Source organism: Ochotona princeps, chromosome 8 (assembly GCF_030435755.1).
Source record: "Ochotona princeps isolate mOchPri1 chromosome 8, mOchPri1.hap1, whole genome shotgun sequence".
Taxonomy (NCBI): domain Eukaryota; kingdom Metazoa; phylum Chordata; class Mammalia; order Lagomorpha; family Ochotonidae; genus Ochotona; species Ochotona princeps.
The window spans coordinates 73,785,873-73,857,961 of NC_080839.1; positions in this window are offsets into that span (position 1 = coordinate 73,785,873).

Here is a 72,089-nt window from a genome sequence, read left to right on the forward strand (position 1 = left end):
ATGACTAGCAAGTGAACTGTACATGAATTAATAATTTTGTTGGTTTTATGGGGTACTTGCAATTCCTTTGGCTACAGGAAGGTGTGGCACATATTGACAGTGACATCTGCTGAGTGCATGGAAATATTGAACCTAGCTTGTCCTAGGTGTTATCTCCTTGTCCTTCGTCAGGCCTTTGCTAAGATGTGAAGATAATTCCCGATGTTCTATTCTTGGTTATCTGATCCCAGTACACTAAGGGTTGAGATTTGTCAAGGTGAGTCACTGAGCTGTGATGTTCCTTCTTGTCTTTTGGATTGGAAACCAGTTTAACCAGCTGCCTGATGAGGCTGGGAAAGCAGTTTCACAATTGTTGAGTCAGTAAGTACAAAACACACTCTCTCTCCCTAACTAACTTATTTCAGGGAAATGTAAGCGGTCAGAAATCTATAGCAGCTCTCTCAGCCAACCCTGGGTCTGCAGTGGAAATGGGTGCTGGCTGTCTGGGTCCTCAGAATTGCCAGGTCATGCTCCTGCTGCTTGCTAACAGATGTTGGCTACAATATCCTAAACACACAAAGCCAAACCAAAGAAGATGGTAGCTGCATACACTCATTTCCTCACAGAGCACAGAAGCTGAAGGGACGGGGTCCATGCCTGGGACGTTACTCAATGAAATCCTCACAGATTCAGGCTCTTTCATTCTTTATTTTCTATCATCATGAGGCTGGTGGCTTTTTTTATTCATTCGTGCTCTCTAATGATTATAAATCAACCACCATCATGGTGTTTACATTTTCCAGGCAGATGTGGTTACATCCCAAAGTCAATGCCACCCCGAATCAGTCACCTCCCAACGAGAAAGGAGAATTCAGGATGAGTTAAATAATCATGTTTGTCTTCACTAGGGAAGAGCACCCCTCCCCCTGTCCTGGGCAGTGAGTCCGTGCAGCCTTCTGAAAAATTAGAAGGCAAAAGAGACAGAGAATCGTTTTTTTTTTTTCCCCAGAAGTCTAGTTTTGTGCTGTGTGTTTCTGTTTTGAAAGTGGGGTGTATATGTTAGATTCTTGGGGGTTGAAGTGTGGAATGTGGGAAGTGGGAAGTGTTCAAGGGAGGAGATCACTGGCTGTAAGCTCAGTCAAGCAGGCTCTCAGGTCGAGCTGTGGCATGCACTGCAGTGCTGCTTGCAATGCACACCTGACCTTTCTGGGTCTCAGTCTCTTCCTTTACAAGATGCCCAATGACTTAGTTACAACAGCAATCAAGTGAAACTGACAACAGGAAAGCACTAGCATCAGTCCTAGCACACAGTGGGTGCCAAATGAAATACCTGTGAGTCTGCAGCTTATTGATACTACAGGTCTGTCTGTAGTTGGTGATGCTTTGAGAAACTGCAAAAATTTCCTTTGAATCGGTGGGAGGAGAGCCCAGGCAAGGCTGTGTTACAATCGGTTTAAGGTAATAGGAAGATAGGCTGCCTTGAAAGAGTCAATAGTTTGTCCTTCTTGGGCCATCTGAATTATGCACTGTGGTGTTGGCAGGGTCACTCAGACGTTTCTGTAAAACTGGGGCCCTGCGTTCACTGAAGTGTGCATTTTTTCCCATTGGACTGAGTGAATTTCTTCAGTACTTCCTCAGTTGAAATAAAGCAACTCAGGGTATTTCTTATCCCTTACTTTTGGAAAAACATGGAAAGGTAAGATTATCACAACAGTTACACACCCACAGAATTTAGAGAATATTATTAAAAGACAAAAAAAAAAAAAACCCTGCGCAGTTCTTTTAAAAACAATCTCAATAAATATTATGTTTTTGAAATTCAGTAGGAAATAAAAACCAGACCCACATAGCTTTTGCCAGCTAAAGACGAAGGCAGAAATTAGTGATATCTAGAGGCAAATAAAATTATGTAGGCACAAAACATGACAATAACAAACTCTGATGTTTCTCTTGTGCTAGGATGACACTCTAAGCATGACTCTGAAATCATCTTCCATGCAAGTGAAATGCAACTGAAGAGGTGCCCTATTGGGGGTTTTGATGTTTTATGTACATTTCTAGTGAAATCTCCCTATTGACTATATCCTGCTGGTTTCAGAGAGTAGCACCAGAAATAGAAATGTTCTTAGGTTCCTGAGAAATGGCATGTTCACTTTGGCTGTCCTTCTAGTTCCAGGAATATATCTGAGGCTTTTCTCTCACTTTTGCTGGGGATATATTGGCTGCTTTAGATGTGTGGTCTTAATCTCCACTTTCTCGTTGAGTAGTGAACTTGTAAGTCCCCACTCTGAACAGAAAATTAGCTTGATCAAAGCCTGGGCTCTGCTGTGGCTTGAGCAGAAACACACTGGAGTGAGGTGAGGTGCCTTCATTCCTCAACCCTCCAGGTTTGTTCTTCCCCCTGTACTGCTGCAATGTTTGTAACCCCATATTGACTATACCTGCTGCCTTCCTCTCTAAAAATTCAACTTGTAGGTGGGTTGTATATCTTGTTCCCTAATTTTGTATGGCTAAAGCATCAAACTTATCAGCTCCTGGAGCCACATGTTTGCCAAATGACAATGTCATGTATGTCCTTGAGGTTCAGTGATTCTTTGTCCCCCTGCCCCACCCACAACTCCTGTAAACATTCCACACTTTGTCTTCATCTGTACCCTTACTCTCTTCTTCCCTTCAGTGGTTGCTCCAGATAGGATTTGTCCTGCTGGGTGTCCCCTGTCTCTGCTTTTTCTTTTGTTGCCTTCAGCAGTCCTTGCTGAGTTTTATAAATGAGAACCTATTTCTTATATTTGAGAGGTTCTTTCTTTTCTTTATAAATAAATTGCCTGCCTTTTAGGGTCCAACTTCTTGTTTCCTAAAATACTCCTCTAGATTGCACTTGAGGATGTTCCTGCAGTGAGCTATGTAAAGATAATGAATTCTGGGTCTGTGAGAACATCTAGGGAAAGGCTTATTCATGCTCACCTTTCAAAGGCAGAAGTATAAACCCAAGACATTATTTTCCTTTAGTCAGAATGGTGATTGAGCAACACACTCAACACATATAATTGAAATCTTTTCTAATTGAATCTGGAATGTTTTGGAAATGTTCTTTAGGGACTGGTATAGTGACTATAATGCTGCTTAAGAGGGGAAATAGGAAGTAGGAAGCAGTAGATGTTATTTTTAAATGTACCTATAAGAGGCTTGCTACTTTAAAATATACCTATCGATCCTCCCAATTTAGGATGGGGAGGGCTCCAATCCAATCCTTTCTGCGACCACTTTCCATGACATTCATATTTCTGAAGTATTAGTTTTCCAATTATCCTTATTGTGGCCTCTCTTGTAGAGCTTTAAAATGTATCTCATAATTGATGAATTGGATACTGGCTTCATGGAACTGGGTGATTCCAGTATGCTCCTGTCTTTTATGAGAGGGATGGCCCTGCCCGGCCCTGCCCTGCTCTGCCCCACTGTGTGCATGGGAAAATGCCCCCATAGACACTGTTAGAATAGCACTCATAGTATTCCTTGCTACCCATTGTATGTCTCTACCATGGAGCAGAATGGTTGAGCTTAGCGGTGGGATGGCGGAAACTTGACATCCGTTGAGTATGCTTTCTTGTTTCTGCAAGATTAAAAGCAGAAGTAAAACTGTCCCAGAGCCTCTTTTTCTTGACTGTAATAAGTGTCGATTTTCACACTTCTATAGAAAATCCTGTAGGTAGCAGATTTTATCTTTATAAGGAAGGTGGGGGACAAGCAGCAGAGGAAAAGACCTCTAAACTTCTCCTGGAAGTTTTCTAATAGGGCCTGGAGCAATGGCTCAATGGTTGAATCCTTACCTTGCAAGTGCTGGATCCCATTTAGGTGTCAGTTTGTGTCCTGGCTACTCCAGTTCCCATCCAGCTCCCTGCTTATGGCCTGGGAAAGCGGTAGAGGATGACGCAAAGCCATGGGACCTTGAATTCTTGTTGGAGACCTGGAAGAAGCTCTTGGCTCATGGCTTCAGATTGGCTCAGTTTCAGCCATTGCACCCATTGGAAAAGTGAACCAGTGGATGGAGAATCTTTCCTTCTGTCTCTCCTTTTTTTCCTGTAGATTTAATCTGCCTTTCCAATAAAAACAACCTGTTTGTATAAAGTGTTCCACAAACATGTGGCTGAGCTTGAGGCTATGTTCTCCAATCCAAGGTATCCATCAAAAGCATTACTATCTTTGTAACCTTAGCTCATGTCTCTTTAATTTCCTCCATCTGGGACTCTGAAGAGGCGATAAGTGAAGTTATTTAGTTAAGCTTGGCTTCCTGAGCCCAGTCTTTCTCACTCAGGGATTAACTGCAGAAACACCTCCCTTTTCCTCTTTAACAGAGGAACTATGTAGACATGTTCTCTCTGCATTTTCATGTTGATTCAGCTTTGCTTTAAAGCTCACAACTTCTCACACAAAAAATCCCTTTATTCCTCTAGCTCAATCAAGATGTCATTCTTCTTTTTTTATCTGTTGCTACAATTGTTCCACAGAAGGCTCTAAAATGTATTTTCCTCCCTTTATGGAGACCAAACATTTGCTTGAATCTCTGATTATATCTTATTCCAAGATAAAAATTCCAAGTGTTTACTGGTTTTTCTGTTTCTCAGCTCAATAGGAGATTTTATTCTCATGTATGAGTCTATGGGTTCAGAATGCTCTTACATGAAAATAGTGCCCACGCCAACTTAATTTCCATGTAATGTATTTATTGGCTAACACATCTGGAGGTCTAGAGGAAAATACACTTATAATTATCTGCAGCTTGACTGTGCTTCACTTATCACTGCCTTTTCTCGAATGGGCTCCCTCCTCATCCTGCTTTCAACAGGTATGGATTCATAACCATGTATGGCATTACCCATAGAAAAAATGAAGAGCCCCAGATATTTTCCAACAAGAATAAGAAGATGTATTCTAGAAATTTTTAGAACTTTGAATTTTTATTCAGATGAAGTTGTAGTGGATTTAGTCTCTGGTCCATTCCTGAACATCCTGGCAAGGCCCACTTCTGGTCTAGGAATGAGTTTTCCTTCTGTAGTTGCACACAAAGTGGATAGGCAGGATAGAAAGCTGAACTAGTGAAGGATTGTTCTTGAAAAAAAAAAAGGTGGGGGAAGGAGCAGAAGGTAGGTAAACAGCTAAGAATCCCTTCGTTGGCTCCATGCCCCTTAACTCCCTGTACTACCACACAGGAATCCATAGTCTGCATCTCTTAAAACCACTGTGTTGCCCAGCTGTTAAGTCCAGGGTCAACATGGCACCAAGTAGTAGCTAACTGCATCAGAAGAAAACATGCATACAGGAGGCCTCAAAAGATCCTCCCTAGCATTGCAAATGTTCACAATCAGATAAAGAAGATCCAATTTGAAGTTGCTGAGCTGCACATATCCTTTAGTATCATGAGTGTTTTAAAGGTAAAACCTTCATGTACCTGACCATGGGTGATCAGTGCAGACATGCTTAGTGTACTGTCCTGAACACCCAGTGAAGATAGCACCAAATCTCTGCTGGAAAAAAAGCTAATTCCCTAAGAGGATATAAGCATTTGAAACTTGTCTGTGTAACACAGACATACACAATTATCCTCAAGCTTGGCACAGGGATGCCTATGTCTGTTCAGAAAAGTGAAGAGAAAGAATATTTACCCCTGGGGCAGGCTAGTTGCCATACCATCCTTGAGTAGGAAAGAAAAAAAATCCTTTTACACTTGTCTTGGTTCTCTTGGCTGCAGGCACAAAGCCAGGATGAAATGAACAGAGCATCTAGAAAGGAGCAGCTGTGTAGAAATCGGTGGTGTCAGGGCAGAGCACTGTGCACGTCTCACCTAAGAGAGGGGGAGAGGAGGGTGTGCGGGAATGTTGAGGATGCTCTGCTGTCCAGGCAAGGCCCAGCCCCACCGTCTCTGAGCTGGAATCAGCTACAGATGTGTCCTGCACCTCTGTGGTCTGTGTTCCTTCCCCCACTGTGTTCCATCATAAGACGCAGAACCTTTCTGAGCCATCAGAAAGAAGCAAACATCATTTTTCATTTAAAGTTTTATGTATTTTGATCATTATAGATTTATTGTATTGTTTTTAAAGTTAAAATTATTACACCAAATATTATTTATATTTAATACTTGCTTTTTTTCTATACCTCGTGAATTCTGTTTGCTTGACCCAGAACTTGGTAGAGTAGCCATGAGGAACTTTTGCTGCAATGTAAATGTTACAATGGGTTTTGAGGCTCAGTGGCTGGGTCTCTGAGCCAGTCATGTTCCCAGTGGCCAGAGGCCTATACATGGATTTTCATGACCTCTGTGTCTTCCTTTGGCAAGAAAACTTACAGGACAAGAGAAATACCAACCAGAAGTATCTAAGGAGGGATTGGTAGCACTTCCGCTAAAGATGAGCTGGGGCAGAAGTGCAAGAAGAGATATAGAGGCAGGGTGGAAAAACAGTATCTTGAGAGATCTTTAGAAGTGCTCCAAACGAGGTACAAAAAAGTTATTTTTATAAAATATTTACTATAGTTTTAATGTTGAGATGTTTATGCCATGACTTGACTTAAAATGAGGTGCCTGGATCAATGGTACCCACACCCAAGGATTAAGCTCTTTTTGCAGGGCATTATGCTCATTTGAGGAATGATAACTGACCCCCAAAAGCAACTGATAATACTGAAAGTCTGACTCTGAAACTCTGCCTGAAGTGTTCTGAGTGGAGGCTGGAGTGTTAAGTGTTTTGGAGTGCAGCAAATTCAATGTGTGTGGGACTGCAGAGAAGAGTAATGGCTTCCCTAAGCGAGTCAGAGAAGGAGAAAACACTTGTTTCAAGAAACGTCTTCTGTCCTCCTCCAGTTCCTGAGGTGTGTGGGTTGTCTCTTGTTCCTGATTAATACCTGCATGTACAGTACACAGAGCCATACACAGGGCAACATCGATCAATAAACATTTACTGAATGAGCATTTGTTTGAATGGGCATTTAAATGGAGGTTTAAATGGGCAAAAATTCTGAGATTAAACTCCAGGCAAAGGCAGCACTATAGGCAAGACATTGCTGTGCCAGAGAATTTTCCCACATGGAAAATACTGAATGGTTCAGAAGCGAAGAGAAGAGATACAAGTAGAGGAATGTGATGACAAAACAAATCTTGGACCAGAATGTGGAAAGCCCTAGTAAATTCAGGTTGAGGTGTTTGGACTCTGTCCTTGGGGAAAAGGAATAGGAAGATCTTGGTGGTTTTATACTATGTTCCTTCTCAGTGGCAGCCCTTCATTACTGCTCACCAGCAGCCAGGCGTGGCTGGGTGAACTCAAATCTTCCTCTCCTTAGGCCTACAGAATGCGACACACACCTGCTGCCATCTTCCTATTTCCTTCTTGAAGTTAAAGTCCCTAACTTTGTGTACATCCTGATGTGTTCAGCCCATAGGAATCTCTTACTGGTTGAACATTTTCTGGAATGGAACAAGTCCTGGATTTAAATTGTAGAACAAAACTTAAGCAAAGAGCACCACCTGACTTGCTACGGGGCTGGGTGCTCTGGTGTTCAGGAATAGAATCAGAGGATTAGTGTTGGGCATTCATTTATAGACATCATTACTTTTCCAGAGAAGGAAGTCTTGTATGTTTATGATAGGTGTGCTTATATGTATATTAATTTTATGAGCTTACAGCTATAAGAGAAGCACTTTCATTCAGTTTCGGAAGTTCAGTATTGAAGGGAAGCCTATGGCAAACGCTTTGGTTTCTGCCATGTCAGGATGTTCACTATCCCTTGCGTGTAGTTCATTGCAGGTAGTTAGACTAAAGGCCCTTCCACCCTGACCATGAAGCATCATTTTCTATTGGCATCTGCCTCTTGTTTGGCACTCAGTTCACATACTTTGTCCAGTCTGTTTGCTCTGTTTTTCATAATTTTTGATGTCTAATACTTGAAGATTAGCAGCCAGTGAAAATGGTGTGTTTAACTTTTTTATTTGGATTACAAAGTGTAGCCCTCTTTTGGCATCATGTACCACATTCTCTGGGCAGATGATATATGAACTGCCATGTTTCAGGCATCTGGGACATGGAAAATTAGCTCCTAGACTATCTCACAAGATTTTAAGCAGTAAAGTGAAGAGTACAGAAATCAAAAAAATTAGTAGATTGTAAGGTTTCTTTCTCACATGCTGATTTCCAGATTATAAGAATGTTAGCCTTTCCTGGTGTAGAACACTAATGTGCTTGTGTTGATATAACCAGACTTTGAGACAGCGCCTATGAGTCTCAGAGCTATGTGTTTCTGAATCCAGTCAGACGTATTGATGAATACCATACTTATAGCAACGGGCAATGGAGTGTCTGGCATCTAGTCTTCCCCACAGCTTGTAGAGTATTGGTCCTGTTGCCTACTGCTAATGAATAGGAAAACAGTTCAGGGACAGTTTAGCACTTAGCGTAAATCATTTAGCTGCTTTCACATTACAGGCCCAGTATGTCTGACTTCTGTTTGGCTCTTTGCTTTTCTTTGACATTGAGGAGAATATTTGTAGGGAAATTGGTATTACCTATTGATTAATGGACAAATATGGAGCAGGCAGCATCCCTGAGTAGAGGACTTACCCAAATAGCACTGGGAACAGTTCCCATCAGCACGGAATAGTATGTGCTCCAACAGGAATCATCAGACCACTCAGTCAAGTTTTATAGTAAGTTCTTATTAGCATGTAAGTAGCTTAGAGTTCCTTCCTCCTCATTTTTTTTAATTGTGCAGCTGAACAGTACCTGAAAAGACTCAAAAGATCACTTGATTTACAAAGAAGCAAGAGAAGAAATGCCCTACCTGATCCTTGCTACTGAGACCCCACTCGTGAGGCAAAGCAAGAAAGGAACTCTGGAGGTTATACAGATCAACTGTCTGTGTAACGTAAACTGAGTCTGTAACAGGTTCTTCTGACAAGGCATGACAGATTCACTTTGAGTTCAAACTATATAACCCTGGGGTCTTCCAGACTGATCTTTAAATTTCAGCTACAGGAAATGGTATTTTTCCTTGGACATCTAGTGAGTAGCATCATTTATATGAGCTGATCACGATGTAATATGCTATTAAAAACTGTAAGATCTTAAATATTTATAATGAGGAAAGTAATATTCAGGCATCTTACATGCATTATTAACAGGTTCAAAATACATCTTTTAAATCAATTACAGTGTGTATTGTATTCTTGCCACTGAAATTTACCTTCTCAATTCAGTTATTTGCGGACAAGAAATGATGGGACCCCAAGGAATAGTGTGACCCAGATTCAGTTTCCATGTGTTCAGTTCCTCCTGGGGTTTTCATATCTTTCCCATTGCTGACTATTCATATGTGTGTTCACAGTTATAGGAAATTAAAGTTTCTCATTAGATATGTTAGGAAGATATTAGAAGAAAGGGGGCCCTTGATTAGGGTTTGAGCGATTTGTGCTCTATTCCTTACCTTACTGTTGACTGGCTGGGTTACCCGGCAAGTCCTTTCAGAGCTGTATTTTCCTCATTAGTGCAGTAGATGGGCTGTCTCCTTGAAGGCAAGGTGAGGGTTAGCCCACACAGCTCTCAGGCTGGAGGAGAGAAATGGCATATCCTTTACATAATCACATGCCTCTCTTCCTCATCTTAGGGTCTTTGCCACAAATACCATGTTATATGATTTTGAGATATTGGTCCCTGCTTTCAAACAAAATTATATATTAAGCAAATGTGGCAAAATGCTTAAATATGAATGGAATACGGTAAAATGTTTAAAACTGTTAAACCTAACAAGCTAATAATATGCATTTTCATACATTTGTAAAAACTACGTATATGCAGTACAGCTTCCTCCGATGTAGGCTCTGGTTTCAGGAGGTCAGTGTTGCTAGCAGACATCAAGAAATGCTGGGGAAGAAGCATGAGACCAGCCCAAGGCCATTGTGGGGTGTCTGGAGGAACTGACTCGGGTCCATGGTCTTCTATCTTCTGGGAAGGTCTTAGAGCGAAGAATGCACATCTGGAGAAAGCTGGAGAACTAAACGTCTTACGTGCCAAATGAACATCTCAGCTTTTGTCTTGATGATGGGAGGCCATTGAAGTCTTCTGAACCTAGTAATGACAGACAAGTCATATTCATATTTTACAAAGAAGACTTGGAGGCTGCCTGTAGATACACTCAGATGGGAGATAAAGTTACTCAGTGCCACTCTTTGCATACTATGCCAGGCTTATTAAATACTAGGAACTCAACTTAGGGCTTCAGATATCCCAAGATCTAGTCTCGACTGTTTAGTAGTTCAAACCCCCCAATCTTCCTAACCCCCTTTCTAGAGCAGAGATCAATTAAATCATAGCTTTAGGTATTCAGTTAGCATATCAGTAACATTTGGGACTATGAAGTTAAATGCATGTGTGTGTGTGTGTGTGTATGTTCACACACATGAGCATGCTCTTATGTTTGTATGCTCAAGTAGGGATTCACTGATTCAGTTTTACAACATAAAATCCCAAATTCATGGTGAAGAAATTACCAGCCCTGAATCAGAAAGTGTCTTCTTGGTCTAGTCTTTTGCTAAGTAGCTGTTCAATTTTAAGCAAATAATAGATTACCTGGGTCACTGTTCTCTTCCCTGTCAAAAGGAGATGGAAACCGAACTAGGAAGTCCAAGAATCTTAATAGATCTAGCATTTTTGTTTTATACAGAATTCTTTCCATCATAACTTAGAACCAGCACACACTTCACACATATTGTGCATTGTTTATATCCTATGACATGTTGTATTCTTTGTAGGAAAAATGTAAGAGATATGGAGGAAAGAATATATTAAATTTGACCTTGGCATTTTTGTTTTTAAAAATGTTTGCAAAATGGCATGAACAAGCAAAAAATAATCTAAGCAAATAGCAGACAGAAGTTTTGCCATGGAAACCATGAGACAATAGACATTGTGCAGGGCAAATGAGTGAAACCGACAGTATGCACATGTAGCACACTGCGGAAGAATTTCTGCCTTGCAAGAGGGGCGGAAAAAATGGATCTTTTGGCATCTGTGCATCAATAAGAAATGAGGTACTGAATTCAGACATATGATGATATCATTTTCAATTCTCTCAAAACAAGACAACTTTTAATAAATGCCACAGCACGGTTTTTCAGCTGCAGCATGCTGTATGGCTGGGATCAGATCATTCTATGATGTGGGAAGCTGCCATGTGCGCTGTACTGGGCTCACTGGCTTCCCCAGCCACTTGATGCCAGTTAAATCAAATCCTCTCATTCCTCAGTGTTGGAGATGAGAAACACCCTTGGTTGCCAGGCTCCCTTGGGGCTGGCCCTCCTCCTGCCTGAACATGGACAAGGCTGCAGGTTTTCTGCCTTTTAAAAGATGGACCCTTATCAAGTTCCCCCAGCCGGGTGACAGCAGTGACTTGAGACAGCCAGCAGCTTTGATGGGATAGTCAAAGCACTCCTGTGCCTCTCTGGCTCAATCATATGACAAGGTGATGATGCCAGCCTGCTTTTCTCTGGTCACTTGTTCTCTGCCCATCTGGTAGGAAGACGCATCAAAGCTCTCTGTTGTTTCTGGTTAATGCTGTCCCTGGTTTCTAGGAAGACAGGGCTATTCTCTAGTGTTAGCATCTCTTTTGTGAAGCAGTTTTACCGAAGCAGCAGGGAATGGGAGGAAGACACCTGCCACCCTCTGAACCAAGCGGGAAAGACAGAGCCAACACCAGAATCATTTTAAAAAGTCCTGATGTGGCAGAGGAAGGCTCCTAAGCCTGCAACTCTGAGCCTCCATGAGAAGACAGGGGCAAGTCAGATGCTGGCTCTGTTGCTGTCTTCCAAAGAGAACCTCCAACAGACTGAGCTGTCCATGTCTCAGCAAAGCTCGCAGACCCTGCAAGTGTGGAGCAGCACACCCCCAAGGCTTGGGCCAGGCCCTCTCTTCCCTATCACTTGAGATAATCCCTGGATTCCAACCAGCCTCCTGGTAGAGGGGTATGTGTTGTTGAGCCCAGCAGGAATGGCACTGGCTCACTGGACATGGCTAGGCTCTTCTCAAACAGGTAGAGAGACAGCGGGTATCTTGTGGGAGAACTAATGGAGAAGCAGCATGAATGGAGGGAGGGTGAAGGGCTGACAGAAGCTGGTAACTAGCTGACTAGGGGACCGAGGGCAAACAGGTGGTGCTGGCTGGAGCTGCTTTGTGCATAGGTAGGAAAATGTAAAAAACTGATATTGTTCAATAAAATTTGTTGAATACTGACAAAAAATTTGTTGAATACCCCCAGGGGCACAAAACTGCCCCCTGTTGAGAATTACCATAGAAGAGTGAAGGAGTGAAGATTCCTATAGTACTAAGTCAGGGCAGGTTCTCCAACTATACTGGCTAGTATGGTTTGAGTCTCTGCTCTTGACTAGTTGGTTTGAATTCAGATGAGCTACCTGCCTTACATATGTCTGCAAAATGGGGTTGATGGCGACAACCTCACAGTGTGATGTAGTGCTAGGATGAGACACACTGATACGTATGAAGGACCCAGACTGTGAGTGCCCAGGATAAGCAAGCCAAGACAATGATTATAGGACAGAGGAGAATGCTGTCTTCACTCTAGCTTGGGGAAATACACAATCTTAAAAAGTGGCTTGTATTTACATATGGATAAAGGAACTTACATCAGTACGAAGTGTTCATTGCACCTTTACAGAGTAATGAAACAACAGAGGCAGTATTTACTGAGTACCTAGATGCATCGAACATTGTGTTAGCTCCTTTGTAAACATCGCCTTCTTTAACCACTCAACACCCATTTGTGCTATTTTGTTTATGGCAAGCATTCGGATGCACTAACTGAAGTCCGAGAGACCAAATATTCTTTCCAGGGCCATGTAGAAAGGTCAAATTTGTCCAATTAGAAAGCCCATAATTTTATTGTCCCTTGGAGATGAGATTGGCAGATGGGATATCAGAATTGAAATCATTACATTTGAATCAGAATACAATTTACACAAATTTGAAAAGGGGTGACTTTACTAGTAATATCTTGCTTAGATGTAATAACTGTAGCAGTATGAGTTTATGTCAAGACCTGAATTACCATGCAGTAGTTCAAAGAGATATAAAGTCAGTTTTCAGAGCACAGGGCCTGTTTTCCAGGGTATATCTACCGCAAGAGACAATTTAATGCCATGCACTTAATCTATTCTAATATTCAATTAAAAACGCAATTAATGAGATTCTCCTTTGTCAGCTCTCTGCTGTAAAAGCTGTGCCTAAGAAAAATCTCCTTCCTTGGCCCCAATCTTTCATGCTGGTAGAGGGGAAAACCCTGATTCATGGGTCAAGAATTGGGCTGTATTGCTTTTGAAATATTGGTGCGCTGTAGGAATGGTTTCCAATTACAGTGGACTGAGAGCACAGTCTCTGCACTGTTCTATTTAAATAACTGCTGAATCGCCAAGGCTGCTTTGCCGTTTCTAGCTCCCTGCACAAGTAAATAATGGAAAGAGAAAAACATCAGCATTTGTAATAAATAACCATACAACCTGGTTTTGGGACCTCATTCATTGCTTGCAGTTCCTCCCCTACCCCAACTGTATTTTTTTCTAATAGCAACTCTGAAAATAAAAGTTACCTTTTCTGAGTAACACTTGGAATCCAAACTTAACTTCTGGCCATACAGTTAGCAGTCAGCAGTAGAAGATTGTAGTGGGAATGATACTAGCTATGGAGTCAGATAGATGGTAGGGTTGAATCCTAATCTTACCATCCAGTGTTGTCAGTGGAAATAGCTCTTACTTTTTGGCACTTGACTTGTATGGGATTTAGAATCCAGCTGACTTGTTTGGGGAACTTAATCTCTGTGAGCATTTGTAACATTTAATGTAGTAGTTGAATTGCTGCTTGTGATGCCTATGTCTTGTACTAGAGGCCCTGGTTCAAGTCCAAGATCTCCTGTTTCCAATCTAGATTTTGGCTTTTAATTTCATGAGAGAAAGTAGATGGTAGCTTACGTGATTGGGTCCCTACCACCCATGTGGCAGACCAGGATGGAGTTCTGGGTGCCACGCCTTGATCTGGCTCAGCCTCATCTATTACAGGCATTTGGAGGGTGAATCAGTGCATAAAAGACATTACTTTCCTCCCTTCTCTCCCCTCCCCTCTGCTCTCCTCCCTCCCATCCTCTTTCTCTCTCTCTTCTTCTCTCTGCCTCTCACTTTCTCTCTCACATGCATGCGCATGCGTGTGTGCACGCGTGCACACACATCTTTTGGTTATTCTGCCTTTCAAATATGTAAATCAACTTTAAAATTTTATGTTATAAAATGGACTGAGTTGGTCAAATGCAAGCTGCAAGAGTAACTCTAGAGATGAAAATGATGGAGATAGAGGGAGTTACACAGAATTCGAGTGCTTCCATGTGCTGTTTCATTCCCCAAATATCTGAAATTTGGAGATGGACCAGGGCTGCTGGAGTGAGGGTCAACACACAGCGTGGGTGTCCTGAGAAGGTCCCAGCAGTCCAGCTGTATAGGTCATTGCCTGATACCTACAGGGGTCTGCTTTGGCAGGAAGCTCAGATTGGGAGCTGGAGCCAGAATTGAGTGGAGCTGATTCTTTTACTTAAAAAGCATTTACTTATTTTGAGAGTTAGAGTTACTGAAGGGGTGTAGTGAGAGAGAGATTGAGACTGAGAGAAGGAGCTTGCACTTGCTCTGAGTCACCCTGATCACAGAATAAGGTGGCACCTTTTGGTGACTTTTCTGACTGACAGGCCTGGAAAGGCAAAGGTATGGGTGCTGAGTCTGGGTTTCTTAAGGGTGACAACCCACTGCTTCATGAAACCACCATCTGTGAATGGAAGAGAAGAGGATTTTCTGTATGGCTCCTGGCCTTGTCTGCCTGTTATGCATACCTATATCCTCTGCATGACTTCTGAGTTTACACCAAGTCAGTCTGCTTCCCCCGTACTGTGAGGTCTTCTAGAGCTTGAAGACATTGGTCATTTCACCTAGCTCTTTAGCACTCCTGGGTCTTCTCAATGGCTGATGAGATTCAGACTGCATTTGCAACCTAGAATTACAGGGAAGAGATGAAAAAAATGCAGCATTGAGTGACACCGGTTGTCCCTGGAAATGGGGCTCTCTCCCTGTATTCATTCTTCCCTAGAAGTGTGCTCGGAGAGAGAAAACGTATAGCACATAAGCAGTGTGACTTTGTGCCCATTGCTTGACCCCTGTGCCACTTCCTATGAAATGGGAATGATGTGTTTTTTAAAGTTGTGAAGTGAAATACAAATATGTTAGAAAATAGTTTGCAAATTGTAAACAACTATATATCTTAATGTGTATAAAAGAACAATAATTGAAAATGTTTCATTTCTTAAAAATCATTTCATTCGTGCTGCAAGCTTGATGAGTCATTCTCCTAAAACTTTTGCTCTATGGGATTTGTGAAAGGCATCATTTTGGAGACTTTGTGTCAGACGTTAGTTGGCACCAGACCCAGGTCATTTCACTTCATCAACCTTGCCAGATGTGTGAAACAATCTAAGCTAGAATAATTGAATGCCATTTGAAACAAAACAAAGGGTATGCTTGTCATTGGTGTTGGTTCATTTTGCTAAGTGGGGTTTTTAATTCAAGTGTGACAGCATTTATGTTGACCTGCACATTGGTATAGCCGTGCCCTGACCCTTTTGCTGGACACCAAGGGGACTCCTTGCTCTGCTGATGGGGCTGTCTGTGCCATCTCACACTCATGCACAGTCCTTTTCCTATAGAGCTGAAGTACAGAGGGACAAACTCCATAAGCGCTCGTGTCCCTGAGAGACTCAGGCATGTAAGCAGTTATAATCAATGAGCTGAGAGACAGTTTACAAGGCATTGTGGGAAAGGAGCTCAGGTGTTGCTTTATGCCAACCCGATGCATCTCCATATGCGTCTGTCTCCTGTCATGGCACTTGCCACTTGGCATTTAGTGAGATCACCACATGTTGCTGTCTGTGATCATCCTGGGCACTCTCAAAGTGGGCACTAAAGCAATGTCTGTATATTTCTAATTACAGACATGTTTACTGTTATGGCAGAGAGGCAAAAAATGTATTAGTGTAGCTGCATGAGGAAAAGATGAATGACGTGACATTGAGCTTGATGAACTAGAGTTTTCATGAGCTCAAATATGCAGTGTTAGATTCCTTGTAGGAGCAAAGGCTGGGGAGTGGCGGAATCTGAAGGCCAGAATGAGGGGTTGGGTTGCAGGTGGTAGAAGGCCTAAAATGTTTTGAAAGGACTTTGTCATTTTCTGAGGTTTGGATCTTAACTTTTAGGGCATGCAAAGTGATGATAAGCATAAAATATTGATCAAAAGACTGATTTAGAAAATAAACCGAGGTAGGAGAGGGCTTGATGTTGGGGGCTTAACTGGCAACAGGCAGTGGGCACTGAGACCAGGTGGCTGGCAGCACCAACAGAAAAGGAGCATCCCTCTTATCGCTGAGGTCATTATCAACATCTGAATCTTGTCTTCTGGCATTAGTCACACTTCAGAGAAAACTGATCATCACAAAATGTATGGAAAGTAGCCACAATGTTGTGCCCATTTAAATGACCTGTGTGCTGAGTGTGCTGAGACTTGGAGAGATTAAATGCATTCCTCCAATTCACAAAGCAAGCAAGTGGCTGGCGCCGGATGGGACCCTGAAGGTCATGGACGGAGTGCCTGTGTTGTCACAGAGTTCATTGTTCTCTCTACCTCTGCAGCAAGAGTGTGGTTCTGAGTCAGTTGCCAGAGTGATCCTACAAAAGGTTCGCCTGAAAGCCTATAAACTGCTGAGGCCTGCCTTCCCTGAGTTCTTTTCTCTGCTTACCCCTCATCATACACTCAGTCGCTGTGGTGTCTTTTGAGTGCTTTGTCTCTGAAATGTATCCTCCGCCTCAGTGTTATGTGGATGCAGCATGTTTTAGTCTGAGATTGACTAGGCAGAGAGCGTTTGCAGTCACTTAACCCCCACTCTGCATTTATACTTAGCAGATGAGGTCTGGATGGGAGAGTGCCTTGCCAGAGCCCCCTGAGAGCCAGTACAGGGTGAACCACAATGCAGTTCCATTCACTTGTTTAATTCCAATTGCCTGTATCAAGCTATGAATGCCAAAGAATGTGCAGTTCCATTTAAAAGCTGCTACAAGAGCTTAACATATGGCAGGTATTTTTAATTATAGAAATTAAGGGTACTATCCTTAGATAGGGAAACCCACTTTGGGAAAGTGATTTCTATGTTGACAAAACATCTAACTCCACCCGTCTGTTACTACATTTATTTACAAAACATCCATGCCTGGGTTTTCATAGATTTTATTGGTCACAGGCATGCAGGATGTTGGATCAGTCTTGTTCCAGAAGCTCCTCAACCGCATGTGCAGCAACACAACCAACTGAATGATTAATTCTGGAGCATCTGTCTGTGGGGGTGTGAGATCAAGGACCAGAGAGGCTACATAATTCATCCAGGAATGTCCATCACCCTCCAAGACCTTGGTGCCTGTTCCAGGTATCTACTACCAGCTAGATACCACGGTAATGGACATTCTTATTGTTGTTATTTAACTCAGCTCTCCAGGTGACCCTATGACATGGAAATTGGCCCTCTGTAAATCAGTTGATGACATTCCAAGAAGCTAAGAGATATGTGCAAAGAGAAAAACCTAGCATCTGATACCTTTTAATGGTTTGAAGCAGAGTGAACAGAAGGCAAAAAGCATTAACATGGAGCAGAAAGTGTAAGAAAGTACAGGCAGGAGGTGGAGTCTAGTATCCAGCGCTGGGGACCAGAGCCTGGATGTTCTTGGTATGCCCCGATGCACAGATGGCTAAGACATGAGGGCAGATACTTACTGAACTACGGGAATGCAGTGTGTGAAGTGGATACCAATGATTAAACTGACAGTAGGAAATACCTTCTTCCAGGCAGCGAACTGATCTTGCCCTCAATCAGGATCCTTTACCTCCATACCAGGCTAGTAGGCGAAATGTAATTGTCAACAAAAGAGCTTAATGAATTTGGAAATGAAGTCAAAGACGAACCATAGGATAGAGAAAGGAAAGTTATTGCCCACATGCTAAGTTTTACCTGGTATCCATTTTTGTAAGTAAAGTTTTATTGGAGCACTGTTATGCTCATTTATTTGCATTTATCTCTTGCTGCTCTCATGGAAAACTAGCAGAGTCAAGTAACTGCTGAGACCATGTGGTTACGAAAACCCAAAATATTGATGTGGTACCCTTTACAGGGAAAGTTTGCCAACTCGCACACACTCCATGTTCAACTTGATTCCCGTTAGTTCTTGCTTCTGTGTCTTATGATTCCATTTCCCCAGCCACTGCTCCTCTGTTCTGTTTGTCTTCTCCTCATCTTCTGTTTTACTTTAAAGAATCTCAGACAGGGGTTGGTGTGACATGGTGTAGTGGGTCACACCGCTACATGAGACTCTGACCTCCCATGTAGGTATTGAAATCCTGGATGCTCTGTTTCTGATCTAGCTCCCTGCCAATCGCCTAAGAAAAAAACAGTGGAAGATACATCAGGTCCTGGGACCCTGCCACCCACATGGGATACTGAGAAGAAACTCCTGGCTTCTGAATTTATTCTGGTTCAGTTCCTCCCCATCTGGGGAGGAAACAAGCAAATGGAAGATTGTGTGTGTGTGTGTGTGTGTGTGTGTGTGTGTGTGTCTCATTTTCCCTATAACTCTGACTTTGAAATAAATAAATCTTACCAAAAAAAGCCTGAGAGAGTTACAGATGACTAAACCCCAAATGAAAGAAATATGAAATGTGAACAAAAGTTGGAGGAAACTGGTCTTGATGGCATATTTAAGTCTGACTTAGTTTTGCTAACAGTTGACATAGAACCTATTTGAATTGTCTGAACTGCTTTTTCCACCACCACCCCACGACCCCGGGTCGCTTTCATTGTCACTGTGATAGCAAGGCTGCTTCTCACTGGGAGAGGCTGCTGTCCTCTAAGGCTCTGGTGGGTAAAGACATCTCCTCAGCTCAGATCATCAAAGTCATAGAAAAGGCTCCAGTTTTACTCATCTGCCCCTTCACTGGATCATCATATGGTGAAGGGTGTAAGACAGTGAGGCAGGAGCATGGGTCCGTGTTGGCTGCAGTGGCTATGGCATAATGGCCAAGAAGGAAGGTGACAGATACACGGCTTTTGGACTGGGTGACTGTACCACACTGAGTATAGCTTGTAACTATTCTCCTTCATTGCCAGTTCAGCCTCCTGATTTCAAACTTCGCACATCCATTCAGTGCAAACAATCTCATAATTCCAGTCAGTGCTAGTCATCTGGGTACTGCTGCTGGAGGAACTTCTAACAGTTGGATCATGTTAGTTAATGTAAGCTTAAGGTGCTGAAATTCTTTCCATTCCTACCCTTTCCCCATGGCTAAGTGACTTAGAACCTCATTTCTGGTCACCTCTCCAATTCTATCTCATCACTTCCTGACACTCATCCTCCACTCATACGAAGATCAGATCAGCAGTTGCTAATCCTAATACTACTTTCACAAAATGCACACTGGTCTCTAAGCTGAGAATGTTCTGCCTCCCCATTCTTCCAGCTTACTTCAAATCCAGCTAACTTTGAATCCCTAGTTTCCTTCTTAAATCTTTAAGTGCCCTGGCAGAACCAACATTCCTGTGCTGGCCTCCCATTGCCTTCCATGTTTTCCTTTGTTACAGTGCATCTCTGCATTACAGAAATGGTAGTGGTTAGCAGGTGTCTATCTGGTGTCTTTGCTGAGCTTTATGGAAGCCAGACTGTTTCTTATTTATCTCTGTGCACCCAGAGCTGCAGCAATTTTCATTTGCTGGATGAACCACCTTCCCACAAGGAATAGCCGTCTAGTTATATCCTCCCCTATAAGATCATGACTATTTTCTCTCATTAATTTTCTGTTATATATTCCACATTCACTTCAAATGGCATTTTCCTTCCATGGAGTTTCCAATATTGAATAAAACCTGATTTGGTATGAGCTACTATGGACCTTGTGTTTTCTCTATCTCCAGTTGTTGGTACCAGTCATATCTCACTTTCATCCCCAGGCATGATCCAGATTTCAAATTGATTATGAAAAAGTCTGTTATGGTTTTGCTTGTAAAATTTAAAAATGCCAGATCATTTGATGAGCACGTCCATAACTCTGCACTGTATGTAGCCAGCAGGCATCTGTGAGTCTCCAAAATTTCTCAGGTACAAACAGACCTCTTGCAAGGCCTAGTGGAGTTGGAACCTGGGGACCCGTTACTGTGCTGAACTTTTGTTTGTTTAAACTTTGTAAGTTTTGAGATCTGGAAAGAGTAATATTTGGAATCAGAGGCTTGGGATTTGAGTCCTGCCTGTTGCATTTCTAAGTAATCATGGACAAAATTTATTTAACTTCAGTGAGGTTTCATTTCTCCCTTTATGTAATAATCAGCTTCCATTGGTTAGTAACCAAAATGACTAAAGAATATATAGAAAAGTGATTTGTAAACTGTGCAATGGCATGACAATATCATGTATTCCAAAAAGAAATCTAAAAATTCAAATGTGGAAAATTTAATATGTGACCTCCATGGGGCTGGAGGGGCAATATTTGGATACTCCCAAGCTCCCACTGCTCTTTCTGTAACAAAGGCTGATGCAGAGTGTTGGAGGGAACTGAATGTCTTTCCTGCCGGAGAGACAGCCTGAAATGTGCTTCACAGCTGCCTGCTGAGGGCCCTGGCAGGTTTGCTATAGAAACCAAACGGGAGCTGACAGATGTGCCTGGCAAGTCCCAGGCCCCATCATCAGGGAGGTGCAGCTGCTGTTCTGCCTGGATCCCGGGTAGTTTGGCTTTGAAATGTGGCTGTGTGTTTGTGAAAACCCCATGATTGAAGTTTTATTTTGTTTCCTCTCCCTAAGGATGACCATTTTTCCTGACAACACCTTGCTGATGCACTGTAGCAAAGATGCTCTGTGGGCAATTAGAGGTGCTGCATGAGGAGCGGGGGTGGATGTGCAGGTCTCATGGAGGTGTGCGCATGCCTGAGAGGGAGTGGCTGGCAGGGCCTAGCAGCAAAGGCAGCAGTTGTCGATGAAGCGACGACACAGTCTGTCATACGGATTTGTTTACTGAACAGCTCTAATGCCTGCATTTTCTTCACTTTGGAAGAAGACCATTCTAACTGCAATTTGAAAGAGGGTAGCAGAGGGTACCAGGCAAGAAAGCCAAAATTTCCAGATGTTTCTAGTCTGGGCATTTGCTCTTTTGTCTTTATCACATAGTGTCAGTATTTGCGAACGTCGCAGTTTGGACACTGCCGTTCACAAGACAATATTTGTCGCTAACTACTTTGAAAAGCTTTCTGGAAAAGTGTGTGCTCTATTTTCTGCAAATTAGGATTTTAAAGTGATTATTATTTCACATGTATTGCACATTCTGAGCTGTAGCATGTACTTCAGTATAGTCCAAATACACCAAGTGAACTGTGCCTCATGAATATTAAAAATCTTAAAAAGTTTTTTCTTTTGTATTTTCCAAGATTTGTCCATCACAAATCCTATTTGTAGAGACAAAATCTGAACATTTCTCAGAATTCAGGGAAGGACTAGCACTTAAAAAACACAAAGCACCAACTGCAAAATTCCAAGTGAGTCGTTTTGGGTAGCTTCTCACTTGGAGATGTATGACTCTGGTCAGTGTGGCTCAAATGGAGTGGTTTCTGGGGAAAAACAATCAGAGTTGTATTCAGGAGAGCTTACTTGGCAAGCACATTATGATTGAACTCATGCCATTGTGATATAATGTAGGAGTTTATAATTGCAATTTGTTATGAAACAGTTGGACTGAATCCCAAGAATGGATATTTTCATACTTCATGGAGAAGCCAAAGAGAAAGGCATTGGCAAGGACAGATACTTTGTGGAGTAAGGCTGGCCTGCTTTGCTGGTACTAACTTTGGTGATTCTGGATGTCTCGGGGTTGTCTCTTAAACCCACAAATGTAGAAAATCAAGCTCATCAATGTCTCAGACTTGATCATACCTACAGTATGTAAGCTTGGTTTGTAGATCAAGAGCATTGTTGTTTACCAAGGGAAACACAACAATCCTTCAAAAAGTTCATGAAAATGCTTATTATGAAAAAATGACACCTGGATTTCAAATTTTTCTTTCACTAAAATGAACTTTTAATTTTATTTTCAATAAACTTTTGGAAGTACTCTCATTGAACTCTCAGGCCAGCTGTTCTTTCTCGACTTAACCAGTCATTCCATATGGATAAAGTATACAGAGAGTAAAACTTGCCGGCATGCTTGGGGTTAAGTTAAGGGCTAAGGTAAAGGTTGCATACACTACATGTGGCCTCACATATCTACCCTAAACCTCTCACAGCTCAAGTTCCATCAAGTCACTTTGGCCGATGGGAGTTCTTGGGTTTGCACAATACCCTGCTCACCAGCTCTTTCCTTTCCCTGTCTTCCATCATTGATGTTCTTAGTAACATAATCCGGCAGCTTTCTTTGATTACATTTCTCATATAGCCTCCCTTCAAAATGATACTCAACATTTGCTCAGCACTTGGAGCTGTGTGAGTCTTGATGGAATGGTACAAGAACAGACATGACGCTGCATGACTGGGCTCAGGTGCCCCTGTTTCCAAGCTGTTCTGTGGCTCAGCTTTGCCTCTTACTTTCAGAAAAACAATGCTCTTCAGGAAATTGGTTCTCCTTCCCTAGAAAGGTCATCCAGAACCTATCAGTATTTGAACCCAGTGTCACTAATATTCTCTTTAATGCACACTTCCAAAAAGTCAATGCCTTTTTAGTTTTAAATTCTTTAATTGAAAGGCAGAAGGAGAGAGACGGAGACAGATCTCCCATCACCTGGTTCATGCCTTAAATGCCCACAACATTCAGTACCAAGAGACAGGTACTCAATCCATGGCTGCCCTGTGGGCTAGAGATCCAAGTATTTGGAAAATTACCTGCTCACTCCCATGTTAGCATGTAACTGCAATCACAAGAGTAGCTGGGATTTGGACCCAAGCACTTTAGGATGGGATATGGGCAACCCAAGCCATGATTTAGCTACTCTGCCAGACAATCACCCTGTGAAGCAGATTCTCATAAATGAATCTCTACACACATCTTGTCTGGTAGTATTTCAGAACACTTACTAAACTGAGGATATAGGTAGATACCTGCTGACTTGCTCTCTGGTCCAGCTAAATTCTGAGACAAATCTTTGGACTGAGAACTGCTCTATTTATAACACAAACTCAATAGAGTTGGCCTATCTCTTAATCCTGTCCATTCATTTTGCTTTTTTAAAACTCACTATATCACTCACTCATTTATCTATTTAGCAAATATCATTGATTACCTTCCAGGCCAGACATTACAAAATGATGGCAAAATGCAAAGATGGAGACGATATATTTTCTCCCTCCAAGATCCATGTTTATGGGGGGGAGATGAACCTTCAGCAGTGTAAACACAACAGTGGAGAATGTCCAGGGAGATGGGAAAATGGGGAAGGGCAGCCAAGCCTTCAACCAGAGTAGGGTCTTCAGAGGGGCTTTTTGGAGGAAGGACTGCTTGGTAATTAGCATGAGGGCATAGTAGGTGCAGCACAAGGAGCGTTTCATCCACTGCATGGAATCCACAAGATTGCATGAACTTTCATTCCTCTTCCCCGGGCTTCTATCTCACTTTTGCTCAGCTTCTTCCCATATGAACAGGGATGATAACATTGAATGGTAGATTCCCTGAGCATAACAGCAACCACCTGTAGTGGTCCAGCATGTCATGAAGCAGGAAGCAACACTTCGTTCCTAAGCACAATTATGATCCCATTTGTTTTTCTGATTAAGCCTCAGTGTAGTGGTTCTCAATTGGAGTGGTTTTACATACAGGCAGCCTCTTGGGGCATATCAAAATACCATCTTGGGAGTCTGGAGGTTGTCACTGGCATCTATCGAGTGGGATGGAATGCTGCTACTAAGCATCCCACTGTGTAAAAGACACCCCCTACACACGACTCAACAATGAAGAATCAGAGGTTGATTAATTCTGTCTTGGGATTGTTGCTGTATTTAGAAAAGGAAGCTGAATTGATGCACCCAGTTGTATCTAAACAAAGTGATCTCTGCCAAACCATTTAATCAGGACTCAAGTTTCCCTTTCCATAAAATAAATATTTATCTTTAGATGAACTGATTTATGAAGTCTTTGAAATCTGAGAGTCTGTGAGCATATGGACTCAAATCTTACAGATTTGAACTGACAAATCCCCATACAGAAGTTACTATTGTGATATATTAACAACATAGTGTTTTATTTACACAATAAATAAAGGATTAACTCAGCTGGATCTTGAGGGTGCTTTAAATGTGTGTGCCTGGGGCCTGCTGTCTGCCTTCTGCCTCTTTTCTCCTACCCAGAAGTAGAATTTGTGAGTCCTATTTATCCAGACAGAATAATAGAATAATATATGTGGTGACAGTGTGGTTTCCAGAACTCATTGAAGTCCCCACTGTTAATTCACCATCACCTGACCACCTACTCACCCTGGGCGAAGACAGCTAAGCCATGGTATTTTGGTAAAGAAAGAATAATCCCTCTGTATGGTGGGCAAGTTATTGAGATTATAGTGAAAAATAGTAACCACATCTTATTAGAATCTTATGATATGCTTTCTAGACGACATCTGTAAGATGAGTAGCATTATTCTTGACAGATGAGGAAAAAAGGGCTCACAGAAGTTAAGTAATTTGCTTTGATTTTTTTAAAAAAGGAAACAACGAATACTTGACAAATGACATGAATATTACCTTACCAAACATGAAACCTGCAGCAGTGAGGAGATGGGGCCCAATATGTGTTGGGTAATTTTTGTGAGTTACCTTGTGTATCGGCACCAGCAGCAATGTTGAAGGAAGTGTAAAATTATGGAAATGGCTTTTATCAGTCAACAATTTCTCAATTACAAAGTTAAGGTAATAAATCTTACATAGGTTGAATGTAGTAGTAGTCATTGAGTGTGAACTACCATGCTCAGAAAATATTGTTTGATATAGAATATTAAGTATCAGTTTTATTGTTTATTCATCAGTGTATATGTGATATCACTAATTTGTTAGAAGCTATAGGTAGAGGAAAGAAGCTCTGGTATTCAGCTGCACACAATAGAGTGACTATAGGTAATAATTGATCATACATATTCTCCCTTAAAAGTTAGAAAACAGGACCCAGCATGGTAGCATAATGGCTGAAGTCCTCACCTTGCTTGCACCAGGGTCCCATGTGGGTGCCAGTTCCTGTCCCTCCTACCCCACTTCCCTTCCATCTCCCTGCTTGTGGCCTAGGAAAACAATTGAGGACAGCCCAAAGCCTTGGGAACGTGTGCCTACATGTGAAACCCAGAAGAAACTTCTGCCTCCTGCTTTGGTTCAGCTCAGCTCTGGCCATTGCGGCCACTTGGGGAGTGAACCAGCAGATGGAATATCTTTCTTTCTGTCTTTCCTTCTCTCTGTTAAAAAAAATCTGACTTTGCAATAAAAATTTTTAAAATAGTTAGAAAACAGGACTTTGAATTTTTCACAATAAAGAAGTGACAGGTGTTTTAAAAGATATGTGTACTGTGATTTGAATATTATGCAAGGATATTATCATATGGTGTACCATAAATAATGTATATTTTAAAATAAATTAAAAACCAAAATTCAGAAGGAAGAGATAAACCTGAATAAAGTAGAATTGTGATATGTAAATCTGTTCAAAATCAGTTTATTTATATGTAGGTCACACCAATTTTGTGTAACTCTCTAGTGTGGCTTGTCTATTATACCACTCATTGGGTTTGGACCATAAAGGTTATACAGCAAATTTTTATTCAACTGAATTCACAAATCAACTCATTTTTATCCACATTATCTTCTAATATATTCAACTCTCTTTCTGCTCATTCTAAATTCACTCTTGAGGGAAATGTCTGATACTTAGGTTTGATGAGAAATAAATATAGTTCTTCATGAGCAGCATTGTCACTCATTATTTGGGTTTGCACAGAGATGCTTCCAGTGGGGTCACACAGTTAAGAGCTCTTATCGATTCTCAGCAGTGCAAAGGCCCTAGTGAGAAAACCTGACCTGGATCTCTGCCCCACTGTTGTTAGGGGAGAAGAGAGAGCCAGTGAGAAGATGGAAATATTTGCTAGTATACTGGTCGACACATAGAGTTAAAGACGTTTGCAAGGCCTGAAAACAGTATTTCCCAGTTACTAAGATACTGTCTTCCTTACTCGATAGTAGACAATAGATCAAAGTGAAAAGGAATTATATCATGTATATGTACTAGTGAGGTGTGTTCATATTTACCAAGAAAAACTGAGTGAGTTGAGTTGGCTCTCCTAAAATGCATGTCATCCCCGAACCTCAGTATGTAAATTTATTTGGAAATAAAGTCTTCATAGCTAATTTCAGATGAAATCATTCTGGTTTAGGGTGAGCCAATATGACAGGTGTCCTTAGGAGACAAAGGGAAGATGCAAGCATAGAGGAAACACACAGGGTGAACCTGTGTAAAAGCAGAGCCTGATGTTGGAGGGGCTGGTTAATGTGCCAAGCCCCCAACAGTGAGGGGGAGCCATGCAACAGAGTCTTGCTCAGACACCTGCCAGGCAGCAGATCTGCCAGCACCTTAATTCAGATCCTCTAGAATTGATTGTTGATCAGTTCTAATTGTTGATCCTCTAGAACTGTAGGAAACACAAATCTGTTGGTATAGTCAGCAGATTGGGATAAAAGCCTTAAAAGGCTAATGCGGAAGCTTTGTTTAGAGAACCTGAATGAAGGACTCTTACTCAGGGTGCTTTTGAGCCAGAATCGGTTGAACCTAATAGGCCAGAGTAATCTCCAGAACGCACCACCGCTGTCCCCAGAGGCAGCACCTTATTTAACCTACTGGGCCACCTACAGTATTAAATAATGTCACGGAGAACCTTGGACAGACATCAAGTGTTGCATTGAAAGTGCCAGTTTTTAGAAAAGTAATACAGTATTTTACACCTTAAAATTTTCTCCCTTTGTCTGTGCTTGGTGTATTCTTTTTTCAATTGACCTGTGTTCTGAATTAAACTCGATCAGAAAGGACAAGATTTGATATGACAATAAGATATTGGTTTGGGGCCTGGGGGTGTGGTCTAGTGGCTAAAGTCCTTGCCTTGAATGCCCTGGGATCCCATATGGGCACCGATTCCACTTCCCATCCAGCTCCTCTCTGTGTATCTGACTTTGTAATAAAAATAAATAAATCTTTATAAATAAAAAAAGATACTGGTTTGGTTTCCTATTGCCAGGAGAATTCAATTCATAATGTGATGATTGTTATGGATCTTCCCGAAGTACTTCAATTTATGATTGGTGTTTTCAAACTATCTGAAAGGCAGTACTTCAAGTTTAAATCCAATTTAGTCTAAAATAGTCAAGCAAATCGTAAGGCCAATCCCTTCATATAAAGTCTACTATCCTAGCACAGTGCTTGAAAATTTTTTGCCCCTTATGATTCTATAGACAATACAGAAGGCCAGTCTCTTATAGCCTAAAAAGATGGATAAGTAGAACCCAGGCAAACCTGGTAAGAGCTTGGAAAGGTGAGCTATTTGCACGTTCATGATCAGGATAAATCAGCCAGTTTGATAGCTGGCATTTGAAAAACTGTTGAAAAATGTAGGAATCAAGCTATGTATCCCATCGCATTATCTTTAGATTCTCTGTGAGACCGGTTGGATGCTATGCAGAGAGGTGAGAAACAAAGGGAGAGATTGGAAAGTTAGTGACACACAGTGGGTATCTCTATGACCCCTGTCATTGGAGGATCTGAATGGTCTCCAAGTATCCTCACTTTCCCCCAACCATTCTGTGGTTGAACTTGACATTCTTGCTCCCAACTGGTTGCTAAAACGTTTTAATAGTGAGCACACAGATACCTTTGTGTAAATGATCTCAGTTGATTCTTGCACACATACATATACACACACCAGAATTACAGGTATTCATATCCATAATCATGAGTAACTCAAAGAGATTAAAGAAATTTACCCAAACACATGGTTAATAGGTGAACTGAGATTCAGCTACTACTGAGTCCAGTTGCAGCTCCCACGGAGTACTGTGTGGGCCTCTGGGGCTGAGAGGCCATTTCCTTTGATTGCTTCCAAAGTCTTGATCCATCTGAATGTAGTCTTGAGCTACTCATTAATGGCAATCTAGCCTGAGTAAGTACTCTGGCTGTATAAATGATGTATAAAACCTGTCATTTTATTATCTTTGTTGTTTAAAGTCTCAATAGGCACATGTTTTTCTCCCCAAGGGACTCTGCTTCTTCCTTCAAACAGACATAGATTTTTCAAAAATAGAACCCTTAAGAAATGCAGAATAATTCCCAGTGACTATACACTCAGGATACTCTCATGGGACTAGGCAAGATAACCATATGGTTGTATATCCCCTGGGTTAAAGATGAAACATTCTGCCTTCTAGCTGAGCTCAAGATGGAAGCCAGGGTGTCAATTTTAAAATGTCAAACCAAGTTCCAATCAGTATTGCTGAGCTTCTGTATAGTATTCTGGTTAGCATATGCTTTTAAAAGATGTATCTATTTATTTGAGATGCAGTTATGTAGTGAGAGGGAGATAGAGAGACAGTTTTGGCCTGTCAGCTCACTCCTCAAATGGTTGCTTTGGCTGAATCTGAGCCAGGTCAAAGCCAGTTCTGTATTCACATGGTGGCAGGGCTCACGTGCTTGGGCTTTCTGTTGCTTTCCCAGGCATATTTGCTGGATTGAAAGTTGAGCAGACAGGATGTGAATGAGCATCTATGCAGCATGGCAATATTGCAGGCACCTGCTTAACACACTGTACCACGGCACAGACCAGATTCAAGAAGTGTAAAGAAATTAGAAGTGTCCCATTTTATTTTTCATGAGGATGAATTCTGGCTCAAAAATCTGAGTTGATGAATTACTTCATTAAGATCTTGTTAACTTCAGTAGCAACTGCAAAAGGTATTATATATGAGAGAGATCATGACAGTAAACCAAAAAACCCACATGGCATACACAACTGAAAATAAAGTCAGCTTTGTTCAGAGATACTGTAGGTATGAACCTGTAGTTTTAGAAATGATAGGATATATTCCTCAAGGTTCCACAGCTGCTCCCAGGATTGAACTCCTGTCTTTCTAAATTCAAAATCCATACCCTTAGTCAATCAAAATATAAAGGACTCACTATTTTGTGTTCTTGCCAGTGGATGAAATGGTAAATTATGGGGGCAAGGGTGGTGTTACAGGGTAGATGATACTCTAGTCATTCATCAGACCTTCAATAAATATTTATCTGTCAACTATCATATTGTGATGCAACTATAGCCAATATGAACCCTGATCACTAGGAAGTTAGCCTGCTGGAAATCAGAAATGAGTGGTGGTAGGTACCAGAAGCAAGAGCCATCAAAGAGCTGAGAACGAGGATGAAGTTATGGCTGGGCTGGGGACTGTTCTGAGAGGTGACTCTGAAGCTGAAGGCTGGGAGGGGTTGACGTGAGACTTTGTTTTGAAGACAGAGCAGCAGGTGCAAAGACCGGGAGCTGAAGAGTGGGAATACTGCAGGGAAAGCAGCTGAGTGCAGAGAACCACTTCAAGTGCGGCATCTTAACTGCTAGACTACACAGCAGTGCAATGGTTTATAATGTTTGAAGCTTCCTTGCAAGAATTTAACATTAGCATTCTACTATTCTGAACATACGTGAAGTATTTCCTTTTCCGATATCTCTGAGTTTGCCTTGTTTCTGCTGTCAGGGTCTGGTTTAACACCAGCCAAAACATCTGAGTCTGCAGTTACTGTTATGAGAAAGTTTTGCAAAAAAATATAATTCATTTGATACTAAGATTTTTCAGTTTCCTCTATAATAGGTATTAATTTTTAAATTCTACTTCTAAGGAGTTTCCCCACTTTATGAATACTGTGGACTGCAGTATCTCCTGAAGAATGACACTGAGGGTTATTTTATGTTTGTTCTTTCATGCAGCTGTCCTGAGGGCTTATCAATATTTTGTCTTTACAAAGAAAACTGATTTGGCTTTGTGCGTGTTTTCTATTTTCTCTCATTGATTTCTGTTTTTGTTTATTATTGTTTTTCTAGCTCTGTAGACTATTAGGTCACTAATTTTTAATGCTTCCTCTCTTCTAATCTGAGCATTTAATTGGTCACTGCATCCCCTGTTGCCCTAGATTTTGAATAAGGAGCATTTGTATCATCATCATCATATGGAATTAATTTCATATGATTAATTTCAATATAATTAGGAATATTCCATAATGCTTTCTATTGTAGTTTCAAACTAAATCTGTGGTGGTCAGACAATATTGTTTTTTGTGATTTCAATGTTTGTTAAGACCTGTTGTGTGCCTCAGCACATGATGCAATGTTAATATATCAAGCACTTGAAGAGAATGTTTATAATTATGAGGGCAGTGTTTGTAAATATTGCTTAGATCAATTTATCTGGTGAAATTTATCAGAGTCTCTAGATTTTTATCTCTTTTTAGTATTGCAGAAACGGCGCTTGAAACTCCAGCTGTGATAGACAAATTGTCCATTTTCCCCTTCCCTTCTGTTATTTGCCGGTTCATGAATTTTGAGACTCTGTTTCTGAGTATATACACATTGAAAACTGCTACATGTTTCTGGATGATTGATCTTTTAATAATTACACAAAAGTTCTCCTGGTATATTCTGCTACTCTTTATCTTAAGTAATATTGTTATTAATGACCGATCTGTTATTTTTATGTTTCCTATTAGCCTGTTTGGTTAAGATTATTCAGGACACACTAATTTCAGATATTGCATTGGTTTAAACTGTTTCTTTTAGTAATTTCTTCTTCTCAAATAAGATTTCTTGTTATTTCATTCTATATGTGCTTATTTCCTTTTTGCTAATAAGCATGATTAGAACAACTGCTGTAAAATTCTTGTCTAATAATTATAACCCCAGATCAGTCAACAGAATGTCTTTGTTGTCTCTCCACTAAAGGGCTGGCACATTTTATTCTGTTAATTGAGAGAGAGAATATAGTTTAAGTTACAGCTGTAAGATGTAATTTATTACATAAGTTCCTTAATTTCACATCCTTTAAAAATGTCAAAGCTGTCACTAGCTGCCAGACCATGCAAAACATGCCGAAGGCTTGGGTTGGCTCACAGAGCCTAGGTTCCTGACACTTTTGTTAGAGAATGGCTTATATTTCCCTTCTTCTTTCTGTTATAACCAGGATGTTGTGGTGTTATATCATAAAAACACTCAACTCTATTCTGGTATTTTAAGGAGTGTTTTCTTTGTATGTGTTTTGGTAGTTCTAAGAAGTCATTTATCTGGTTATGTTCAAACTGGTTTTATTTTCTTTTGTTTTGTCAGCAACTTAATGCTCAGCCATTTTTCCTTAGCTGGAGAACTTGGAGACTTCTTTTATGTGTGAATACTTTGGGGTATAACAGAGTGAAGTTGATATGTAGAATTTAGGGTTCTGTTTCCTAGCTGTGCTCTTGCTTTATTCTGAAGTTGCTATGGTTTATGTAAATTCAGGGCTCTGATTTTTGTCCAGTCTAGAGGGATGCAAGTTTTCTTGATTGCGTGATAAGACTGTGGTCTATCCGCAGGCTAAACTATGAAACAATAAATCCACCTGGTTATTAGGTTCTTTCAAGTGTCAACTCCTCTGAAGAATATGCCTATTTTTGATTGTTTTCCATGTGTATTTTGCTTTTCTGAAGCCGAAACTTGCTATCCTTTGCAATACTGTTTAGATTTGACTTAGGTCAGGTAGGAAATTGAGATATATTTCTTATTATGATCATGTATCGTTTTGTAATTACATAAGAAATTAAAACACGGACAATACATTGGTTAAGCCATTTCAAAAAAAAAACACAATTTGGGTTTTCACTTATATTTATGGAGGACCGTGCTTTTTCATATAAACTCATCTGTGATCAAAAATAAAGGTGCTACAATATTAAAAATACACAATACTCCACTACCACGACCATTTTTTAGAAGAATTATTTGTTTGTTTATTTTTGGAAAGGCAGATTTACGGAGAGGAGGAGAGACAGAGAGAAAGATCTTCCATCTGCTGGTTCACTCCCCAACTGGCTGCAATAGCTGGAGCTGAGCCAGTCTGAAGCCAGGAGCCAGGGGCTTCCTCCAGGTCTCCCATGTAGGTGCAGGGTCCCCAGGCTTTGAGTCATTCTCAATTACATTCCCAGGCCACAAGCAGGGAACTGGAAGGGAAGCGAAGCTTCCGGGACATGAATTGGCACCCAAATGGGAGGACTTTAGCCACTAGAATACCATGCCAGGCCCCATTTTTTTTTAATTTGGTAGTAGCCACACTGTAAACTTGTTGAGACTACCTTTTCATCTTCTAGAAAATCAATCTACCTGTTGGTATAAGGCATTCAGAAAATTTTTATTAATGTTCCTTCTTTGAATTATCATTAAATTTAGTAAACCATGAGTTGAACATCTATGAGATGTTGCTATCTAGAAATACACAAATCGTTACTAAGCACACATGTACAGGCAATGATGACAGTGCCACCTGACCAACAGCAGCTGGAATCATAAGGCACAGTGCATGTTAGAGACATTCAGTTGGGAAGACGCATGAGTTTAAATGGACCCAGTATTGCATTTTAGATCTAAAAGTATTGTAGACTTATGAGCTCCTAATCTTACCAGGAATCTTCACCATCCTGTTTGATTTCTGCTTGGATAATAGCCAGATCTTACATGAGTTCATTTTTCCCTAATGCATGTTTAAAATGTAGGCATCAGTAGCTAACACCCTCTCTTTGTCCGAATCCACTGCTGCTTGTAATGTTACAGCACACATCACTTCTACCCATATTCTGCTGGCCACAACTCTGTCACATGGCTAACCCCAGCAGGAAAGGAACCTGGGACATGCACATTAGTTGTGTCCTCGGGAATAGAAGATGGGGTGCTTCCACTGACGCATAGAAGCCAAAGTTTATTCCACATTCTACACCTGTTAGACACAGAACTGGTAAAATACGAAAGTTGAGAGAATGGGATTTTGAACGAGATGCCTCTGCCTCTTGCATTTGTATGACCTTGAACAAACCACTTGACATCGCTAAGATTTAGTTTTCTTATAGAGAAAATGAAAATAAATATGTCACAGATCTGGCACAGGGACTACTTGATATGTAACACATAAAAAAATCATGGTACTATTGTACTATGATCAACGCTTAGTAAACATAAAACATAGTTATGTGTTACCCAATATTAATTCAATTGTACTCAATACCTTTTACTATTCCCAACACATTTCAAATGCATCTCTCCTGTTTGGATAGCTATCATTTGTTCAGAGTTTATTATGTGCAAGGCACAGTGGCTACTTTAAAATATGCATTCAATTAATTATTCCCTAGAGTCACATAAGGTAAGCTTTATTTTGTTTTATGTTACAGATGAGAATCTTTTTTAAGATGGAGAAGTTAAATACCCAGATTCCCTTCTGTTCTAAAAGCTTAATGTTTTTCATGGCTCAACTCTAGTCATTATTTCCTTGTGGAGCTTTACTTGATTGGTTTAGCCATTACTAACTTAAAAGGAATCATTTGTGTATACAGCTTCTCTAATTTGTACAGTACCTGGCATTGCACTAAATGCTTAGAGGACTAAACAGGGTTGTAAATGTCCTTTGTTTCGTTGATGAACGCTTTCAAGCTAAGATGGAGAACCTGCTGGCTCATTTTCATCATTGCCTTTCTAAAACACAGATCTGCTCGTATTAGTTCCTTGATTAAAGTCTTCCAGTAGCAGTTCCCCAACGCCTTTTAGTAGACACCCTATAGGACATCTTGCTATAAATCAAGGCTTCTTCCCTGTCAGTAATCTCAGCTTCATGTCTCCCTGTTTTTGTTTTGTGCTACTCCTTTGTTCTTGCTATTCTTTTTTCTGCTATGCCCTCTTTCCCACACCTTACTGTGGTGAGTTTGCTTTTGAGTCACCCTGTATCTGTTCCATTCCAGTACCTTATTTCATTTCCTCCCTAAGCTTACAGAGAACTCTTACAGGCCATCTCTCAGCCCAGGTCAGAATTCCCTTAACTTCTATTTGCATTGATTTGATTCTCTTCACGTGGAATTCACCATTGGTTCCCATACCCATTAACCTGCAGGGAAAGAGTCACCACTCTTCCCTGTCTAGTGCAACCCTGAGCCATTTGCTGTTGTTTAGGGCATCACTGTGTCACTTGGACTGGTCGGCTTGCTTACCCAAACATGTGACACAGAGACCTCCACACAGCTGTTCTAACAGTCACGTTTTTTTTTTCACCTTGCCTTTTGATAGATCCTTATCCTGGGATGTCTTAACACAGCTTTCTTTTTTCTAAAGCATTACTAATATTTTATTGCACTTTACAATTTGTAACATTGTACTGTTTCATCCCCAAAGCTGACTTGTGAATTGTTGTGACTAGAATCCCGATTATGGAGATTAATACCTTTCTTACAGTGCCAAGCAAAATGTCTCTCAGATAGCAAGGGTCTCAGAAGAGAAACCCCAGACTAATTTAATGAATATCTACTGAACATGGACATATGAAAATCAGAGAGTCTGATGCTATAGGCTATATAAAGGTGACCAAGTTGTAATTATTGTGCACAGAGAGCTAATATTGTAGTAGGAGGTAATAAAAATATTGTAGTCATCACTGTAATAGTATCAGTTTGAGTGGTTTTTGAGTGCCCAGTATGTATCAGACATCTTAATACACGATATGTCTCATTTATGTTGATCTTTGCAATAATCTTGTGAGACGGTTATTGCCATGCCATTCTTAAGAATGAGGAAATGAGTTTCAGAAGTTCAGTGACTTACTCAGACTTTCAAAACTGATGGTTGACAGAGCTTTCAAATTAGCCTATTAATGGTTGTCTAGAGTGTCTGATCTTTCCACTACACTACACTGCCTTTCAGATGCAGATAGCAGTAGTGCAGTGTAAACTATGGGATGAGGAGCAGCAGAGAAGAGAACGCCTCATTCTGCAGAGGAGTGAACTAGAACTTACGGATAACCTTAAATACGAGTGGCTGATGGGTAAGGGAGAGCAAGTAATCAGGTAGAGGAGACAGCCTGAGGTATGGTCTGAGTGGCGAGACAAAGAAGTGTGTGGTGAGGTAAGTGAGGTGCTTGCAGAGGGAGGCGAGGACACACCATTTAAGGAATGAACAAGTTTACGAGGCCCTGGGAAGATGGAAACAATGAGAACCATGGCCTCTCTGAGTTTTACGAAGTGGTAGAGAGGCAAATTTCCATGATGCTTTCATTTGGAAACCTGAAAAGTACACAAACTCCCTCAAGAGCTTATGGGGAAAGTAGGTGATGGAGAAGGACACGATAATTTTGTTAGAGACATAAATATAAATAATTAGATTTTTTTTCGTTGATCATGTGTGGAGACTAGAGAGTGTCAGGAACTCAGTCCAACTTTCAAGCTCTTGGTAATGTGCAATCCAGTGTGCGGAGCACCATCCTGCAGTCCCCTGGTCTGACCTATACTCCTGCTTAGCTCTTGGCAGAATGACAAGAGAGTTTCACTGCTGTGATGCCACTTCAAGGTTGAAAGATGTCTCTGCCCACATCCTCCTGTGTTTATAATAAAGGCACCAGGGCTGCTCAGGCATAGGAATCCTGCCTAGTGGCCCCACAGCTGATTTTAACTCTGTGGAAGTAACTGAGACTTATGAACTCCTTATTAGCTCCTTAAAACAAAATGAGGAACTTGGAATTCCCATCTGTCAAGATTAAGAATGGAAGAATTTAGTTTTGTTCTTAAAAATCTTTAATGGTTTATTTCCCCCTTTCCTCCCCATTTCCCCCCTCCTTTCCCTTTTTATCATATAGGAGAAAGATCTCTATGAAAAGTTATTTAAGATGGGATAAGACTACAAAGAAAATATAAAACCTGCATCTCTGTTTTTAAATTCTGTAAACGATTTGTTGAGAATTTAGTGTGCTGCAGAAATTTTGCCAGGCTCTAGGGGCACAAAGACAAGTAACACTGCACCCAACTTCAGTGCTAAGCAAAGTTCTATTAACTTAAAAATGTTAGCTTTACGCCAAGTATGTGTCAAGAAATTAATAGCATTTTCCCACTAAATCTTCCAAATGATTCTTCAAGGTCATTTGAAGAAAGATGAACTAAGTTGCCCCAGATTAAATAGTGGTAGTTGGAATTTAATTCCTATTTTTAATACAAAACACAAAATTAGAAAACCATATTATTCTTTATTTCTCTATATTTTGTTTTCAAGGCAGAGGGATATGAAAAGACAGAGATACACAATCTTCCGTCTTGTAGTTGGCGCAGGCCTGGGCCAAGCCAAAGTCAAGGGCCTGAATTCATTGCAGATCACCCACCTGGTAGTAGGAGCCGATGTACCTAAACTCTCATTTGCTCAAAGAGTGAGAATGTAAACTTAGTCACTCTGATACGGTATTTGAGAATCCTAACATACTGAGCAGAGTCTTTACCCTTGTCTGTAATCACCCCCCAATCTGGACTGTTCTTTTGCTCAGTATTTATAATCACAGATGATTTCTGAGAACTTTTCGACTCTCATTTAAGTCAAATTGCATAGAATCAGCTGACTTGTAAAAGGAAGCTGGAATCAGAGGTAAGGTGCCTGATCAGCTGTACAAACTGTGTGTTTGTGTGTGTTGACTTTTTCCCACTGTCCTTCTGTAGTGGGTTGTGGTCTTGGCTGGTGCAGTTTTTCTCCAGAGTCTATTTTGTGAAATATAATTGAAATTGAAACACCAGTGATTTTTAATCATACTTCCAATTTCTATCTCATGTAACCATATGCCAGTGTTCTCACAGTGTTACAGGGATATGAATTACACTGAAATTGGATTAGGCAAACACACATTTCCCTTAAAAAATAGATACCAGAGCAGTAATTTAATTCCACCAACTCTAAAGATTCTCTCAGAAATATCCTGTGCATCTTATCAGCAATTCATTGTGAATTATCTTCTGGGCGACTTCCTGTGCCTTTTCATTTTTCTCCAGAATCCATTGTATTTAACAAACATTTGTGACTGTAGGAAGTCAATTTATATCCAAACTATCCCTAAATATAAGAAAATAAGGTTTTCAGAGATCGTTGAGACTTTGCTTCCAAATGTTTGATTTTAGCTAGAATAGAATAGAATGCAATTAAATGCCATTTCCTTCCAAGTGGATACTTGGATGTCTGAGTGTGTCATAACCTGAGTATTTAAGTGGCTATTAAAACTGAACTTTGAAACAAAATATAAAAACAAAACAATGCAAACTGAACTTTAGATTACAGTTGCTCATGGAATATGTATTATTTTAGGGTTCTGTTAAATAGCATCATGGCTTTCTGTGGACACTAACTTGGACAGGGACTGCTGAAGGAGTGTGCTGACTGATGTATTATCACTGTTTAAATTTTGGGGAGAGTAATTTCTCAACAGTAATCAAGGCAGAGTTTTAAAATAAATGAGAAAATGACCCAGGATTAGATCACCGATTCTCCCCTAAACAGTTCCCTTGGTCTCTTCCACATCACTTCAATAGCCACAATCTGGGGATAGTTGCAATTGGGCTTTCATGCTTGAGACGACTCTGTTTGTAGCTCTCGTCTACTCCCTCTAGGTATGTTTCCTTGGATAAGTAATCTTGTCTGTGTCCCTGGCACCCTGAAAGGTTGCTTTGAGAACTGAATAAGATAACATACATGAACTTAGAATAATTATCTTGCATAGTTTATATGCAACAAATGTTTACTATTGCTTTCCTCAGTTTAGTCACGTGGTTGAGTGCAGTTGGGAGCAGTATCATCCCCTTCCAGAGAAACTCACACCCTCATTCCAGGAACCTGTGAATGTTACCTTTCCTATCACAAAGGAGAAGTTGCAGATGGAATCAATTTAAGGGTCTGGATATAGGAGACTTTTTCTGGATTATCTGCATGTCCTTATAAAGGGAACCAGACAGGTGAAGACCGTTAGAGAAAGAGATTTGCAGGAGGAGGTGGAGGTCACAGTGACTTGAGTGCTGGCTTTGAAGGATGGTGACAGCCTTGAGCCAAGGAAAGCATGCAGCTTCCAGAAAATACAAAAAGAAGGGAATGGGCTCTTCCAGGATATCCAGAGAGAGCACAAGCCAAGGTACCTTCTGAGCGTTAAACCTGAGCCATCAAGATTGGTGAGTGGTTATGGCAGCTGGAGAAAACAAACATACTGGATTGTTTACGATATTCTGTGATTCCGTAGTGTTTCCAACTTCAAGTGCGTCTTGGTCCACTTTGGCCATACAGCAGCCCTTCTCTATGGTAAAAGGGAAATACATACAGAATTAATTGCCTTTGTCTAGTTTTCCTCCCATGTTACCATCTCTTTGAAACCACAAATGCATCTGAGTTTTGCCTACAGAATTTTTTTTCTCCTGTTTGTGTGCCACAATTATTTACCACCTATCAAGGCCAATTCCAGATGCCCTGAGAACCGCTCTAGTGCTGGTTGACCTTTCATTCTTGCTCATAGATCTGTGTTTAATGACATAGCAAGCAGATTTCACAGAAAGTGTCCAATAACCAAAGCATGGATAGACATAATATGTGACCCCTATCATTCCAGAGAATACATGGGAGCCCATTAGTGACCTCAAGCTGCCTAGGGCATTCTCTGATTGTGGAAGGTGAGGGGCTGAAATGGAGATGTTGAATCTATGGTTTCATGGGGCGCAGGCCTGAGCATAAACCATTCACCATTGTGCCTGTCTGGCTGGCCCGGCTGTTGAAGTCTGCTCCATGTACCCAGACTGGTGTTGGGGCTCTCTATTCATGGGCATATGGCTTCCTTCTCTCCCTGCTACACTCATCTTCTCTAGTTAAAAGCTCCAAGTATTGAAGATTAGATTTATTCACCCTAAAAGATCTCTTCTAGGCAATCCCAACCCTCATCCCATTCTCACTTCCAGGAACACCAAGATTTCTATGAATTTTCTCATCTGTTTATTTCAACAGAAAAACTGCAGTTTTGTGTTGAGACAAGAAATGATCACAAAATGAAAAAAATATTGATAAATCAGGTTGGGACTGGTTCCTGAGTGGACTAGGAATTAGTAAAGGTACAGTGTCAGTGTTCACGGGGTTGGGCGATCCAGAATAGCCAATCCAGTTCAGGAAACAAACCAAAGCAACTGAAGAAAGAGGAAAGAAGGTAACCAATGCAATGGAACAGTAGAACTGATTAGGGTCACACCTTCCTACTTATTTTTCTGGTAGGAAGAGTGTCAGATCTAATTCAATTCTACCAAGTCTATTCTTAGGGATATTCAGAAAATGTCCAGCAACATGAGACCTCAGATTCTAGGCTCTAAACTTAAAAGTGATAGGGAAATTCTGCATTTTGAGCCAATCAGATTTTTTATTAAAAATTCTAAACTATGTCAGTTTCAAAAAGACCTTAATACAATATTTAGAAAATTCTTTCAGGTTACTGCTCTTTTCATTATCACAAAAAGTAATGAGAGATAAGATGAGAGGGGTTACTTTGAGTTAGCGTACTAGGGTTGACAATCTGTACCTGTGCAGGCCAACTGATTCCTTGTCTGGCTGTGGTGAAGAGTACAGCTTTTCCCTGGATGCAGTGCTTTCTCGGGTTTCTATTATGGCATCACCCCAATTCCTGGCAGCAAAACTCTGGCTAGTCTGCTAGGTTTTCCATTTAGATCTCAATGGAAGATACCATTGCCCTATAAAGTTTGCATTCTATCATCTGCAAAATCAGTGTCATGGGGATGATGCCAAGGTCTGTTGCCAGGTGGGGTACACCTGTGCACAATTGAACCAGCAGCCCAAACTGCTTGGGGTCTGAATGCAAGGAGGCGAATCCTGGAATAGTTTTAAGCAAACATGCTGGAACCTCCCTGGAATTTCATGAAACAATTCCATTCTTCCAGACCTGTGATGAAAAGGACAACACGAAGAGCTCTTAGATAATTTAGAGGTCTTTCTTCCAGTGTTTAGTCTATTAGCACAGAATTCCCTTTTTTCTGTGTTAATTTCTTAACCAACAATTTTTATAAGGCACTTTATTTTCTCCCAAATTCATTATCTCTTCCTCCCTTCCTTTGTCTAGATGGTTAATTTTCCAAACTATGTCCTCTTTTTTTTTCTACTGATTTTCACTGTAAAAGTTATTAGCAAAAACTAATAACATAAACTCTGAACACTTTGCTGCTTGAAATCTCTGTCAAACAAACTCATCCACCATTTCAAAGCTCAGTATCAGGACAAGGACAAAATACAGATTTTTGTTGTTGTTGTTGTTCACAATGGAACAAAATGGTTTTCAATCCACTCCCAACACAATCCTCATTTCCATCCAGAATCTTGTCACTTTGGTGTTTATCTTCTTCATTTATACCAGAATTCTGGTTCACTAAACTCTTTCTAGAATCACTAAAATGTTCTTCCAGACTTCTAAATTTTCTCTACTCTGCCCCATTAAACTTTCCCAATTTTTTTTTTCTGGTAAACCAATACCAAAGGTCCTTCTGCATCATCAGGGAAAGTTACAGTAGCAACTCCACTCCTGCTACTGCATTTTAATACCAACACAAAACAGCTGACAGATGCTAACTTTACAAAGAGAGAGGGTATGTTTGGTGTCACAGCCCCAGAGGTTCACAGTCCTAACATACACAGGTCCATTGACTTCATGTCAGTTGATGGTCTTGCTAGAAGTGTCCAGACATGGTACAGAACATCACGTGGATATGTCTCTGCGCTTCCTTCAAGGCCACCAAAATTCAATCACTGAGCCCAGTCAACAAATAAATCCAATTTTATGACTTTCTACATCTGAACACTGTAATTGGATTGAATTTTCACCCTCTTAGTTCAATGTTCATAAAAACCTGGGGACAACACTGCTCAAAGAGTGGGCTTCTATTGACCTGTAAGGACATGGGGATCATGGAATCATGGAAGGACACAACGAATGTGGGACATCCAAACCTGACTTTCTTTGTCAGGGTGTCTCTTCTGTGTCTTGGAACCCAAATGAATATGCAAAAATAAGTTAGTTGCTTATAAGTTGTCTTCAATGTGGGTAAAAAAAAACTGAAGATGATGACATTTGATGACCTAGGGCATACCAAATATATTTCACCTGCAGAGAAGTGGCTGGATGTGTGCTGGTCAGGAAAATGCTTCCCTGTGTTAGAGATCTGTATTGGAGGAGGCTTGTCCACCAAACAGATTGTGTTCCTCAGTTTCCCTGCTGCAGATTGCATTGATGCAATCTGACATGAAGGCAAACAGAGATGGCAGAGAAATTCAACTTAGTGAACATGTACTGGAGGTCTACCAGGAGCAAGTTTCGAGGAGACTGAAATGAATGAAACTGTGTATCAAGCCTGGAACTTGAGGTGTTTAATAAATATGCATCAAATGAGTGACAAATATTTAATTGAGGAGCAAGACTGATCTAAAATTGATTGCAATGCTATTGGGTAAGACGACTGACCAAAAGCACATCCACAAAGCACAAATATGGCAGAACAGAATGACAATGTGTGGGGGGATGAGGAGGGAGCGGGTGGTTGGAGCAACAGGATTGGGGATGGATGTGGAAGAAAATAACAGTGAGATGATAAGCAGTTATCCCTGGGTCATGCTGTGAATGACAATTAAATGTTTCTCCTGAAGAAAATTTGCTAGAATCCGTGTAATCTTTACCTGCAGCATCACAAACTTAAGGATATGTCCATTGTGAAAACCTGATACCTGCAGACAAATCTCAACCAAGATGTCCTACTGCTGTGCATGCATAAAAATGTACACTTTGTTGGTCATATGAAGAAGAAACATGTATTTTATAAACAGGATTATATGATCTTAAATTTCTTAAACTGCTACTTTTCTGAAAGTTTCCATAGGCTTACTAACCAGAAAAAGTTTTTATACTGCATTTAAGATCTGAAATGCATCTATATTTTTTTAATTTTGGCAAGCTTTTGGTCAGTTTTACATCACAAGAAATGTACAAGCTATATTTAAATTTGGAAATCATTGCTTGTCAAGAACTTATAATTTTCATTAAACTGATAGTAAACAGGCATTGCAATGACAAAAGTGTAATAATGATCATGTTGCTGAAGGTGAGTCAGGCTAGGTTATTTTCCTCAGAGAATTTATTGTTTTTTAGTAAAATTCCTTTGGTCATCTTTCAAATTAAAAACAAATGCAGAGCTAAGTTGGTTTTATTTCCTTTGAAACATGTTTGATCTTTATATTTGGGATTGTGGTAGATGGATATTATTATTTCTTAAAAATTTTTATTTATCTAAAAAGAGATTGAGTGTTCCCATTCACTGGTTCACTCCGCAGATATTGAGGAGTTTGGCCGAGCCAGGTTGAAGACCGGGACCGAGACTCAATCTTGGGTTGAGATAGCAGAGACTGCAATGCTTAGGCTCACTTACTGCCTCCCAGGGTTTTCACCAGTTGGAACTGAAAGCCCAGTTGGGACTCTGATCCAGGGATTCTGATACGGGATGCAGGTATACAAAGCAGTGTGTAACCCAGCATGACAAGGGCCTGCCTATTGCCTATATGCTATTAATGGAGCATGTGTAATCTTAAGTACAGATCCCCAGAAATATGGTACATTATTGATTTCTACTGGATAAGCTCTTTGCTGAAAGCAGAATCAAGTTGGCTGTGCTTACCATAACAAAGGTTTTTTTAAAAATATTTTCTTAATGGGCCCGGCGGCGTGGCCTAGCGGCTAAAGTCCTCGCCTTGAAAGCCCCGGGATCCCATATGGGCGCCGGTTCTAATCCCGGCAGCTCCACTTCCCATCCAGCTCCCTGCTTGTGGCCTGGGAAAGCAGTTGAGGACGGCCCAATGCATTGGGACACTGCACCCGCGTGGGAGACCCGGAAGAGGTTCCAGGTTCCCGGCTTCGGATCGGCGCGCATCGGTCCGTGGCGGCTCACTTGGGGAGTGAAACATCGGACGGAAGATCTTCCTCTCTGTCTCTCCTCTGTATATATCTGGCTGTAATAAAATGAATAAATCTTTAAAAAAAAAAAAATAAAAAAAAAATAAAAAAAAATAAAATATTTTCTTAATATTTAGGTATAAGCTGGTAGAAAACTTGCTCTCCCTCCGCTGGATAGCTCACTTTAATTCTGCTTTTTCGGGATGCTTGATACCTCAGCACACTTTTATTCCTCATATTTTATTTAACACGATTAAAGAGATATCTTGTAATATGCATATTTTGGCAATACAATATAGTCCCTGCATACCACAACCCATGGTTTTGTTGCCCTTGCATGTCTGAGTATGCAACTTTAGTTCAGCGTGATTTTCTATATGAGCACACGTCTCATAAAAGTCCTGTTTGCTGCCATGAAATGTTTTAACTTGATTATGGAAGGAAGAAAAACCTCTTTTTTTCTCACAAACTTCTTCGTCCCTCTATTTGATTCCTGCAGCTTCTTGTTAATGTCAGCCAGGAAGTGTCTAGCAACATATGACCACAAATTCCAGATTTTGATCTAGAAATCCCAAATAGAACATTTACATTGAGTTAAAAGTGGTAGGGAAGAGATGCAGAATAGGGAAAAAGAGGCACGGTAGGAATTCACAGCCAATAGTGAGTTTATTAGGAACAAATCCGAAGAGGGGAGCAACTGCTGGCCTGAAGATGGAGCGATCACGTGGCAGTAGCCCGGGCCGGCAGCAGACTGGGACTGCTCCAGTGTTAGGCTCTTGGGATGTTCAGAGGGGTTGAGGCATTCCAAGAAAAGGAGAAGTGAATGAGACTGGAATGCCTTTCCTGGTGATTTTGGTCCTACAGTTGGATTTTGGAAGGCCTTGCTCCTTGGGGGCCAGATGTTTGGAAGGAATGTAAAGAGGAAGGTGGGGGCAGTGCAAGGCACAGATTAGACTGTTTTTAAGGACTGCAGTAGCATGTTGTTTGGGAGAATTGACTTTGCCTCACTGTTTCAGATTACTGCAGAACCAGAATCTGAAACATGAGGATGCTCCGGCCAGTAGAGTCAGTAATGTGGACATGGAGAGGGTCTGGGGATGAAGCACCGACAGGAGACCAGTGATTGTGGAAGTCTCTGCGAAGTCTCGCTTTATTGCTCCTTCAGCTCTCCTTATATACTCTTCCCCCCACATCCTCATTTAGCAGGATATTGGATACAGATGAGTCCAATAAGTCTAGGTGTTTTTAGCCACAAGCCCAGTTCCTGTTCCTGCCCAGGCTAAGGAGCACTAATCAACTCCTGAGCCCACAACATGAGGACATGAGGGTCATGTTCTTCCTTTATCAAGAAGTTCCGTGTATGTCCAGGTCCCAAGGATGGATAGGATCAAACAGTAATTTTTTTTTATTCCTTCAATATTTTATATAAAATATACTGATTATTTATCTCTAAGATTCAAGGGTCTTTAGGACAAAAAAAAAAAAAAGAAAGAAAGAACAAAACAACAACAAAAACCACAAACCAACAACATCAAAATCCAGATACTGTGAAAGTGTCGCTCTTTTATAACTGAAGTTTTAAAAGTTAAAAAAAAAAATCTTAAGAGACTAGGGAAGTGAGTCATTCTCTTGACTGAATAGAAGTACTTTTTAAAATGCAAATGAGCTTTTTTTTTCCTTAAATGAGAAATTAAAATATACAGGGCCTATTTTTAAAACTTCTATTGCACAAACTGAAAGCCCTAGAAACCTATTTTAGTTTTTGTAATGTAAATTTTGTGAATGGACTTAAAGGTTTGCAATCTGTATTTAGGACTTGTAATCACCTTCAAATGGGTGGATGAGCAATGGGCAGGGAGGAGGGCTGAGTGAGGTTGGATGGGGTGCTTGATGGAAGTGGAATGGGGAATGTGGAAAGATCCAGTTGGATGTGAATTGTGAACGTCTCCCTTAGTGAAAGCAGCTTGTCAGTGGGTCTTGAGTTTTGGATTTTCAGTTAGAATCTGTCCTCTCATTTTCAGCTATTTTAAAATTTGCTGCTTAAATTTTCTAACTGTTTTGATTGCTACACTTTTGATTTAATGTCCCTACTCATTCTTAAGGAGAATAGGAATTTCAACTCTTTTTAGTGTATTACTTCAATTCCAGGATATTATAACTCTGACTGACTCAGATTCTTGAGGAAGGGGATGTTTTGTACAATGATCAAGAGCAAACTTTAAGTTTGTTTTCAATCTGGGAGAAAATACCTTGATGTAAATGGATCTTTGATGTGGCCAGGCGTAACTATTTTTTTTCTATTTACTGTATTAGCCTTAGATCTTTAACTGTATACCTACATTTTCTAAAGGTTTATTGGCTTAGTATTCTTTGTTTTTTTTAATTAATAATAAATAATTAATAATTAATAATTAATAATTAACTTCAGTAATTACATTGTATTATGTGACACAGTTACATAGATACTTGGGTTCTCCCCACCCCTCCCCAAACCCTCCCACCATGGTGGATTCCTCCACCCTATTGCATAACCACAGCTCAAGTTCAGTTGAGATTTCCCCATTGCAAGCGTATACCAAACATAGAGTCTAGCATCTTATTGTCCCGTCAAGTTCAACGGTTTCTTAGGTATACCCTCTCTGGTCTGATGACAGAGCCAGCAGAGTATCATCCCAGTCATGTTGGTTACTCATTACTATGTCAATTGATTCCATAATGATGTAAATTTTTGCTGATGGTATGTTGGAGCTTTCAATTGGCTTAGTATTCTTTGTATGTATTTTTTATAAATATTTCTTTCAATATTATTTGAAAGGCAGAACAGAGAGGCATAGAGTGTGTTAGGTATTGTCAAGCGATGGGTTCACTGCCGAAATGCCCCTATAATCAGGGCTGAAAAGAGCAACATAGAACTCTGTGTATGTCTCCTGTGTGGATGGCAGGGGCCTTAGCACTTGAGCCATCTTTCTGTACTTTCCCAGGTTCATTAGTAAGAAGCTGGATCAAGGCCAGAGTACTGGGACCAGAACCTGTACTCTGTTGCAGGGTGATGGTGTTACAAGCAGAGCCTGAGGCTGAAGTGCCATAACACAGACTCCTCTTACACTTCACTTGACAAGTGTGTTAGAAATATAAAGGATGTCAGAAGTCAAGCCAGCTTACTTCCTTTCCAAACCAGGAATGTATCTGAGGGCTGAAACACAGTAAGACATCTGTTTCTAATACAATAATCAAGTGGCCTTTATTCTGGAAGATTTTTGATGATCTAAGACAGGCCTTCGGTTTTCTCCCCTGAAATACAGGCATTTGCATGTGAGCGTTCTCTCTCTCCCTCTCTCTCTCCCTCTCTCTCTCTCTCTCTCTCACACACACACACACACACACACACACACACACACACACACACACACATTTAAGGAACTCATAAACCTCTGGAATCCTGATCATGGGTGAGTTGGGATTTCCATGATGAAGTACACAAAAGGGTTACTCTTTCTTGTATCAAATTCCCCCACAAACCAAAGGCCCCTCTTGCTTCAATAGGAAAGAATCTCTTCCCTAAAACTGCTTTCCCCCAAGCCTTGCTTCAAATTAATTCCGAATGTATCCAGTCTTTAACTAGTTTTCTTTTGTCATTAACCTTATTACTTTAGCAAAAAAAGGATTTGCATGTGAGTTTGGCTAGGTTGTAGAAGGTAAACCAGAAGGATAGTAATTTTTATGCAAAGGAAAGATTTGAAGCAGTCTTGCAATCCAAGATAGCAGTGACCTGATATAGACTCCTGTAAGCAGACCTTATAAGATTTGTAGGGTAGTACAGCTAAGATTTGTAAACTAGCCTTTCTTACAGAGGGAGACAAAGTTCCAATAGCAACCATATTAAAGTGAAATGCAGAGTTAGCTACAGTGTGTTCATAGCCATTCTTTTTATCAGGATTTTTTAATTTTTATTGGAAAGGCAGATTTACAGAGAGAAGGAGAGACAAAAACAAAGATCTGCCATTCACTCCCCAAATGACCACAGTGAACTAAAGCTAGGAGCCAGGAGTTTTTGCTGGATTCCCATGTGAGTGTAGGGGCCCAAGATGTTGGGTCCACCTCCACTGCTTTCCCAGGCCATAAAGAAGGAGCTAGATGGGAAGTGGAGCAGTCAGGACATTTACCAGCTTCCACATTGGATGCTAGCACTTGCAGGCAGAGGATTAGCCAGTTGAGCCATTGTGCCAGCTGCTTTTATAGGCATTCTTATACATATTTTGTGCCCATCCAGTGGCAGGCATGTCAGTTGACACAGGCCTAAAAGTACCCTCTGAAGAATGTGGAAAGGAAATATGTTATATCCAAGAAAGATAAACATTACAGCCAACCAATGTGATCCAGGATTCGTATACTAAATCACAAGATCCACCCCTTGGTAGCTCTGTAAACTAGAGCTAGCAGCTTCAGCTTCCGTCTGCTATGCTGAAGTGCAAGCAGCCAGAAGACCAAAATGGGGATCGTGTGACCAGTCCTAAGGTAGTCATAAGATGTACATCTAACAGTGAACGTACTCAGTGAAAGGTTAGTGATGTGGGTGGGCACACAGAGACACATTCTCTTTCTTCTCCAAAGTGGTGTTGATTTTTCCTCCATTTGATCTGTATCAGAGTAGGTGGTGGAATGAATTAATTTCCCCATTTCCTTAATAGGGAATCTGAGAGCCAGAGCTGTTCACTAAGTAAATATATTGTGAAGATTAAAGCCAGATCTAACTGGGTGGGAAAGTATGATGTTTTCCATGGTATTGGGTTCAGAGCTTTTGTAAAGGTGATTAAAATTAAAATTTTCCTAGAAGCAGTAAGATAAAAATCCAGTTCCAAAGTCAAGCCACCTCATGCATACTCTGGAAAATAAATGGCTGTATGGCTTTGTTTGCCTCTGTAAACAACCACAAAACCAGTAGGTATATGAAGCAGTCACTCTGAGATACTGGAAAACAAGACTGTATAGGCAGTGCGCTGTCTGAGAAAAGGGGAACATGTCATGTGACCCTTAGAGTCACCCCAACTTTCTCCCTGGAGGCATTTTCCAGCTGAACCAGAATTCAGAATTTCCCTGAATTGAGAAAATAGAGCTTAAAGTATGACGTATCAAGAGCTATGTAGGCAAAGCACCAGATTGAAGGAAACTCAAGTGATCAACAGAGGAAACCCTTGCATGTGGTAGAATTCCACCAGGCTGAACGTTTCTAGGAGGTCACAAATGCTGGTACTGTTTTGCATTTCCCACATCCAAATGAGATCCCCATAAAATCAGGGAGGTAAATTAAGTGCCCAGAAAGGATAACCTTAGTACTTAGCCTGCCACTTACCTAGCTTTAGGCCTGAAGATACTGTAAATGAATACAGTGAGTTACTGTGATGAGGAAGTACTGTTGTGTATCTACCTGTTTTCCATGCAAGGAATGTCAGGAGGGGAGGCAAGGCATTCCTCTTGTATCAAGCTGTATGAGGGAGGAAGGAGTGGAAGCCAAGACTCCTGTGTAGTGAGCTGAACAGAATGCAGTCCGACTGCGACACCAGAGGACGGATGCCCAAGAAAGCTCAAGTGGCCATGGGCAGTGGGACAATGGTGGCTGGCTTGTCACCATCTTGCTCTGTAGAGCATTAGAGCAACAGACATGTGGATGTTCCTGTGGATCACATGTGATGACGTCAGGGGCAAACAAGTGCTTGTCATTTTGGTTTCTTTCAAGGAAGCCGCCCTGGAGAGGCAAAGTGTTTTTAGGAAGAAGTACGTGATATCAGACTTGGGATCTGAACCGTGAAGTCACAGAAAATAACCTAGACAAGAGTTGCAACCGTTTCTTGATGAAGTAATTCTTTTGAGAGATCAAAATCATGGGAATCTCATCTGAACGATCTCAAGAGACCATACATGCATACCTCTCAGCCAGACCAGCAAATGGGAAGTCAGTTGTCTGGCATGGATTTTCTTACCATCTGTCTCCTTTCCTTCTACGAGTTTTCACAGTTGAAAAGTGAGGGGGTGGAGAGGGTTCCCATCACACCTTCCCTAGGAGGGAAGCAACAAGAGCTACAGCTCATAACCTGGCAGAGGAGGAAACACAGTTTCCGATAGCAGTGAGGTTTGTTGTATAAATGGAAAAAGTCTATCCTCTCCCTGCCGGCCAGAAAAAGGGCACAGGATCTACCAATTTTATGTTAGTGCAAGGTAAAATGAAGATGAGATCTTGAATATATTTTAAAGGAGTAGCAATATGTGACAAGAAGAATATGGGAATTCTAGAGTCAATAAATCAACTATTTTTGCTGTAGCAAAATGGAACTAAGCCCATCAGTGCTTATTAGGAATTACTTAGATAAAGCTGTGGATAAAACTATTTGCATAAAGTGATTTCTCTGTACAGTGGGTTAAGCCACTGTCTCAATGCTGACATCTGATTTAAGAGTGCTGGTTTGAGTCCTTGCTGCTCTGCCTCCAGTCTAGCTCCCTGTTAATATGTGTGTGAAAGCAGCAACAGTACTTGGGCTCTAGCCACCCATGTTGGAGACCTGGATGAAACTCCTGGCTTGGCTTTGCCCATTTTGGTCACTGCAGGATTGAACCAATGGATGGAAAACACTCTTTCTCTGTCCATTTCTCTGTCCCTTTCTCTGTCATTCTTCCTTTCAAATAACTAAAAACAAGTCCTTTTGCATGACCACTCAGTGCTTTGGATTTTAGCACATACAGCGTGTGTTCTCAGTCTTACTATGGGGTGTGGCTCTGGGGTAAAACCAGTTCTTCCCTCATGGCTTTTGCAATTTGACAGGAGAAACAGTCTTGTGGATAAATATAGGATATTTGTGATATTTGCAATAACAAAATACATGTTAATGGAAAAGATACTAGAGATGCAGTTATATTTGTATCCTGATACAAAAGAGCAAGGTTGTATCTGTTTTATACAGAATTTGAGAGAAAAGTATAATGGTATTGTCTATGGGCTTAGCTGGAAAAGTGTGTAAGTTACTGTACAGAGGCAATGAACAACAGATTGCATAGAATGAAAGCCCTACTTTTCCAACAAAACAGATGTGGCTGGAGATCATTTTACTTAGTGAAATCAGTCAAACCACAAAGTGCAAATATCACTTTTTTCTGATCTGTGGTAGATAATTTCTAGGGTAAAATATAATATATATGAGTGATATTGACATATTTGAACTTGTTAATTATTTATAACTTTTGCCTAAATTGCTGAACACTACCTTTACTTTTTTTTGTTGAACTCTTCATTTCGTAAGCCTTTTTGTTATAAGTTAAGAATATATCCTTGTAAAAATTAAAAAATAAAAAGAGCAAAGGGAAGAGGGAATTAGAGAAGCCATTGCATTCAATACACTATATCTATGAGCTATATAAAATGTAAATGACAAAAAAAAGATTGTATTCTCCTTGGAGGCAGAGATCTGTCCTGGAGGTAGGAGAGACAGGCAGTGGTCATGACGTGCAACAAAACACCAGGATTTATTGGAAAATTGGGAGGATCTGTGCCGAAGAAAAGCCCAGCAAGATTTATACTTAAATCTTAAGTATGAATCTTAAAGCAGCCCTCTTGCCAAGTGGGTGAGGATTGCTGGGGACCAGGTTGGAACAGGGAGACCTATTAGGAAATGTAAAGTAATGATAGTGGCTTAGACTGCGAATTTAATTATATACAGTCATGGAAGAGCAAAAAGTGGTAGATTTTGGTTGTACTTTCAGAAGTAGTTCCCGTTATATGATGAAGGATTGGATATGAAGAGAGAGAGAAAATCGATAGGTAGGCTGAGAAAGAGTCAAATAAAAGATCATTAGCTTAACTGCAAAATATTGGGGAGGGGTGCAATGGGAAGCAGGTTTGCAAGTGGAAATCAATTGATTCTAATTTGCTGAATACAATGGTGTTAGTTTGGTAATTAGACAAACAAATGAGCACATTTTGACATGCCAAAAGTAATTCAATATTTCATGGTTGGATAGGCATTTGGGCTGACAGTTAAGAACGTATCCACATCCCAAACCTGATTTGAATTCTGGTTCTACTTCTGATTCCAGCTTCCCACTAAAGGGCAGCCTGGGAGATGGCAGGGGATGGTTCTAGTACTGGGATTCCTTGCACTTGTGCGGGAGGCTTAGATCGAGTCCTGGCTGTCGGCATTGGCCCCACTGAGTCTCAGCTACTGTGACCATTTAGTGAGTGAGCAAGTGGAAGGGAACTCTGTTTCTGTGTTTGCCTTTTAAAATCAGTCAATCAATAGATAATAAATACAACAAGAGAAACAAATTAGTTCATGCAAATGGGCAATAAAAGATGTTTATTGTGATGTGAAAAAATTGAAATTCATGTGTAGTTTCTCATAATACATATTTCCCCTAAATGTTTTGAAAATCCCTTGTATGAATCTAGAATTCAAGGAGAAATCTGGTGGAAGATATGAAATGTGAATTATACATCAAAAAACAGATTCAAAGTCATGATTGGATGAGGTCACCACAAGATGGTGAGTAGGTTGGAAATGAAAGAGCAAGAGCTGTAAGAATTTGGGACCTCAGCCTTTACAGAGTCAAATCAAAAGAGAATCTACCCCCATGTAAGACAACTAGGGGGAAGGGAGACTAGGAAACTATTGGCTTTGCTTTAGGCATTTCATTGAGGATATGTTTCAAACATGAGGAGGTGAGTGTCCTAAGAACCGAGAGCCGGCCATTGAATATGATAATCAGGAGATACTGGATGTAGCTTGTTCAGTGGGGCCATGACTTTGAAAGCCTCATAGGAGTGGCTTCAAGAGAGAATAAAGAACAGAAGGAGGATGTTATCATAGACAACTGATAGAAAGGGGAGCAGATAAATCAAGGGGCACATGGAATCAGAGATTTCTTTTGATGACCTGAAACCTTGGAGTATGTTGGTAGGTCGGTGAGGGTGAACCAACAGAGAGGGAAAGTGTGACAATGTAGGAGAAAATTAGAGGACTGTAAGAGCAGTGGACTGGAGCAGACAGTCAAGAATGTGACCCAGTGTCAGAGAGAGGGTAGTCCCAGGCTGGGAGTTTATCCAGCTTGTTGATTCTTATACAGAGGAATGCAGTGTGTAAGGCTATCCATTAGCCTCACATTTCTTTCTGTGCATCGTGGTGATGGTGCCGGTTATTTAAAGTGGCTCTTTATTCAGATAATTCACTGTCTATATTGTACCAATTATTAAAATCCTGTGACATAAAAATTAGGTACAGCTATTGAATGAGTTTAGAAATGTGTTGTTTGGAGAAGGTAGACACTTGTGATAGTCACTGTGCAATAAGTACCAATAGCTGAGAGGAAGAAAGGACTAGAGTCCTTGGAGGAAGTGTGAGGTATGGCGTAGCGACTTTGGAGAACGAGAGAGTGAAGGGAATGCATTTGGGAGCATGGCTGAAAGCACAGTTGGATTTTGCAATCATGAATTTAAATTGAAATCCACAAGCACAGCATGCTTTTTGCCTATCTACTTTTGTTTAGCTACTATTTAACAGATTGTGTTTACCAGTGTTTGGGATGTGGCAAGACTACAGAGAGAGGTTCAAGGGAGTTGAGGGCTTATGCAAAAGACCAATAATAATGAAGACAAGAAAGCCAAAACCTAAAGTAGAAAGGAAAAGATATGTGGAAAAAACTAACTGGCTTAAAGAAGAAGTTTGGAAAGAAGTACATTATCTACAATGACAGGAAGGAGTGGACAAAATGGGAGCAAATAAATGAAGTAGAAATTGAATTTTGGAGCAGAGATTGAAAGACAAGTGTGCCGGTTTAATCATCTTCCTGAAACTTGAAGTTAGTATTAATGAAAATAGGTATTAAGGTGGTGAGAGAGACTTGGAAATCTTCAGCAGAGAAAAGGAAATAATATTGAATCCATACTTGGATTCACAGTTGTTCAGACTTTAGAATGTGGTATACCCTGTTTTCTGGTATTATAACCCATAGTACATGTATAGCATTTTGAAAAACATAGCCTAATTTTATCTCTTAACTTGATGTCTTATATTTCAGTTCTGGAGAGAGATAAAATTCAGAGTCTAACCTGCCCACGTTGATGAACAAGGATCTGGGTCATGACTCCCAGCTAATACTTTTCTCTCTAACAATATGTCTGTTTATGGGGGCTTTGCAAAAGCAGATTTCTGCCTTATGCATTTGCATTTTCCTTATATAGCTTTATGGTGAACCCAGGCCAATAAACAAGTTCAGCCTAATAAAGTCTTTGGAGAGAAGTAGAAGAAAATTATTTTGTCAGATTGAAAATAAAGTCTTTGGAGAGAAGTAGAAGAAAATTATTTTGTCAGATTGAATTGATGGGATTATGTGTGGGAAAATGTAGTGAGCTAAATGTGCCAGAGAAATATAAGGTAGATCTTTTGTTGCAGATCAAATGATAGAGTAGACGTCAAAAAACCTCAAACCAACCTAACTGTGTGACTTTTAGCCATACTGGGAGCCACCCTTAGTCTCCAGTTTCTTATCTGTAAAACGAAATCAATAATATATTCCCCATGGAGCTGTTGTGTTGTTGGAATTATCTAATAGACAAAATGCTGTTTTAAAAGTTTAAAAGTGACTTGCCAAAAATGTACTTTAACATTTCTGCACTTAAGAGAAGTAGCTTCCAGACTGTCAACCCAGAGAGTTGTGGCACAGTGGGGACAAGTTCACAGGAGTCAGGCACAGTATTGGTTGCCATCTACAGATAAATGATTCCTCTTGAACATTGCTGATTAGTGCTAAGAGCAAATTTGCAGGTGCAGGTTTCACTTCCAGGGAGGCTAACCACATTTTCTGGAATGAGTGACATGATCATCTTGGGCTTTTCCATCTCTCTCTCTGGTCAGTTGAACTCAGTCACAGAGAGAGGCAAAAGACTGATAAGAGACTGACTTGAAGCTGGTTTATGACTGTAGAGGGACTGTATTTAATCATGGGATGTAGCTTTGAATCAACTGCTCACTTCTCTGAGGTTACACTTGGCTTCAAAGTGATCAAAGCTGGGGGAAACATTCTGAAAAAGATTTGGAGGAAGAGACATTTCGAATTCCTAGGCCGCATTGACAGTCCTATTCTCGCCTCCTTCCTGTTACCTTTACCCATTTGGAAGGGGTCTTCAACAGGTTGTCCATGAAGGCTTTGCTATGGGTTGGTATAAAACAACAACTGTTCCGCCCACAACAAACAACAACAACAAAACAAATTTCCATGGTCATTGAAATGACTATTTTTAAAATCTAGTTTTTCAATTTTTAAATCTGTATTTTAATACAAAATGTCCTTTCCATTTTATTTGTATAATAAATATGTTCCATTTGTAGGGAGAGGTTTCTTTTACCCTTGAAAGTTCTTTGGATTTGTTCTCTTTTCTGCTTTTCGGCTGCCTTCATGACTCAGCACAGACCACTCATACGCTGATACAAGATGCTGAAGGCAATTTTTTTCCCAACATTTCCTCACTTAGGGGATATTTTTAACATTCTCTTCCCAATGCTGTGAAGTACACAGTTGAGCTTGGCTCCTTTACTGAAAACTATGACTCATTTTTCATATACAGGGATTGTCAGAGTTCTTGATTCATATTATAACAACAATCAACACAAAAAATTGAATGAGCTCCAATTTTTCAGATTTTCTGCAAAGAGGAGGTGGGGTATCACTGCTGTGCAAAATATCTTGGGTTTTCAATTTTCAGGCTTTTGCTTATTTAAAATTAGGAGAAAAGTAACAGTGTAATTGTTGTATAGCCAGTTGCAAAATAAATCTCATAGTTATTGGGGAATATTATACACAATTTCATTATTTTGTAGTTTCTGAAGGGATATATGGCCACTAGTGTGGCCCATTTTATTGTATTGGTTGTTTAAATCATTATACTTCAAAAATATTTTCTAGAAAGTGATGTCACAGTCACAGTGATGAAATTAGTATGTTTTAAATAACAATAAAACAATTTCCAATAATAGGAAAGAGAATTTAATAAATAAGCCAGACCAGATAATGCTGGGTGATTGTGTTTCAACTAGAAATGTGTCCCTTGAAGTATAAAAGGGGAAATTTAGTTTGGGAAGTTCCTACCTGTGAAATACATTGCTGTAGACAGTGTAGAACGATTATTTAGAACAAATAAAACCAATTACGTATTTTGTGACCTATATGCTCATTTAACAATTTAGAGTGCATAAGTAGGTAAATTAGGGAAAGTGCTTTGCCAAATGGTATTCAACTGAATATAGGTCACAAGGACATATTTTTACTATGGGTAAAAATTCACCTGATTTTTGTGAAAGTTTCGATCCAAAGAATCAAAACGTAGTGGCTCATTTATTCAGTGAGAAGCTACTGATGTTCTGCAAGCAGAAGTGAGTATTACAGGCAGATTTCCTTATGGAAAGATAACATAATAGGGTAGTCTTCACTGAATCTATTCCCCTTTTCTGTCTTAGCAGACAAACCCTGATATCAGTGTATTCCACTAAAATCTTCCATCTGAGTCGAACTTCACAGGATGACAAGAGTCATGTGATCTCACTCAACTGTGGCGTCTACAATAACTAAAATGTGTTTTAAATATAATGGATAGAATAAGCAGGGAAGGAGATGGGAAGTGTAGGAAAAGATTAGTTAGCAAGAGGGCAATTTTAAGGTTGTTTAACAAGTGCCAACTTTTAGATATATCGGTATATAGCAGTAACGAGCTCTTGGGTTCTATTGCATAGCAGGTGGTTAGGGATAATATTAATTTGTTGCATATCTTCTTATATAAAGAAAAATAATTAGAAGATAAGGCCTTGGATATTTTCATCATAAAAACGTAGAATATTTGAGGAGGTTGATATATTTTCTCTGATTGGATACAACATTGCAGATGCAGAAAACATCAGTGATATCCCATAATTCTGTACACGCTTTTGTGTCCCTTAGAAATGCATAAAAAAGAGATTCCCCTCCAGCTTTGCTCTTCGGTTGCTGTTCACATTGGTGGGGCTGAGCCACAGGGAAAGTCAGTGGACACAGTCTTCCTGGCTTACCTAAACTGAATTTAAGAGACCATAGAGATCACTCAGCCCAATGTTTGATGTGACAGATTGAGAAACTGAGAAGACCCAAATGAAAGACTGTATTCCTCAGTTTTCTGTATAACTGCAGAAAGGGCAGTGTTATGTATCTGGTGATAGCAGAGTGGGTCTAGTGTTCTGGCCTCTTACGATGTTTTCTGCATGAGACCCAGATGTAACACCCACAGTTCTAGTAGCTATCCTTACCAAGAGTGATTCATCAGGATGGAAGACACGTGCCCATCAAGGCAGCCTAGAAAGATGGAAGGATCCCATTTCTCTGCAAGTGGTGGGCAGCCTTAGCGGTCATGGACTATGTGTAGATACACCTGTATACATATATACCTGTAAATATACACATATACATGCCTATCTGGATACATACCTGTATACTTTTCTATCTTACAAACATAGCAAATCATTCTGAAATGCAGTATAGCCATGAGTACAAAAATTAAATGAGAAAATAGCAAGGTACTTGTTTTGAGTAAACCTATATATTAAAAATAGAGATTGTGGAACAATGTTCTGCTCCAGTTGTTGTAAGGGATGGGGATGAGGTGGCTTATGAAAGCAAAGGAGCTGCTATGGTCCTGCCTTGGGAGTTTGAGATGGATGGAGCTTAAAAACAGGTGGTATTTATATGACATTTACTGTTTTAGATGCACAGCTTCTACATGAGAACAAAATGTTTCCACAAAGGAAGAGAGTTGGTCAAAGACTGAATCCAAAAATCTGTATTCTAATGTGATACCGTCTTGATAACATAGCTTCAGTGATAGTTCCATTCTTGGGCACACAGTTTGTAGCCACTCAAATGCAATGACTGTAACCCATGTTCCACCACCATCCTACTAAGACCAATATTCCCATGAATTATAAAAGTGCCGATCACAATCGTAATGTTAATAAGTAATAGATCTGGAGTTCAAATCCAGGTATGTAAGACTCTGAAGTCTGTGACCTACCATTAATAGACAAACCTGCCATTTGTTTTATATCTACTACAGGTGCAGTAATTTAGCAGATACTTTAAAGTGATTGTTTCTTCCATTTTTGCAATGGTGCAGACAATAGCACTCGCTTCAGCAGCACATATACAATGGCGTGGACAACAAAACTGAAGATCGCAGAGATTAATTTCAGCAAAATCTATGACTCCCCCCCGCTTTTTTTTTTTTTTTTTTTTTGCTAAAACACAAGATCTTCCCATAGGAATCTAGAAGTATACACATTACCCTCTAAGGCCTGGGATGTCGGAATGTCAAATTAAGGCAGACACCAGATGAGGTAGTTGTGACACATCATTGAGATTGGAAGAGAACATATCCACTCATTTAATCCAATACATAAAGGCATGACTGATTTTATCTTTATATCCTGTCTGTATTTTAACTGATTATGGAAGAGAATTAAGTGGTGGGACTCAGGGGAATGAGAGGACCTTGGCTCCCTTCATGTTTGTGACAGGTGTCATGGCTGCTGCTCTGTGTTGACTGATTTCCAGGTTCTGAAAATTTCTGAGAAGAGACACTCTGAAGTTTAGAGGAGGAGCTATTCCTTTGGTCTTTCAAAGCTGATCTTAGAAAAATGTCCGCAGTGGTTTCATATTCTGTATGCATATTTCAGGCTGTCCGAGCAGTGCAACCTTAACTTGAAAGCATGTTTGAATAATGTGGATAAATATACGGCTACTGATAGGGAAAATGTGTATTATAACTATGTATTATACTTTAAAAAAACCACTTAATCAGGAGTTAAGAGACCTCTCTTTGAAAAAACCTATTTGTTTTATTGGAAAGGCAGACCTACTAAGAGAAAGAGAAAGAGAGAGAGAAAGATCTTTTATCTGCTGGTTCACTCTTCAAGTGGCTGCAGAGATGAGCCAATCCAAAGCCAAGAGCTGGGAGCTTTCTTAGGGTCTCCCACATGAGTGCAGGACCCCAAGGCTTTGGGCCATCCTCTACTGCTTTCCCAGGCCATAAGCAAGAGAGCTGGAAGAGAAGTGTAGCAGCTAGGACGGGAATCAGTGTCCGTTTGGGATCCCATGGGTTGCAATGTGAGGATTTAGCCACAAGGACACCATGCCAGGTCCAAGATACCTCTCTTGATTCCCAGTTTGTCTTTTATTTCCTTTGTAGCCTCGGACAACTCACCTGTAAAGAAGGTAGGATGAGTGAGTGATACAATGTTTCCAGGACTATCCCAGTTTTAAAACTGAACGTTATATTTCTAGAGTGCCTCCTCTGTGCTGGGAAAACCAGAAGGACTAATTTCCCTAATATTAAGGATATGTGACCTATGTTCGCTTTCAGTTCAAACCCATGACTCCAATCTGGTCTTGGATTCACTGTGAAGGTGAAATCTAGTGTTATCAGTTGTTCTGGTTTGGCTGCAACATCTCCAGGTTCAGCACAGAAAGTCTATGTGCTGGGGAATCCCTGTCTTAGGCAAACTGGGAAATTCAATCACCAGTTGAATAATGTCCCATCCTGCTCTGACCTCCTAGAGCTGTGTAACACAGGGTTCTCCAGTTACACCAGAGTGGACTGGGCCTCAGCCAACTAGACTCATTAATCCCTGGTTCTCAAAACATTGTCATCAGAAGGCTGAGCTGACAGGACTTAAGTCTTCACTACTGTGATCCTCTAAGACTCCTTCCCAGGCAAATTTATTTTTGTAATAAAAAACTGTAAAATATGAGAGCAATCAAATAAATGTTTTGATTTCACATGTATATTTACACACATGAAGGAAGCCACATAGGGTTTTAGAGATGTTGTTGTTTGGTCAGGAAAAAAAAAACAGAGGACTGGATTATGATGTGAAGTGACTCTTACGGACAATTTTCCAATCCTTACATGAGCTCTTCCAGAATAGGGGTGTTACTAATCCAGCTGGCTTCACCCTTGGAGCTACAATGGAAAGAGCCTAGGATTGGGGACACAAGTCCTGGGATGAAGTGGTGGATTCACTGGTAACTCCATTTGTACATGCCAGTTGCTTTTTTGGGGCCTCACTTTAAGAAGTCTCACTGCCCACCCTCCTATCGGGGTGATACTGCCTTGGAGGATTCCTGTATGTTCAAAACAGTTCCTGCCCCTCCCTGTGGTGTCCCCTCTCAACCGCACATCGGGGGACATTGCCTAAAGGGTGAAATTCCTTTCCACCAGTGACTGAGGCTAAGATGAGCGGTAGGCTTTGGCGAACAGCGTCCGCAGGAGCTTGGGTGGCTAGCTGTGTCTGAAAGCCACACATGCAGCAGCTAAGTGATTCTGGGCAAAACCACATGGTGACAAGATCCAGGTGCCAATTTGCAGACTCCTTCACAAAGCCTTGAACAAATGCTTTGATGAATTTGGCAACAGAAGTATATTCTTTCCCATTCTGGAGATTAATGTGCTTGTAGGGCTTTTTCTTTTCTTCACTTGAGTCTATTCCATGACTCTCCCTAATTTCTAGGCTTTTGCCAGAAACCTTTATCAGTCATTGGTAAAAACATCTTCATTTGGAATTTTCTCTGTGTGAGAATATAGATATCTATGTCCAAATGTCAAATGTCCTTTAAGAGTTTTGATTAGAGATCCACCCTAATGACCTCATCAGGTCTCCTGCCCTGCCACCTTATCAAATGCACGCCTCCTGGTTCCAACTAAGATCACATTCCAGCGCTAGAGCAGAGAGTGTGCATGGCCATGAGGAGCAACTGCATGTTGAAGCCAAGTTTTGATGGAGGCATTACGATCCATAAGTATTAAACACTACAGTGAGCTGTCAAGCACATCACCTTGAACAACTTGTGAATTTTCCAACCAGGGTGGTCAAGAACTTGATTGTGAATCTAAAGCCTACATGGGAAAAAAATGTGAACATTATACATAGTGTTCAAAGGTTGTGTCGGTGAGCATAGCTGTTGTGAAGAGGAGGTTCCCACAATCCAGCCTTGCAGGAATCTTGAGGCCCAATGCCACATGTCAGAGATCATACTCTGTGTCCCATCACTTCCAGCTGGAGTGGCATAAAGTACCAGGGTCTGGCTCAAGCCTGAGAAGTTGCCTAGGCATACACTAGAGAGGAGCTGCTTCCAGTGAGTGATGAGACCATCACAGAGTTGATTTGGGAGGACAGCATTTGGATGTTCCCTGGGTGAAAATGTGTGGCCACATGTGTACATATGGGCACCTTAGGTCTGATCTGAAATGGCCATTTAGAAGAGCAGACAGACCCCTACACCCAGACATGAGAAGCCGGACAAGAACTCTGGATTTTTAGGGTGGTTCTGATCCCAACCACCATCATTTCCTACCCCTTGACTGCAAACATTGTAGAAGCCAGTTCTGATTGAGAGGCATCTAAAATCAATGTTAGGGAGAAGAAAAGGCTGTTGAGTTGTTGCCACTCAGCTTCAAGCCCACCCTCCCATACTGTGCTGCTCTGGCTGAGTATGTACTCCACACTCCTTTTCTGGGGACTCCGTTTGAGGTTTGCCAATGGGAAGCCCTGGAGGGGGTGTCTGTGAATCTGGTGGGGAATGCAGGGCTTGCTCCCTCCTCTTTGCTTGTAACTCGTGTGCACCCCATTTTTCTGTTTTGGATGTGGCAGATTAATTGGAGTTTCCTATTACTCATAGAAGCAGTTTAATCATGCCCTCACCACCTTTAGGACACCAATCAGACAACACTATTTCCTGGCTCTCTGGGTCTTACACCCACAGGACCTCCTCCAAACTCAAAGACATCAGCACTTGCTGAAAGATGCTCTCTCTGCAGGGGGTCTGAGTTTCAGTGCCATGTGGTTCCTCAAAATCTCTGTATTAATACTTTCAACCTTTGTTCTACCAACTGCAGGGGAAGTTGCTGGTTCTATGATATTTCCCTCCTGCAGTTGTTGGCTCTGTCATCTCTCTCTCTCTCCCGGCTCCTTTCTCTGTCAAGTGTACAGAGCGTCTGTATTTTTTGTTTGTTTTTGTTTCTTTTTTTGTGAAAGGCAGATTTTTTAATGAGAGAGAAGAAAACTCATGCAGAAAAGCCTTCAATTGGTTAGTTCACTACCCAAATGGCTACAATGACTGGAGCTGAACCAATTCGTAGCTCCCTCTGGGTCTCCTGTGTGGGTTCATGGTCCCAAGGACTTGAGCCATCCTTCACTGCTTTCTTAGATCACAGTCAGGGAACTGGATTGGAGGTAGAGCAGCCGGGACCTGAACCAGTGCCCATGAGGAAATTGGTGCTAACAGACACGGACTTCGCCTATTATTCCACTGGGCAGGCCCTGGTGTAAATAGTTTTATATCCAAAATACAATTTGTGCTGTTAAATAAAATTAAAGAGAAAATGAAATAAAAATCTCAATGATATTACATTCACAGCTTCTGGAATTAGGACTCTATCTTTTTTTTGAGGGGGCACAATTTAATCCATATCTTCCAGGCATGGGCCAAGGAGAACTGTGCCAACCTGAGTCCCAGAGAGGAGAGTACTGTGAAACAGAGTTTGGCCAACCCATACTGGACATGCGTATAAGCAAGAGAAGAATGTCAGCTGTTGCAGTCTACCCTGATGTTAGCGCTCCTTGTTGCTACAGCAAACTGAAACAAAAAAGCAAACAATGCCATGCTGTGATTGCGAAATCAAATTAGGTGGAACACAGGAAAGGCTGTGTAACTTGTGTAACTCTAAGTGCAAGTGAGGAACAGTGCGCATGGCTCCCAGCCCGCATCACAGTGGAATCTCATCCCATGCTATTGAGATCTTAGGAACTAAAAACATTAAATTCTGAGTCACAGGTTCTTTCTGACCTTGACTTCTTTATAATGGGGTTTTACTCTGTCCCTTCTTGATTCTTCAGCTTGGTTTCCTCATCTGTACAATGAGGCATTTGTACTTTTTCTGATTTCAAAGCCCCCTTCCCATTCTGATGGGAGCTTTGCTCACATCTCCTGCTGCTCGCCTCATGGCTTACATCTCTGTGGTTTGGCCTGGAGTTATTTAGCTGCTAAATGTGTGGCTTTCAGAGGCAGGCTGCTTTCTGAAGGGCAGCTGTGTCTGAATAGCTAATGGTTGTAATCAAAGAGACAGCAAATACTGCCTCATGATGATAGGACTGTGTGAAAGGAAAAAGTTATTTCAGAAAGCTCCATCCCAGGAAATGAATTGGAATTGTCTGACTGAGTCAGAAGTAGCTGTAGAATGTCTGCCCCGTTATTGGGGTTTCTTTGAACAACAGCAGACTAGGGCAGCAGTGAGCACGTTAGGCTCCCTCGGGAAATGAGCAGCCCCGGGGTGCTCAGCCCAGAGCCACCTGGGAAGAATCACAACCCTGATTATAATGATCTTTCTGACCTTGGGCAGCGCAGAAGCCTGGGTGCAGCAGTCAGACCCTCTGCAAAATGAGGCTCAAAACCAGGACAAGAGACCCACAAAATCCAGGGTGCGTGAACAAGTTTAAAAAATCAGGCAGTTTGCAAATACCATTTATATAGGAGTGCACAATAAAACGAAGAGTGAGCTTTGGAATAAAGCCTGAGTGTTAATTTTGTCTATCTCGATTACTCTGGGCAAACCTGTTAATCCGCTGGAACTCCTACTTTGGTCATGGGTAAAGTGGGGATTATCGTTCTGACCTCATAAGCTTCTTGGGAACATGCAATAAATGATGCACTTGTGTCATTTGTTGACTTTTGATAGACTTGAGTATAATGCGTCACATGTGTGTGAGAGGAAGGCCAGACCTCTCACACGGGTCCCCAACTCAGTGTGCACCTCCTTCAGGTCTCTTGCCAAGCCTTGCGTAGATTTATAAAAGATCCTAAGGGGGAAAGGTAACAGCAATCAGAATTGAGTTGTTAAGAGTAGAATAGATAAATTCAAGATGAATGAGTTGATAAGTTTAAGGGTAGACGGGATAAATTTAAGACAGAAGTTGGCTTTTGAAAGAATAAAGTGCTAATGTATGGGGCCGGCATTTGGCGTGATGATGAAGGTATCTCCTTAGATGTGCCCACATCCCACATAGGGCAGGCTGTTCTCCTAGATCTGGTGCTCTGGTGAAGTGCAGCCTGGGAATCAGCAGCTTGTGGTTTCGGTAGCTGGGTTCCTGTCGCCCACATGAGAGACCTGAGTTTGGAGTTCCAGGCACAGAGCCTTGTCTCGCGATGGCTGGTCGTTATAGGCATTGGGCAGTTAACCAGAGGCTAGATGCACTTTCTCTCCCTCTCTGTTTCTCTCAAACGGACACAGAAAAAAACATTTTTAAAATAGTAGTTAATGCTGGGAGTTTTGTGTTAATACTTAATGATCTGAAAATCCTTTTTCTCCATGAAAACCTAAGCGATGAAATCTGTTTCAAGAAGAATGAAAATCCTGAATAAAATATAGAATATAAAAGCTGAAAAAGTATGAATCCAGATGATGCCATGTTCTGTTTTATATATTTTATATTTTCATGGACTAATTCATATGTTGCTGAAGTGATCCAAATCAGAAAAATTCTGAAATATCCACAAATTTATTTCATTAAAACCTTGTATTAATAGCACAGATAAAAATGAACCAAGACCTTCTCTGTGATTTTGAAAAACAGATGAAAAATAAGTTCACAAAATTCATGAAATTGAGATGAAAATTGTACATTAGTATATCATTGCCATATATATTTTATACTAAAAGGCTGTTTAGATAAGCTTGTTATCTTAACATACCTAACCATGGGTTAGAGAAACATTTTCACTCATCTCAGATATTTTGAGAAGTTAGTTAAATTTATTACCCATTTTATAATCATGGGAATAGGAAAACCCAATATATAATAAATTGGGACTACAAAGATACGTCACAATTTTATAAGGAATATCAAAATATCAGTGGAATCAGTAAAATTACAGCAACTCAAAGGTCAAAATGCTCTGCATTATAAACTTCCAGAAAACTTTGGTCAATGTGGAGATATATGAAAGAAACAGGTTTCATTGGTAGGCTTGGTACTTAGTGAGCTAAAGAGTGTTAATTATCCAGAGTATTCAAGAGAATCATCAGCCTGTTAGAATGAGCACACCAGTTTAATAACATGGCTTGATGTTAAAAGTACAAAACTGAACTGCCTATTTTCATGTCAGGTGCAACTGGATAGAAATTATTAAAAATCAGAATTAAAATAGACAAAACATTATTGGAAAACTGAAATACCTGGGAGTCATAAGACGTGTGCAGACCTATGTGAGAAAAATGTAGATGCTTACAAAATAGGAAGATAATATGGAGAAATTAAAATGTCATGCCCTTAAACAGGGAAATAAACTGTTTCAATTAGTTTTAGGTTTAATTATATTCCAATTTTGGAAACTCTATGCCTTCCAGTTTATGTTTCAAATTTAGAAAAATACATGAACAACAAGGGAAGTTTTGATGTTTGAGCAGTCATAAATATTTTATGTACCAGATGTTAAAATATATTTTTAAATTATAATGATTAAAACTGTGTGCTGTTGTTTATTCACTCAAGCAGATGGTACACACAAATTAGGTGACTTAAACAGGGTTTAATAAGGGAACTATTTATAAAATGTAGGGATATTTAAAGAATTAAACATAGAGGATTGTGCAATCCTCCAGCACACCTTAAAACCAGCTGTGGAAGTGTGGGCCATTCTCCAGCAGCTGCGCCTTCCAGCTAACCCAAGGCCACTTATCTAGGAGGAAGCCAAAGCAACCACTTACCTTCCCCTCCTTTCTGTGTTTTGTGATAACTCTCACTGCTCAGATCTAACCACAACCTGTAGAGCAAAGGAGCCTGCTGGGAGGTCCACGGGGGTCAGCATGTAGGGCACAGATCAGAGTGGGGATGGTGGTAGCAGAACAGATGCTGCAAAAATGACACAATTGGCATTAGGATACATAGTGCAAAAATACACTAGCATACGTGTTCATCTGACCAATATTATTGAGTGCCTATTTGAAGTACAAAGGCGTTAGTATAAGAGAAAGGGAAAGCATCCTTGTTCAGTAACACTGGGAAACTGAGCATCTCTTTAGCAATATCAGCTTAGAACGTGCACAGAGTGTATCTACTCCCACATCTTTCATTGGATGCTGTGAAACCTAAACACATAGGCTGCCCAACCCAATGGTCAAAATCACATTCTGAAGCCAGAACGGATAAACACTCCAGTTGTGGCATCTATTGTGTGGTATTGATGATTACTTTCTCAATGCCTCAATTTCCCTATGCATAAAATGGGGCTCACAGTACTACTTATCACTGGCTTTGTGAAAGCTAAATTAGTTAAAGCATTTAAGGCAATGCTGGGCATGGAATAAGCATTGCATGCTATTGGCTCTTATTGTATCACTCAAGTGTGTCATGCAGGTGGGAGGCAGAGAGAGCCACTGTGGAGTGGTTTCAGTGTCCCATAAGCAGTCTCATGAAAAGACATTTGCCATAGGAGTTTACTCTCCGGTTCCCACTGTGCAGCTTTGAGGGTCTCCTCTAAGCACTCCTGTGGCCTGGCTGGAGATTTCTTGCTCCTGGTTGGACAGCACCCACATATGGCCCGCTGATCCTCTTAGTTATTTTGTTTGCATTCTAATAAGCCTTGACCAGCTTGAATCATTGACCAGTACAGTTCTTTTGACAACTATCAAAGAAAGTGAAAAACTTTATCATAAAAGATAAAACCATTTGAAAATAATCATAAAATGCATCTGAGCTTTTAAATAGCCTCAACTTGCAAAAACACGTTTGTAAATATGAATGCTCAGGAAGAAAATCATGGGAAACTTGGCCACATTGTTTATCTGGTAAAGATCATAATCGGAATTAAAATTCATACGAAAGGTCAAGAAGAAAACTTGATCAAATACAGCAGATTAGAGGTTACATGGATTATTTAAAAATACTAAAGCATCAACTAAAATAAGTTCAGGATACTAACAAATAATTTATGTCAAATGAGTGTATATAAAGCATATGCTTCCTGGTAGTTTGAAAATAAAACTAAAAGCAAAGTACCATTTTGTGTTTCATCAAAGTGGCCAAAAAGGAGAAAGAGGAGGCTGGAAGGATTTATTTCTGTGCTGGTGAGTTAGGAAGTGAGGAGATACTCATTCTCTGCTGGTGGGAATAAAGATTGGTGAAATCATCCTGGAAGACAATCTGGTAAGATTTACCAAGGCTTTATACATCCCACTTATGGCTCTAACAGCCATGTTTCAAGCTGAGATTGATACATACAAAACAGCTTGAAAACAAAAATCTGTTTCAGGCAGTTGCCCAAGCCACTCCCACCTACTGCTGCCCCCTGCTCTCTAAGGCTCTTCCCACGCCACCAGGTTCCCGCTGCAAACCTCAGCTTGGAACTCTTGGTTTTGCCCTCAGTTCAGGCTTCTCTGCTTCTCACTTGCCTTGACCCCTGAGCCTAATTCCCCACATCTCTCTTTTAATCTTAGCACTGAGGTCTCATGGCATATTCACCTATAGCAAGAGATCCGCCCTCCCCGGCTGACCCCAGCCACCTTGTCTCCTTTCCTGCACTTCTCCCTGTCCTTCCTCATGTCAACCAAAGAGTATTTGAGTAGATCCAAAGTGAATTAGTTTTGCTCCCAGTGCAAAAGTCACAATGCAACTTCCACAACAAAAGGCTCTATACTTTCTAAGTGATATTTTTTCTTCACTTGATAGCCTTGTACATGACAGAATCAATTATATGCTGTATAGCTGACTGACTACTTCAAAAATGTAATTTTTTACAAGTATTTTCTTTGTCTTCGTTTGAATACTTCTCAAGTATTTTTGGATCCCTTTTGCTCTTGGAAAGTAAAATTCTTCCTTATGCATATAACATTTTTTTGTACCATGACTTTCGTGATTTTGAAACCTATCTTTTCTCTGGATCTTGTGAAGAGCATGGCTAGTTTTTAAATGCAAAATAAGAAAAAGACACCATATACATTCCTTCTCTGTTCTTTGCTGTAGCTCCCTTTAATATGGGCCATTTTTAATGGATAATTCTCGGTAGAAATCAAAATGGATTTTGAAGAGAGAGTAAACAGGTTAGATTTATTGGCAAATGTAACCAGTCAGTCAGGAATCTTTTTCTTTCTCATCTCATCACCTTTAATAGCTTTTCTGAAGTATTTTATTGACTGTCCTGGGGGAGAGTCAGTAGTTTTCTCAAGATTGCCCACTTCACAAGTTCAAATACCATCACAATTCTTTAGAGGTCATGCACTTCACTTTTGGGAATGGCTCAACCATAGCCAAGTGCACACACAGGCACACACAAGCTCTCTGGTTAAAATCATCATCTTCTTTATTTACCAAACATTATCAATTATCTCAATGTCTAGCCTAATTTCTGTTTATCTCACCTTCCACTGAATAAGCAAATAGAATCATTAAATGAGAAGAAAGGATAAAAAATGTCAAAAATAATTCACAGTGAGACTGAACAGAAATAGGTTTTGTTCATTTTTGCTACACATGTTAGTTCAGCCAACAAATATTGGTCAAATGCTTTCTCAATGAATGTGTTACTACTTGGAGGGTTTGATGCATCTTTTTAATAAGACAGTTGACAGCACCAAGGTGGCGGGACAGTGGGTGAACATTTAAAAGTAAAAGTACATGCGATTAATGGAGGAAAGTGATGACTGAGAATTCTACATGGCTTTATAAATGCAGTTATGCTCGAATTTAGAATACGAAGAGTCTATTAAGACTTTTTTTTTTTTTTACAAAGGAGTTTAAGTATCAGAAGTATGTCCTACGGTGAAAATGGCAAGAACAATGACATAATAACAAAGGATGAAACTTTCTGGGATAATGAGTGAGGCCTCTTGAAGAGCTCCTGGCCAAAACTGATCAATGGCCAAAAGGTATTAAAGTTCCTTTATCTGCTAGAAACAGAAGATTGTTTCACAGAATATTGAAAAGGAATAAGGAAAATATGCAAAAATCTATTTCCAGCACACACTTACAATATTAAAATTTGAGAAACAAATTCAGAATACAACTATCCAGAACACATTTTGCATCAATTATTGTGAAATACTTTAAAACTGCAATTTAGCTAGAAATAAGAAGTTGTCCAACATGAGGCTAAAATGATGTGCCTGTTATTGTTGTATAAAAAGAAAAGAATTAAAAATAGAAAAGATGCATAAGAAATAACCACAGCAGATTGTCAAAGTAAGTTCTTTGTTTCCTTTTATAAAGTTTTAGAATGATTTAAAAATACTTTCAAAAATTGTTATAATCTACACAAAAAAATAAGCTCAATTTGGAAATTCTAAGCTTTTGCATTTAGTTTTGCTTGAAGTCTCAAATTAGTATTTAAAATAAAGTCTGTGAACTATAAGATACTTTGTGGAAAAACAGGGATTAAACTTTTTCTTTCTCTCTCTCTCTCCCTCTTTCTCTCTCTGATTTAAAAAAAAAACTAATTATCTCTCTCTCTCTGACACACACACACACACACACACTCGCACATCCAGACAGATAGCTGGAGAGAGCTCTTTCATAGCTGGTTCACTCCCCAGAAGCTTGGAATAGCTGAGGATGGGCTAGGTTGACGCCAAGAACCTAGAACTCAATGAAGGTTTTCCATGTAGGTGTCAGGGATCCAAGTGCTTGAACCACACCTGCCTTAGAGGATGGATATTAGTAGCAATCTGGAATTTGAAGAAGAGCCAGGAGTTGGATATAAGAACTCTACTGTGGCATGATAGCATCAAAGCTGAAATTTAACTGCTGGACCAAAAGCCCAACTCAGATTTTAAACTTTCAATCAAGTTTATCACAAAAACATAACTATTCCTAACATGTAGTGTTATGTCCTACAGCCTGACAAATCGTCTTTTTAAGGTAAATTTTTATTTCCATGGTTATTTAAGGTAACCGTCCTAGAATGTAATTTGGTTCTGTATTTTGTGTTCTAGCACTAACCAGCTTCTCTATGATTCTATTTTCATATGGAAGGTTTATCAGTGTTCTCTTGCCTGCTTTATCACCTGGACTAATTGTAGACTGGTTTGGGAGTTGCCAGAGATGACAAAGGGAAACCTTGGGAATCTGTACAGGAAGTCTGAGACAACTAGGTTAGCTATGACAAATCACCTTGGGAGCTCTGCAAATCCCACGTGGCACACATGCACAACAGAAGCAAGAAGGGGACAAATCATGCTTAAATATATCCCAGGCAGACTGTGGAAGTCCATAACTGAGATACGGGATAAAGGATGTGTTACCAGAAAAGCTCAGAGGGTTCTTTCCTCAGCTTAATATAGAAATAAAAAACCAGGAACCAGTTGGAGACAGAGAAGTTTGAGAAGTGAGCAGGTGAACAGGGAGAAGAGAGAGGGGAAAGCACCTCGTGAGAGAAAGCCGGGAGGAGGGTGCCTCTTGAAAGGAGAGAGGGGGCGACTCCAAAGATTTGAGGAAGGGTCTTGGGCTTTTAAACATTCCCTGACCCCTTTTTGTTGGGCAGGAGCCTACAGCTAAAAGGTTCCCCATTGCAAGTATCTACACCAGTTAGGAAATGGATGGGCAATGTTTGTGCCACCCACTAGAAGGTGTGGCCAAGACCCCGGCAGGTCTGGATGGTCTCAGGTTATAGTCCATACAGGATAAACATAATGGACAACTGCCTATGTATTCAATGAATGAAGGCAAAGAAAAAATGCAGGCATCACAGATGGCTGGAAATACTCTATATCCAGAAAAATAACATTTCAAAAAGAAAGGTAAAATAATGATATTTCACACATTAAACAAAAACTGGTAAAATTTGTCAGTAGCAGTTCCACATTATGGTAACTGATAAAGGAAGCTTTATAGTCTGAAGGCAAATGATGCCAGGCAGACATTAGAATATATGAGACAGAAAAGAATAGTAAGCATGATTTAACATAAAATACTTTGTTTTCTTAATTTCTCTTAAATAATTTTAAGGCAAATCTAATACCAGTGTATTATGGATTTTATAACAAATTTAGAAGTTAAAGTGTATGACAAGAATAAGACAAAGATCGGGAGTGGGCATATAGTGCTGTATGATTCTTAACTATACTCGACAGCATTTAACATTAATGTAACGTGAAATCCCTTGGGTGACACCAGAGAAATATGTGGAAGATACTACCAAGAGGTAAAAATTAAAAATTAAGTAGAGGAAATAAATGCAATATTGAAGATATTCTATTACCCCCTTCAAAAAGTAAAGAAACAAATAAAAGGAACACATACAAGGACTATGCCTTGAATTAAAAGGCAATATTTTAGAACAAATTTTTTTAAAATATGATTTTATGCAATATGTAGGAAACATTATTTAAATGTGTAAAGTTCAAGATGGTGGGGCATCAATTCTAATAACATTGTTTACGAGGCTCAGTGCGGTAGCTCAGTGGCTAAGTCCTCTCCTTGCACATGGCGGATCACATATGAGGGCAGGATAGTGTCCTGGCTGCTCCCCTCACTGCTTGTAGCCTGGGAAAGCAGGGGAGAATGGCCCAAAGCCTTGAGACTCTGCACTGCTGTGGGAGACCCTTTGCAATCTCCTGGCTCCTGGCTTTGTATCAGCTCAGCTCCGGCTGTTGCAGGGCACTTGAGGTGTGAGCCAGAGAACAGAGGATCTTTCTGTGTCTCCTTCTCTCTGTAAATCTGCCTTTCCAATAAAAATAAATCGGAGTTTTAGAAGAAAGATTATGTAGCTGCATCATACCACTTTATACTTTTAACTGAAGAGTATAAACAGCAAGAGGGAGATTTTATGATAAAAGAATATTTCTACTCATTAATAGAACAATCAAGAAAAAAAATCAGTATAACTGTGGAAGAATTGAAAAATACTATAACTTGACCTCACATTCAGAAAGCATTGTGACAAGCCACTTCTGAATAAACATTTTTTGAAAGATGGATAATACATCAATTAAGATGCAATACATGGAGTATATGAGACATGAATAAGGTCTGAGTACATTTCACAGAATTGAAATCATACAGAACATTCTTATATTCTATTTTCACATTGGCCAATAAGATACTTTAGAATATCTGAAAATTAAGACTCACTTCTAAATAACACCTGATTCAAAGCAAGCATAAATGAACTCAATACGTTTCCAACTCAATTCATCAAAAGAGGAAAAAAAATTTATCAGGAGTGAAAAAGCACAGGACTGCCAATGGTACAGAGAGAACAGTACACATTATAAAAACTGGACGGTTATAACTTGCAGAAATTACCAAGATGCCATGTCCTTGAAAATTCTCAGAGATGATGGCAGTGCCCAACTGACTAGCTCTGGCCAAAGGAATGCCCACATGTATAGACAAGTGACATGGCCTGCTTCTGGAGGCACCTGCCACACACCCGATCTGATCTGACACCATTCTGACTTGAACAGTTAAAGGATTTTATTTTCCCACAGGATAATGTTTTAATTTCTTTATAAAAAAATATATTTCATTATTACTTTTTTATTTAAGATTTTTTTTTTTTTATTGGAAAGTCAGATATACAGAGAAGAGGAGAGACAGAGAGGAAGATCTTCCATCCTTTGATTCACTCCCCAGGTGGCCGCAAAGGCCAGAACTGAGCCGATCTAAAGCAAGGAGACTGGAGCCGCCTCTGGGTCTCCCATGCTGGTGCAGGATCCCAAGGCTTTGGGCCATCTCTGACTACTCTCCCAGGCCACAAGCAGGGAGCTGGATGGGAAGCAGGGCCACCGGGACACAAACTGGTACCCATATGGGATCCCAGTGATCATGAGGCGAGGATTTTGGCTGCTACGCTACTGCACCAGGCCCTCGTT